Here is a 60,948-nt window from a genome sequence, read left to right on the forward strand (position 1 = left end):
AGAGAGAGAGATCTTTCTCTGGCATATATTGGTAGCATTGATAAGATGCCCTTTGTTCTCCTCAATTAGAAAGTCAGAGAGAGATCTTTCTCTGGCATATATCAGTAGCATTGATAAGATGCCCCTTGTTCTCCTCAATTAGAAAGTCACAGCTCTTTTGGCCACTTGATGATATATGTGCTTGTCACCTGACACTGTCTGGTGATCACGATATAACTAAGTCCAAAAGTGGGAATAGTTACCCCATGAGTAGAGGGAGGATTATTAGCACTAGTGAGCCGTCATTTTTATTTTATGTTTCCATGGAAATTATTTTTGTGCTGTACCAGCAGTATTATTCTAAAATCATGGTTCTTTTGGTTTTCCTATACTGTTCCTCTGTGTCAGCCTTCCTATGATCATTGGTCAGGATTATTGTTTTTTGACACTTTAGTTTATTGCTATCATTTAATATTCACATAAGCTAATCCAACTTAACAGATGGACTACATAAATACTTCGCACCCAAATTTTGTTGGTGGGAGCAAAGCTGTTGAGTTAGCAATGCAACAGATCAAGTCCTCAAGGGTTTCCTTACCTCTTTCCCGGCAGAAGGTAGTTCATTGATTCTGTTCTGAATTTTTGCAATGGCGTAACCTCCATGTTTCGGAACATCCTTACCCTTTTCTTCGTTGATAAGGATGGTGTAGAAAATGATAAGGCACCGACATCTGAGAGGAGTGTGAAATCTAGAGGCATCCTTGCCAGACAAGTCAATGGAATTATACCTGATCAGGTGTGTGAATTTGAGCGTGTAAATTTCTCTTAGTTAAACTAGGGGATGAGTAAACATCATCTCGTTTTTGTGCTTGTTATAGATGTACTGGTGAAGGATTTATATCTTACTTTTTTTTATGAAAGATCACTTTTCTTTTTGTTTAATTGAGGTACTTTCTTTTTGTCTGAATGAATAAATAGGGTGTCCGGCCTGGCGCAGATGCTGAGAAAGTGGCTCCTTCTGGTAAGTCACCCTCAAAGCTACGATGGATTTGTATGTTGAATATCTAAGCGATTGTGCTAGTTATGTCATATCTTGGATCTTTCTTTTATGTGTATATTCTTTTGTGGTTTTACATTTTGCTTTTGCTTTGCTGAGGTGGAAGAGGGCTGAGCTAGTCCTTTGGAGTGTTTATAGAGATGCTAAATTATGTAATCTTATAGTGTTTATATTTGTAAAATTTATTTATGATTATGATTGTTAGGAAACACAGGTGGTTCTAGTTGGGGTATTTCTTCAATATTTGGTGGCAGCGATAGCCGTACATCTGCTAAAGAGAGTTCAACAAGCAAAGGCATATAACGAGCCTGCACAAAACATGGAGTTGGCCATGTCTATGATTCATTTGAGAGAGGTACGCCATTGATGTTGTGGTCCACGTGCTTCATCCAAATCCTTCTGGTAGTATTCATTTGCTTAATACAGTGGTAAGATTTTTGAATAGTCATTCAATGCCTGCTTGTTTGATTCAGCCCCCAACTATTTTGAGGCCATCTGAAGGCCATTCAGAGCAGGAGGCTATTGAAATTGCAGTGACGAAACTGCTGCTTAGATCATACTATGACATTGTAAGGAAGAATATTGAGGACTCTATTCCAAAAGCAATTATGCATTTCCTGGTGAGTATGTGAGATATTCATGGTTATTCCACCTTTCTATGTCCTTCTCGTACCTAAGAATTTTACTATTTGGACAATTGGGTTTAGAATGACTTGAGAAATTTTCTGTGAAATTTTGTGTGAATGCTTGGACATTCAAAATAATAGGTGTAAACTTTGTATGATGTCCCTTGATTAAATGCAGTTTGCTTATTCTCTTACAAAATATAGATGAGTTCCAGTATTTAAAATTTCTTTCCTTTTTGTCATGTGCCTGTCCAGTTGGAAGCTTGAACTGGACGATCAAGTGAAAGTCAGTTTACCCAATTAAGTATTTGGACTGGAATTAGATAAAATGTTTAGCTTTGTTGTGAACGTGAACCACTTTTCTGAGAGGCATTTGTCTGTGCTGTGACTCTTGTATGCTGCCTGCTATTGTGCTTTTTGTAGCTCAAGGCAATCCATGTTTGTTGTCTATTATGCCATATTGCCTTGTCATTATTAGGGTGACTCATGACCAGTTTTAACTCTTTATTAATCTTTAATGTTGTCTCTGAACTGATACTTTCCAACACTGACTGTAATTCAAAACCATATAAAACAAGCTGATATGGACTCCACGTTTGTTTATTCTGTCTCTCTCTGACAGGTGAATCATACGAAACGAGAGCTGCACAATGTTTTTATCAAAAAGCTTTACAGGTAGGTCTATATTCACTCTCATTGTCAAATTTTTTGAGTTCAATTTCCACTGTTGCTAATTTTTTCTTGTTATCCAGTTAGTTCTCCTGTCTTTTGAGTACTAATTCTGCAAGTATTGATTGTGAACAGAGAAAACCTGTTTGAAGAGATGTTACAAGAACCTGATGAAATAGCGATGAAGAGAAAGCGCACTCGAGAAACCCTCCGAGTTCTTCAGCAAGCTTTTCGGGTGAGTTTTTCTGAACTTCTCGTCACTGAAGGCATAGAAAGAGAAGAACGAAAATAATAGAAGTGATGATTCTTGTTTAGAGACACCTTATATCATGCATGCTCAGTGGGAGAGAGAAAGGCTGTCTTGCATGACATATTTAAAATTTTAGCTCAATGACTAATTTTTGGCATCTTCTGTGGTAGACATTGGATGAATTGCCATTGGAAGCTGAAACGGTCGAGAAAGGTTACAGTTTGGGTGCTGATCGAACTGGGTTACCAAAGATTCATGGGTTACCAACTTCTTCGATGTACACGAGCAGTGGCAGTTTTGGTGATTCTTTTGGGGGGGCTTCCCCGAACAATCCAAAAAGTCGAAAGTCATCCCACTCTGGAGAGCTGCAGTCACCCTTTTATGCTAATGCAGATTCTAATGGGAGTGGACGCCCTCACATGCCCAGTCTTTATCCGACGCTTGACATGTGAAACATAGGGTTATTTCATCACTGTCCAGGGCTGCATGGTTTTCCTTTCTCTGTCATTGTCGCACAAGAGCTTTACAACTCTGGGGCTGTGGCTCAAATGGTAACCCATATATCCTCAGTGCACAGGCACAAGTCATGAATGGGGCGCATATCTTCTATTGATCTACAAAGTAGCATTATAGTTGCATTTTTTTTGGAAGCTCCTAAAATTACTAATAGGGAGCTAATGATTCTTTTCTTGTTTCGTTTTCTGGAAGGCAGCTTCTTTTGATATGTAATTTTGGTGGAGAAAATCTCTTTCTGAGATTGATGGAGGAATCCTTACTGAGATTCTCTTTGATAATCGGCAGGCAATGGAACCGGAAAAAGCACCAGCACTGTCTCATAATCGTTGAGAGATTCCCTCAAGTTTATGTTGTGTTCCTTAATATCTAGCTGAGAGTCCGATATGATCTATTAGGAATGACATGTGTGTCGTCTTTTCCATAGATTTGTTTGAGATTTTGTGGTTTGTTTATGCACAACTGTGATCTTGGTTGTGCAGAATTCAATGTACTGAATAAATAAGATGCTAAATGCCGATGTACAGCAGCTCATTTGATGCTCAAAAGTTATTGTGATCGGAAAATATGGCGTGGTTTGTTTCAATTTTTGACTTAGTTAATCATGTGGTGCCCTCTGAGGGGAGTTGCTTTCAAGATATTTCTTCTCTTCTTCAGGGCGGATCACTTAAAACGTTTTTGAGAAATCGTGGCGCATGAAATTCCAAGGGTTCTCTTGGTGGTTCTCTCTTATGAGCCAACTGGACCACATTCAAGGACCATTATAATTAGACCAAAAAATAAAAATAAAATAAGGACCATTATATGGGCACATGACCGACTTTCTTTCCGGTTTTCGAAGACCTGTCCATCTTATGCCCGCGGGGGTGGCATTTCGTCTTTCGTCATTTCATTGGCTAAATAGACCACGTTCAGGGGTTCTTGAGTGCGGGACACCTTGAAGTGCATAACTTTCAAGACGCCGACACTTAGTCTTGCCCATAACTTTAAAATGGTGCACACTTAAGTGCTGAATCGTCGGAGTAAAATGGGACACTTAAGTGCCACTCCGGCGAAAATCCGGCAAATGGGCGACGTGGCGACTTTCCATGAAGCTCGGCCCCAAACGGCGTCGTTTTGCGGCGCGTGGCGGAGAAATGCAAAACGACGCTTGTGGATTTCGGCGTGCCTACGTGTAAATAATAGTATATAAATTAATTAAATTAGATTTAAAATATTCAAAAATTTAAAAAAAATAAGAAAAATTTAAAAAATTAAGAAAAATTTTAAAAATTAAGAAAAAATTTAAAAATTAAGAAAAATTTTAAAAATGTTAAAATTTTTAAAATTTTAAAAAAAGAAAAATTTAAAAAATTAAAAAAATTTAAAAATTTTAAAAATTTAAAAAAAATTTAAAAATTTTAAAAATTTAAAAATTTTAAAAAATTTAAAAATTTTAAAAAATTAAGAAAATTTTAAAAAATTAAGAAAATTTTAAAAAATTTAAAAAATTAAGAAAATTTTAATTTTTTTAAATTAAGAAAATTTTAATTTTTTTTTTAATTTAAGAAAATTTTAAAATTTTTAAAAATTAAGAAAATTTTTAAAAAATTAAAATTAAAAAAATTATAAAAAAGTGGGGAGTGGGAGGCCGAATGGGGCGGCTCCTTGCCACCACCACCGGCTCCCTCCCCGCCGCCACCTCCGCCGCCGCCGCCTCCCCCCTCTTTTTTAATTTTTAAATTTTTTTAAATTTTCTTATTATTAATTTTTAAATTTTTTAAATTTTTAAAATTAAAATTTTTAAATTTTATTATTTTCTTAAAATTTTTAAATTTTAAAAAAAAAATTTTAAAATTTTTTTTAAATTTTTTAAATTTTTAAATTTTCTTTTTTTTTTTTTTAAATTTTTTTTAATTTTTTAATTTTTTAAAATTAAAATTTTTAAAATTTTCTTTTTTAAAAATTTTTAAAAATTTTCTTATTTTTTAAAATTTTTTAATTTTTTAAAATTAAAATTTTTAAAATTTTCTTTTTTTAAAAAATTTTTAAAATTTTTAAAATTAAAATTTTCAAATTTTCTTATTTTTAAATTTTTTTAATTTTTAAAATTTTTAAAATTAAAAATTTTAATTTTTTTTAATTTTTTTAATTTTTATCTTTGATTTGGAGCTGAGCCCACATAGGCAAAAAATAATAAGAAAAAATTCACACGTAGGATTTTAAGAAGGTCGCCGGAGGTGGATAAGTGTCCACTCGAAAAAAAAAAAGTGAGCGACTTAAGTGTACGGATTTTGAAGTTATGGCGCTTAAGTGTCGTGCCTTAGGTTATGGACTTTGTGGTGTCTTCTCTTAGGGGTTTTGTCTGGTATTTCTCCAATGCGTTCAACTCGGGAACGAAGCTGAGAAATTTATTCATGATGCTACGATGATATTCACATATTAAATTTAAATAAAATTTAATGATCATGTAAGCAAGGTTTTCGAATCATTAAATATATAGTAAGGTCAATGAAGGATAGCTAAATCACGATGAGAGGAGCCCCGGCTTCAACGCTAGAATTATTTTTATTGATGAACGAATTAATGTGATGTCGGACCATAGTGATTTCACTTGCGGAATCTGTAAATTGAGCAGCTAGTGCTAAATTTCCCGCAGCACCATCAACGGTGGTCGAAGGTAGATGCACATCGTACGATTGTTATTCTGTGCTTATTCCACGTCATCGATAACAAACATAAAGAAACGAACTCAAGAATCAAGGCGTAGAAACTGAACTTAACCAACTCCCTTTCCATTCAACTGTCAAAACAGATTATGCTCATCGTCCACTCCATATTTCAAGTCAAACTCCACAGCTTCGAATCATAAACCACACACTTCCCCGGGGAAATTATCGGCGGAGCTCAAAGCCGTGTATCGCACAGTACTTTCTTCGAGAGAGTGATGATGAGACCATCTGCAGCGACCCGGCCGCGGATCAGGCTTCCTGGTGGCGGCTGCTTCTTCAGTTCCATAGCGGTGCTTGGCCTCTTGGTCATGTACCAAAACATCCGGTTCCTCTCCGTCAGGCTCTCCTCATATCCTTCGGATACGGTAAGCTTTCGCTCTTCCTCTGTGCGCGCGCGCGCCCGCGTGTGTGAGTGTTCTCCTTGTTGTTGAATCCAGTTTGCTCCGATTAGGTGAAGGCCGCTGTGGGAGGAGAAGACGATATGGATCCGTCTTCTGGAGTTTACCATTCACGGAAGGTGTTCAAGATGAACTACGAAGAGATGGAGAGGAAGCTGAGGGTCTTTGTGTACCCAGGTGGGCACCGCACTCCGCAAAGGCTCACCGGCAAGTACGCAAGCGAAGGGTTCTTCTTCAAGAACATTCGTGAAAGCCAGTTTGTCACGCTCAATCCTGACAAGGCTCACCTCTTCTTTCTTCCCGTTTCTTGCCATAAGCTGCGAGGCCAGGTCTCCTTCCTTTCTGTTCTTTTTATTTCTTTCTTGCGTTCTAAGCAAACTGAATTTGCTCGCATCTCACCGAAAGCAAACTTCTCTCTCGGACTCTGATGTTCTGAGCTCTGCCTTGTGTGCAGGGAGTATCCTGGGAAGGCATAACCAATGGGATCCGAAATTATGTTCGGGCTCTGATGCTCAGATACCCTTACTGGAACAGAACACTTGGTGCGGATCACTTCTTTTGACTTGCCATGACATTGGCTTGAGAGCGACAGAAGGCGTTCCACTTCTTGTAAAGAACTCGATTCGTGTCGTGTGCTCTTCGAGTTATAACAATGGATTTATTCCACACAAAGATGTCGCCCTTCCTCAAGTGAGGCTGCCATTTTCTTATCCTGCTGGCGGAAATGATGTGAACACCAGGCATGTATCGAATAGCTTAGTTCATTTCATGTCCCTCCTGGAAGAAACTATATGATGAAATAGATGGATGGATGGTAGAACAGAGGCCATAGATCTCACGTGACATAATCTTCTTGATTTAGTGTAAATAAACCAAAGGAAATGCCATTTGCTCCTTTGGTTTGATGCGAATGTTGTGTATTTGGTGCCACTGCTTTCTAAAACAAAATGTATGAGGATCTGTCACTCACTGCCGATTTTGAAACCTCACTCATGCTTGATCAAGCTTTTGAAGCTGTGATCGTCTGAATTTCACGAGCCACTTAAATGCTTAATAGTATGGTATCGAGTCAGTTAATTCCTTTCTGTTTTTAGTGTGGGATCAAAACATCAGAAATGAGGAATACTCGAGTACCATTGTGGACTTGCGTTATGCTAGTGAGGATTATGGTCCTCAACTCACTTCTGTTATAACTAACTTGCTTGGATGCCAGAAAGACGCTTGGTTTCTGGGCTGGACGAACTGATTCCAACATAAGATCTGCGTTAACGACTGTATGGAAAGGTGATGCTGAACTTGATATCCAAAACAGCCGAAAGAATGGAACTTCGGTGAAACATAACAAGTTTTATGGGGCTAAATTCTGCATTTGCCCTGGAAAGTCAGAAGTCAATAGTCCATGGATAGCAGATTCAATCCGTTATGGATGTGTTCCAGGTAATACTACTCTGTCTATATTTTATGCTGTTTGTGGCAAGGACGCTATTAGTTCATATCCCCATTCTTAAGCTGTTATATGGGCCCTTGACGATGGCAGCCCCGACATCTGCTTTTCTAATTGGTAAATTTCTGTTGTTTGGCAGTGATTATGTCTGACTACTATGACTTGCCTTTCAATGATATCCTGGACTGGCGAAAATTCTCTGTCATACTTAAGGAGAGTGATGTCCATCGGCTGAAGCACATTCTTCAGAACATTTCAGATGCAGAATTCGTGGCATTGCATCAGAACTTAGTTAAGGTAAAAGCAGTCCCTCTAACACTTCATGCAGTGCCATGCTTGTCCTGACTTCAGCTTTCAACAATATTGATGAATCAAGTGGGGAAGCCAAATGTGAACCGTGGCTCTAGTTGATTAGCTGATGACTTTGCTTTAGTAAAATAAAGAAAAAGAACAAGAAACTAAAGTCTAATCCTGGAAGAAAATTAACCATTTTTATGTTCTCTGAGATCTTCTCAGTAACTTCCTTTTGCATGGGTTAGTTATCTCATTCCTTCTTTTATTTCACATGTTTGGTAAAGCAGGTCCAGAGACACTTCATGTGGAATACACCTCCGAAACGTTATGATGCATTTCATTTGGTCATGTATGAAGTATGGCTTCGCCATCACGTCATCAAGTATTGATTTGTCCTCATCCATTTCAACTTTACTTCTGTACATGATGACATTCTTCCACCACAGCCCTGCCTAGGATCCTTTTGGCACATTTTTTGAACCAAAGCGCGTGTATAGCATTGTAATTGATCTAATTGCTCCTTTGAAGCTCCTGATTAGAATATTTTGGAACGATGAGGATTATGTACAGTTGGCAATGCCATACTTTGCAGTCTACAATGCTTTATGACAGTAGCATTCGTGTACTCTCAGAGGACTCCTTGTTATGCATCCATTCTTTGTTTTGCATCTGTGAGCTCTTTGGTTCCATTTCACAGATACGTGTTTGAGAGGTAATGGATTGTGAACGTTAAGTTTCTCGGATGGACGGATAATACCTTTGTTTTCCTTATACATTTGGACATTCTGTGTGGACTTCTGGAACTGATACGTTTTTGAGAGGTAATGGGTTGTGAATGGTAAGTTTCTCGGATGGACGCATAGTACCTTCGTATTCCTTATACATTTGGACATTCTGTGTGGACTTCTGGCTACCAACCAAGTGTTACAAAACAACGGCATAGACAGACATAGATAAACAGCTAAATCGCTGATCACAGGCGCTTTCCTGCAATATTTTCAAATAATGGGATGAGCAATGGACCAACTTCTATATATAGCCTTCCTTAGGGAATAGAGAAACAAGGCAAGAGTGCAAGCTCATATTTTCCTTTGAAAAAATTACTCCTATCCAGCTTTTGCTTCCCCTGCTCTTGGCAGTTGCTCTTGAACCAGTTGGAGCAATCCGAGTTGCTCTTATTAGCTCCACTGCAAGAATCCAATATAAATTCACCTTTGGCAATCTCTCTTATGACGGTTATTGCCAGTTCAAGTTATATTGGCAATAATTATGCCTTGAGTGTTCTTTTGCTCACCTCTGAGTTCGTTTTGAAAACCTTCAATAAAAAATTAGGTGAGGGAAAAGGTTACATGGAAGTGATACTATTTTATGAAAGCTTTGCTGATGATGGAATTGGGAGCTATCCTCTTGCTGTTGCCAGCACGATAGGCAACAAGATCACTTAAACTCTGACTATCTACTATGGTACAAGGATGACATCCAAGCAGAGTTCACTGGAATTCTTTATCACAAGAGTACGCAAGTGTGGCAGTGGAATGGAAATGGTATGGCCCCAAGCGGCCTTATTACTGGCATTGCAGATTACATGAGGCGGAAGGCCGGCTGGCCATCCAAAAGCTGGCCTAAGAGAGGATTAGGCCTGTGATGGGATGAAGGCTATGCAATCACCGCGTACTTTCTCAAGCATTGTGATGGCGTTAGAGATGGATTTGTCACTGATCTGAATGCCATGATGAAATACACAGAGCGATGGTTTCTTTGTGCCGCTGCTTGGGAAGAGTGTGTATGAACTGTGGAATGACTCTAAGTTGGCATATGCGAGCTATGCCCCAGCAACAGCACCTGCCACAGCACAGGCATCATCACCTGCTGCTGCGCCTCCATATCCAGCATACTAATGGATTCAGAATCTATTGCATTTGAGAAGTCCATTTCTGATTTGTTTTATGTGTGATCACAAATTACAGGTTCTGTCATGTCAGAGTACTTGGTTATGTACTGTGTTGCAATTGTGAGAGAGAGATTTCCACTTCCAGATCCAGAATGAACTTTCATATTCAATGAAGAGTCATGTACCTTCACAAGCTGAAGTTGTGCTTCTCTTTTTTCTCCCTTCTAATTTGGCAATGCCACAAAAAGGTCTCTCTTAAAGTAAATAATGACATTCATCAACAAAAAAATCCATTTCAAAAGTTTACATATGTAAATCTTCAAACTTAAATGAGGTGCGTGGCCACTTCTACAGCATCCAATCTTGCCTTCTGCTTTCCTCATTCCTTGGACTTAAAAATAATTCGCAAGACAACTTCTCAGAGCACCTTAACCACACAAAACAAGAACTATCCTGTTCTCTTTAGCTTCAGAAACTAGACGGGTCAATCAATATGTGAAAAGCTACAGAATATAAGGTCACTTGGTTATTTTATAACGATGAAATCTAATGCCATCACAATAAAAAGAAAACAGTCCAAAATGTGACACTGATTTAAATTCCAAATGGAATTCCCAAAAACTTGGAATCTATCAAAAAAGATTTCTCATTGATTCGTGAGGGGATAAGTCACCCTCGCTGATCATGTTACAGTCTCCATTGAAACTGCTTGAAGTAAATTTTTCTAGAGCACGTGCAACCTTCACAAAATTTTTTATAAAAGAAGCTCCGTCTTTTACAGCTGGACAGATGTCTGAGTTAATCCACAGATTCGATATAAATCTTCGCTTGGATATGATTTCCATAGGTTGCAAACAATCACGAGAGGACAAACTCGGAGCAAGTGTGAAGGGTGGATTGGATCTGACAAAATTAATTTTGGAAAGTTCGTCTGTTTCATGGCCTGCAATTTATATCCGGTCCCTTCGTTCTGACATCAGAGCCTGAATTATTATATTGGTTGTATCATCTGAAACTAAAAGGAGGTTCATCACTTTCCAATTTTTTCTTTAAAAAATTTCTCTTCAGTTTTGGAGGATCCCTTTGAATTTTCTTCAGTCTACCCGGGTATTGACGTAGGTAGTTTTCTGCTGCTGCAATCCACATGGTGATTTCTCAGTGCCTTGTTTCTTTTCAAGAAATTGTTGCCAATACAACATCAAATAGTGTTTTTTTTTTTTTTTTTTTTGCTGCATTTATATGTTTATATCGAATGCCATAATAAGGCAAGAATAATTATATGCCCCTGAAAGTTACTGATGGAATTGATCTCAAAATAGACATCTAATAATTGACTGGTTTCTCTTTGTTACTAAGGTTGCGGCCTCTATCAACCAAACATGAAAAGGAAGATGACAATTTGTAAGACCATTCGGTTTAGCAAACTTTGCAGGCATCGTTGAGTTTTTCTGTGAACCCAATGATCTGCATTTGTGAATTCTACAACCAAATTTTTGTGCAGGGTCATCTATATAAGCAACCATGCAGAAAGATGTGTGAGATCAAGCCATACAAAGCCAGAATTTCAACTTTCTAGGCCAAAATGTTTTCGATACAACTCTTCCTTGTCCTCCTCTTGGTGGTTTCTCTTGAACCAATATAGTTGACCCGATATGATTCCTCCAAAAATAGAGACACTTCTCGCACCAGTGAGACTGGAGTTGAGGACTCTATAAGTCCTGGAGCACTGATTCCGGCATTGGGGTTTGAAGTCACTGACAAAAGCACTGGGAACAGCAGGTTCAAGATCGAAATCGGTTGGACTTATGCTCTCCAGGAGCTCGAGCTTGCCTCTGACTTCGTATTGAAATTTTTCAACTGAAAACCAGCCAAGGGAAGGGGCTACATGGGAGTAAGCTTAGTTATTGAGAGCTTTGCAACATATGGCATTCGGAGCTATCCTGATGCAGTAGCCAGCACCACCGGGGACAACATTTACATAAACTCAGACTACATTCAGAATTACGACGGTGCATTACGCCCTGAATTTACTGGGGTCCTCTACCACGATAGCACGCATGTTTGGCAATGGAATGTAAATGGCATGGCTTTAAGTAGCCTAATTAATGGTATCGCTGATTATGTGAGGCTGAAGGCCAGGTGGCCATCTAAGTACTGGCCGAAGAGGGTCTGGTACAAGATGGGATGAGGGATTTGCCGTCACTGCATATTTTCTCAAGTATTGCGATAGCATCAGAGCAGGGTTTGTTGCTGATCTTAATTCCCTGATGAAAGATCACTATACTGATGCCTTCTTTGTGCAGTTGCTAGGCAAGACTGTTGATGAACTGTGGGATGATTACAAGTCATCATACCTGACCCTTGCCAAGACAGTTCAGTACGAGCTCATTGACAATTCAACTAGTCCTGGTAACACTAAGCTTGAGACCAACATCAGCGTAGGTTATGCCATCATGATCCTGCAGCTTGCCTCTGAATACGTCATGAAAATCCTAGGTGAAGCGAAACCATATGAGAAAGTAATAATTGTCCAAAACTTTGTCAATACTGGCATTGGAAGTTATCCTTTTGCTGTGGCCAGCACTACGAACAACAACATTCGCTTGAGCTCCAACCACATTGAATACCACATTGGTGACGTGCGTGCTGAATTCAACGAGATCTTGTACCATGAAAGCATGCGGGTTTGGCAATGGAATGGCAATGGCATGGCCCTAATTGGACTCATCACTGGCATTGCAGATTACGTGAGGTTGAAGGCAGGGTGGCCATCCCCAAGCTGGCCTGAAAGAGGTTCCGGTTCAGGTTCGAGATGGGATGAAGGTTATGTGATCACGGCCTACTTCATAAAGTATTGTGACAACCTCAGAGAAGGATTTGTCAGTGATCTCATTGCGATGATGAAGGATTACTACAGTAACGATTTCTTTGTGCAATTGCTCTGGAAAATGTCTATGAACTGTGGTCTGAGTACAGGTCTGCCTACAAGGGCAATGCGCCAGCACCAGGACCAACTGCGTCACCGCCTACTCCATCACTCTAGCTACATAATCATTTCCGTACTTGACAGACATAGTTGCTTTTGAGAATAAACCCGGTTTGGTTACTCTCTGAATTAGTTGAACGATGATTAATGAACATTTTGTCATCACATGCGTTGAGCTATAGGTGATCTGCGTCCTCCTGATGTTCAGCCATGAATGCTTCTTCTTCCATGCTTCAACCAAATCCACTAGATGATTCGAGTGATACTGATGTTCCTTTTTACAGATTAACTCAATTATATAGACAGATCAATGAAAGCATCTGCATAATCTATGGCGTCAGAGTAGTGTGAAGAAACAATAAAAAAAACGTCATTCAAGATTAAAAGTGAAAGTGATTCAAGTCAGTGGGTTATTTGGATTTTTTTGATTCAGATTATGCTCAAGTTGCCCATAAAAAGAATTAAATAACTCGAGCAAATCTGAATAATACTCTATGTATGCTTATATATATATTCCTTAAGGAATTATTCGTTTCGTTTTATATCGTTCAAGTCTTAAAGTAGATCAGAATAGAGAGAAAATTAACGAAAACTTGATAACCAAAATAATTGTTTCAGGCAAATAAAATAGAAAGTCTTGGCGTCTCCCATTTTCGTTCACGTGCCTGCCTTTTGATATATCCCACTGGAGATTTTCTCTGCCTTTCATATATCTGCGGTGATGAAAAAGGTAACTCGGAAAATATCTGCATAAAGTGCAGTCACAAAGTACTATCTATATATAGTTTTCGAACAGCGAAAGACAACATCGGAAGGTTAAAAACAAGATACAGAAACCATGAACGTAGAAGAAGAGGTCGAGCGACTCAAAGAAGAAATCAAAAGACTGGGCAAGATCCAAGCTGATGGATCTTACAAGGTACATTCTTTCCTTTGACCTTTTATATAACTTGATCTCATTGCTCACCAACGTCAAATTCTCATTCTTTGCCACTGGAGCTGCCGACCCACCTCCTGTTTTCTTTTCCATTTCAAGAATTTAGATCTGCTGAAATCATTTGATATGTGATCAAATTCAGTTTTCCAATTATACGAATTATGTGCGTGGCTGGACATATGATCTGGAAAGAGGAATCAAGATAGATCTTCGATTCTTTGAGAATTCAAGCATATTATTTTTAGGGTGTGCCAAGATTCATCATGTACAGATAGAGATCTTGAAGATTCGTTTTGATGTAGTTGTGGAAACTCTCAGGTGCCAAAACCATATAGAAACATGCCCTTTTGTTCTGTTTGATTGAATTGATGGCATGTTGAAGCTTGTGTAAATATGGACTTAAGCCACATTACATATATTGCCTAGTATTGCTCGGCTTGCCGTTCTTCCTACATCAACATAATGGCTTTTTATGCGTTTACCATTGTAAAAGTTTGGGTTTTCAACCTGGATCTGCTGTTTCCTAACCGAAAAAAAACTTGATCTGCTGTATCTTTTTCCAATTGACTTGTACTCAGTAAGGATTCCAGCGACTCCTTCCAATTAACTTAGATCTATGATGGGCCGTTGGATGATGTTGAATGTTTCAGCACGTTGTTTGAACTTAGTTCCAGGTTGATATTCTCAAGCAGTAGCACGGACAACTAAAACAGTTTCTATCCAACACCGGTTACTTCTATAAGACAAGAGCTCCTTATGGAACAATTACCTATCCTATCTGATTCACTGCCAATACCCAGAAAATCTGGTATTTACCCTTTTGGCATCCATTCATTAATATTCCCTCCTGAAGAGGCACAGGAAGTTCAAACAACACTCTGTGTCCTTAATAAGAATATCAGGTCCATCTTGTATCCTTTAGTTAGTAATTGAAACAAGCTAAATTTGCCCACCTTGTGTTAGTTTCTTTACTCCTATCATATCCAACCAAATCCAAAAGCTGTAACTTCATTTTTTTTCTCTGAATATACTTTCTATGGAGAATCTTTAACTAAGGAAACTTGGAAATAAGCGGAGAAATGGAAATAGGTCTAACTGAGAAGAGAGCTCAAGCTCATAACAAGATGCAGTATGTCCTCCACTCAAGGGCGTACCAATGTCATGCAGAAACTGAAAAGCCCTTGATTGATCTTTTTATTCTTTTTAATTAAGCAGTTTATACCTTGTTTACCCAACTTTAGCAGCAAAGTCCCAGACCTTTTCCTTTCAGCATTTTGTCAATGACATGGAAATGGAAACCGAGCAGTCGTAAGAGATAAAAATGTTCTTAATGAGTTTCTGTAGTCCTGTTGGAATGAGCTACAGCTTGCACATGTACTCAAATATGCATATGAAGGTTGGTAAGAGACTTGAGGCGTGTCTTCGACCACTTTATGCTAGTAAAGATGTGCGAAAGTTGGGCCTATTGAGATCTCAGTTGATATGTTAAGCTAAGAATTGCCGACTTTTGTCCTGCTACTTTGCCATATCAAGACTGCTTTTACTTATGCAACTCTTCCGCACACCGCCAACCTCATATGAGATTCTAATAAAAAAGAATGTAGTCTCGAAATTGACATTGTTTGCCTGTCTCAAGGTAACATTCGGCGTGCTATTCCATGATGATAAGTGTGCAAACATATTTGAAGCACTCGTTGGGACGCTAAGAGCAGCAAAGAAGCGTAAGTTTCTTACTTATGATGGAGAGCTCCTGCTACAGGGGGTCCATGACAATGTTGAAATCACTCTTAAACCCCCGCCAGCAGCTGTGGCAGTGGCAACAAGCTGATGCTAATTGGTCCACCTGGCTCAGTCACGGAAATAATGACTACTGTATTCCTGTTATGTAATGTCTTGTATCTTATCTCGGATAGTTAACATGTTTGAAAATGTCAACATCGTGTCAGACAATTTCATCTGTGGTCGTTGCTCCATGAATTCGAGCTCAGTGAAAGCAAGTGCTATCTGAAGGGCATTTTGTCCTAATATATAAGGGACCTATGTTGAGTATTATTATTTGTCAGTGAAGTAGCAGTTGTTTTTTTTTTTTTTTTTGGGTGATTCCAAATTTGTTTCCTCTACACTGAGAAGTATGGAATGGCTTTAGCCACCGGGCGGCAGTTGAGTAGTTCCAACTGAAAAAATGAATTTAACCACGTATTTTAGTGGAATAAAATTATTGTTTCATGTCAGGATATTAGTACATCAAACACCATGTTAGACACTCTTCAGTGATTATAAAAACGTCCATGAAGAAAACGGTAGGTGATTTATTCCAACTACTTGGCTAGGAACAGGATTACAGCTTTCATGAAATATTCGATAATTTGTGGTACAGGTTATGACCATCGAGCCAATTTGCAGTTTCAACAATTCACTTTGATATCTGAAATAGTTGCAAGATACTGATGGGATGAATATAGGGCGAGGACTGTTGATGCCCAACATTTTTCCTGTCAGTAGCATAAAGGAGTTGAACCGAGCATAATCTTCAACTAGGAAGAACAAAGCATATATGCAAAAGAGGACAATGTGACGGGGTGAGATGCTCTCCTTCAGATGATTTTGTGGAAGCACGAATCTCGTCCCAAGAATATGCCAAGAACAGTAATATTTAAACGATCCACACGAAACCAGTTTTCATGAAAAAGATGATTAACAACGTCTTTGCATTAGCAGAGAAGATCCAAAAGGCTTCCAAACAATATGAAATAATGATGTTCCCATGGTTGGCATTTGGCCACATCCTTCCATATTTCGAATTGGCCAAAAGATTGGCTTCAAAGGGGATCCATATTTCCTTCATCTCTACTCCCAGAAATATACAGAGATTGCCTCCAGTTCCCGATAACTTAATTGAAAACATAAAGCTTGTCCAGATCCCACTGACGTCAGTCGATGGCCTGCCCGAGAATTCTGAGGCTACTATAGACTTGCCATTAGAGTGCACTGAGTATCTTAGGAAGGCCTGCGACGGGTTACGCGAGGCACTAGAGCAGCTCTTGTGCAAGATTTCACCCGACTTAATCCTATTTGATTTTGTTCAGTGCTGGATCCCACAAATAGCCGCCAAATTCAGCGTGCCTTCTGGATATTTTAGTGCGTATGCTGCTTGTACACTTGCATTTTTAGGGCCACCAGCAGAGCTCGAGTCATTTGGCCGGGGAAAGAAGCCAGAAGATTTTGCAGTAACTCCAGACTGGTTTCCTCTAACTTCACTAGTGTCTCAAGGTCCTCACCTGGCACAAAAGATGTTCAAGAATTTATACTTCCCTGATAAATCCAGCTTATCATGCAGCCAAAGGTGGGCAGCAACTCTACATGGTTGCGAATTTGTTGCTGTGAGAAGCTGCTCAGAATTTGAAGGTGAATATCTAAACCTTCTTAGAGGACTCTACCGGAAACCTGTACTGCCAGTAGGTTTATTGCCTCCATTGTCCAAGAACAAAGCATGTGATCAGGCTACCGGCTCAAATTGGTCACATATCTCCAAATGGTTGGACAAACAAGCTAGAAAGTCTGTACTGTTCGTCGGATTCGGAACAGAATACAAAATGCCTCTGGAGGAAATCCACGAGTTGGCATATGGGCTCGAGCTCTCTGAGATGCCTTTCTTCTGGATCCTCAGGAAGCCCGGAGGACTAGAATTTGATAGCTCTGAACTGCTTCCTGATGGGTTTCTGGAGAGAACCTCAGAACGGAGTATGGTTTCAATAGGGTGGGCTCCGCAATTGGCAATACTTGGTCATCCTGCTATCGGAGGGTGTCTGTACCATTCTGGGTGGAGTTCTATCATTGAGTCGCTTGGATTTGGCCATCCACAGATTACGATGCCCATGGTAGATGACCAGGGCCTTAACGCAAAGCTGTTAGTGGAAAAAGGTGTCGGGTTCGAGGTGCCCAGAAATGAAGATGGATCATTTCACAGAGACGCAGTTGCCAAGTCCATCAGACTTGTGATGCTGGAAGATCAGGGAGAAGGATTGAGAGTGAAGGCAGCCCATATACAGAAGATTTTCGCCGATCAGGATCTTCACGACAGTTACATCAACGACTTTGTAGAGTTCCTGTATAGCCGCAGAAAAGGATCATCAGATACCCACGATAGCTAAGAAGTTGTCGTATCTTGAGAGAGACGCATTAATATCTGCATTGTCGTCGAATAAAGATGAGTTCTAGTCTTAGTAGCATGGCAATATAATTTTTTTGGTGTATGTTGTATTCTTGTTCTAGTTACCCAAGAGAGGGTACCTATTTAAGGAATATGCAGCAATGACAGTTTGTTATCACACTTCAGTGACTTATTAGACAAAGCAAAATGCCAATCCTTGATCACATCTCATCTAATTGCTGATTTTACATATGATCCCAAATTAGTAAAGTACATTTTGAATGACTTGACATTTACCAAAACTGTAAAAGGGAGAGGACCCAGCAACAAAACTCATCAGACCAATACAGATTTCATTGCGACTGGGGACCTAAACTTCATATCCAGGATTTACTTTTTGCTGAACATTTTCATAGCTCTCCAATTCTTCAATGTCCTCTGGACTGCCCAAAAACAGTGGCAACCTTTGATGCAGCTTCACAGGTTGAATAGAAAGAATCCTACTTTTGCCATCAGAGCCCTTGCCACCCGCCTGCTCCACAAGAAAGCTTAAAGGATTTGCCTCATAAACTAGACGGAGATGATCTCTAGGATTCATTGCCACGCCACCATACAGCAGAGTGCGATGAAAATCGGCCACCAGAGAGCATATATAACGTGCTGAATATTTCTTGGGGTATCTTCCTTTCCCTTGCCGAACAGTGTCAATATACCGTCTTAAACCATCCGGCCAATCAAAATATCTTGCATCATTTACAGAATAAATTTGCCCTGAGCCCAGAAGGAAAAAAAAAATTAGAAAAGCTTTCATTCTGGCTCCATAAAATTTCCTGTTTTAAGAATGTCTCAACCATCAATGCAGCATGTTATTGGAAAAGGCTATGGTTGGAAAGAGGATCAAGTTCAGTCAGCATATTTCACCCTCACCTGAAAAATGCAAAATCGTGTAGAAATTTCCTAGGAAACATACATTTGGACTGCTGCTAATATGAATTACTCAACATTATTAACTTCAGCTCTAGTAGATTGATCATAAGATAAAATTACCTCTAGGAGGAATTTTGATGTTTGGATGAGTTAGAATGAAGTCTCCTGTAGATTGATCCAGAGTAAAAGCATGTGTTCCGGAACCAAAGGTAGCACAAAGAATTGTGGCTGAAGAATAGAGAACATAAGCAGAAGCTACAAGCCTGGTTCCACTCTGCAGTGAGTTCAGCTGAGCCTTCTCATCTTTAGGTAAATGATCAAGTTCCACAAGCCGATTATATATGCCGAAAATTGTTCCTGTGGGAATGGATGCATCGATGTTCCTAGAACCATCTAAGGGATCTGTTACCACAACAAATGGGCCACCATCAACTATCCAAACTGGAGCATCATCTTCTTCTGAAGCCATGACAGCAACTTTTCCAGAATTCCTTAGAGACGACAAGATAATTTCATTCTGTGCAATGAAGACACAGCCATCATCAGACATGTTCTGTTTCTCTTCTTAGCAACTATATAAACTTGAAATAACTGATGTTACAGTTAACAATACAACTATACTCAAACATCATCATCATCATCACCATGAAGATCAGCACTCTAGACCAGCTTCTTACAGATGCAAGCAGTAGGAGCTAAAAGGCTTAAGTCAGATCGCCTTTCAACCAGTGGAATCAAACATCTGTTCTATCCCAAGTTTAGCAAACTTTTAGGAATATTTGAGGGCTACCTCTTAACCACATGTCAATATGGGGAAGTTACCAAGCCAACCAGCCCTCAACTTCTAAATTATGGCAACTTTATTGTCCCCTAAAACATTGGCAATCAGTTCAGAACTTATTTTCTAGATGTCAATCACAATGAAATTAGATTGTGCCACGCATGCAGCGAACATTTATTTGCAGAGTGCCCATTTGCCAATGCAACCAAAAACCAATGGTGGAATTTGCCCCTGCTACAATATAATCAGTTCAGTTACAATCCAAATTCTGTGGCTTGAGTTCAACTTGGCCTCACCGAAAGTTGATGTGACTTCAAACTTTGACAAAGAAAATTATTGCCCTTCATCTAACACAGAAGTCATGAAAACATGCTTCGCAAAATTTTTATAATAACCTAACTTCCTCCACATAAATCTTCAAGCTTGTGAGAGAGCGACATGCTTAAGCAATGTGATCAAGTCCTATTCAGAAGTACCATCACATAGAAACCTCCTGAAATCTGCCAACTGAGCATTGGACATCAAAAAGTGACACTGACATATATCATGATAGCACACACAAGCTGTACCCAACGGAAAAAAAAATCCCAGATTGGACTGAACAACTTCACTCACAGAGACAATGTCCAGAGGCTTCGGGGCATCTCTGCCTGATTCACCACCCACCCCACCAACAAGACTTGCTTGCTTTCCTAAGCTGGAATTGAACGGAGAAGCCACAAGAGAAGCAATCCTCTTGCAAGCATACTGCAATGTGATCAAACAGCAGCACCAGATCATCTCCCACGCCAATCCCCTCCTTACCCAAGAACTCTACCAACGTGCGGTACTCACTCTGGCCCTCTGTTGCACCGCCGGTCGCGCAGCACCTCACCGAAAACCCAGGAAAAGAAGCCATTTTCGAGGTGCAAAACCTGTTTCTTGGAGGAAAATTCGGTAGTGTCCGAAAATTCTGGGCCTTGGGAATGAAAAGGAGGGACCTTGGAGACGTCGACGGAAGTGGGTATTCGAGCGTTGTGGGTAATTGCATAGTAAAAGTTTCGAGAACTGGGATCAGATGAAGGTCAACTCAAAATCCAGGATGTGGCAGGCTACATGGGAAGTAAAGGAACAACCTTTTTGCTAAGTTCTGATGGATGAGGTGAAGATTTTACTTGGCAGAATTTGAGATGGAGATGATTCTATCTGCAAATTTTGGATAAAAGGAGACTCTTTGGGAGTGGTAGCAGACCGTCAGTGGCGGCAAGAAAGTGGAGAGATTATGTTGGCCGCATTTGGGAGCAGGAGACCAAGGTAGGCTCCAAAATTTTCTTCTTTTTATTTTTGGGTTAATTTTTTCCCTTCTCTCTTTTTCAAATTTTATTAACGAAAAATTGGCAAGAAAAAAAATTTATTATTCATTATATTTTTTTAGATGAAAAGTATATAGATGATCAAATTTCGATTAACACTGGGTGTCTATTAAAAAATTCGTACCTAAAAGCTTTTTTTTATTTACTTAAGAGGAATTCAAGAACTTGGGGATGAAGCAGAGGATGATCAAACGCACAACCTCATGGATGGGAGCCATGCGCTTAACCATTTATGCCAGACCTCTTCCTCCTTTGAAATGGTCTTCATTATGTAGTCATCCGCAATACAATAAATAAAAAAAAGAGCAGTCATTCGTTATCCCTAATTATATAGGAATGACTTCTATCGAATAACTTTGTATTGGATCTTTTCTTAAAATTTCGAAACTTTATAACATCAATGGTATATTTATTTCGCGGATTATGAATAATTTAGAAAACCTTTTCCTAAAATAATCTCTTATATCGCTTAACAAAAATGGATGAATGATTTTTCTTATTATCCATGAAAATATCTATGCATTAATCAATTATTTCAATCGATATAAACAATAATATTTAGGAAATACTGAATCATTTATTTTTTACGAAAGAAATGGAGTCCAAATTCACCCCTCTATATTAATGTGGATTTTCTTGTAAAAGGGAGTTTTTCTTTTTTTCTAGCACAAATGGTACTCTCTATAATTCATCTTCAAGAAAGAAAATGGATTCAAGAGAGATAGATTCAAGAGCTGGGAGGATCCTTCTATGGTAACATTAAGAAAGATGGTGATACAAATGTGAGAGCAAAGATTGAAAATTGGGTGAAGCAATAGTAGCATCGTTCCAACTTGATCAAGCAGCCCCTGCCCCGATTTTCTTTCATTTCAAGGTCTCATTCAAAATTCACGCTTTGATTTAATCTGATGGTTAGAAGAAGATCACCGCACAGACAACGCGACAAAGTTAGGTGCGGGGGCCTCACGCTTTAATTTTTATCTGAGTTTATCTTATCCTAACGTACCACCTTTTTGACTTTGCGGCAAAAAGTTAAGAAGATTTGTCTCTTGTCTCGGCTTAGATCTTTCGTTCTTCACATGACCCTTCTCTGTGGCTCTTCCTATATTCCTTTCGGGTGAAAGAAGATCAAGAAAAGAGAACCATGGTGTCTCAGACGGTTGATCTGCTCAAGAGCGAGCTCCCGCTTGAGCAAACAAGCGTGGTCTTGGGTGAAGATGGAGCGACGGGGCTCGTTCTTGTGGACATCATCAATGGCTTTTGCACTGTTGGCGCCGGGAGTCTTGTGAGTGGAGCTTAAGCACTGCCTCTTGTTAATTCAGTTTTTATAATTTGACTACGCTTTGGATGCAACATATGAAGTTTGTGCCTAGATAGATATCTATGGTGGATCGATGGTTAATGTGCCAAGGGACGTATGGCAAGTGTTGATCAATGAGCGAGTCTCGTCAAGCCTTGTCCTTATATTTGTAGCTGGTTTGCCCTTGTTTAGTTAGTTAATGTACGAAGCGACGCATGGCAAGTGTTTGTCTTGATGTCTATGCTATATATACCGGCTGATTGCATGCTTTTTCTGGGTTTTTATGGTTATGGGTATGGGTTTTCCATAAGAAACTAGTTGAAGTCTGCCCAAATTTTTGGTCTTCAATGTGGTATTTGAAGATCTTGAGAGCTGATCATTAGGTGTTTGGTATTTGCTGTTTGTAATTCAGGCCCCCAGAGAGCCCGACGAGCAGATCTCGAGCATGGTAGAAGAGTCTTCGAGGCTGGCCAGGTCGTTCTGCGACAAGAAATGGCCTGTTCTCGCGTTTCTTGATTCTCACCAACCCGACAAGCCTGAGGACCCTTATCCTCCTCACTGTATCACTGGCACTGATGAATCGAATCTGGTCCCCGGTAAGCTCTCCAGCATCTTATGTAATAATCTGGAGTTAGCTAGTTCGATCCATGTGCATGTTTGATTGGTAGACATGAACACTTTGATAGTGCGCTGATCATCCAGCCCAGTGATCCTTGTTCTGAGAATGAATGAGGTAGTGGTAGTAATGACTAAACACTCGTATGCACGCAAGCAGATGTTGATCAGTTTTGTCAAATTGCAGCTCTGAGATGGATAGAGAAAGAACCAAACGTGACGATTAGGCGCAAAGATTGCTATGATGGGTACTTAGGCTCATTTGAGAGCGATGGCTCCAACGTGTTTGTGGACTGGGTAAAGAAGAATCAGATCAAAACCGTGAGTACTCCATGACCTATTTTTCCTTCTCTTCCCATTGCATCCAACTGAACTAGCCTCCCTTACCGAAGGAGGAGTTCACCATACCACAACTCTAAATTAACCATTTCTCTGGCGTGTGAAGATACTGGTGGTTGGGACATGCACGGACATATGTGTGCTGGACTTTGTTTGCTCGACCTTATCAGCTAGAAACCTCGGCTTCCTCAAACCGCTGAAGGACGTAATCGTGTATTCGCGGGGTTGTGCCACCTTCAACGTTCCTCTCCATGTTGCCCGAAACACCAAAGGAGCCATGGCTCATCCGCAGGTACCATCTCGCACTATGCCCCTACATGCCATCATCTTTACTTGCATGCGTACTTTCGACATACTTTCGAAACACAGCATCCGCTACAAGACGCGTCTTATGCTTGATTGAATCTGTCTTTGGCAGGAATTTATGCATCATGTTGGCCTGTACATGGCTAAGGAAAGGGGAGCCAAGATAGTTGATCAAGTGTCGCTGGGTGGAAAGGAGGAGCTATAAGCCTATCACAGCTTTGAAGAAATAAGAACATATTAATCCCATGTCCGATCGAGTTTCTCAGAGACATCCAATAAAATAGGAATGGCGGAGTAATTTAGTACAAACTCCACACATTTCATGTCCGATAGAAGAATGGAGGAATAAGTGGACACCTCAGTAAAACATGATGGAAGAACATGTCGTGCTTATGTTTTTAGTCTTGATAACATGCCATACTTAGTTCTTATCTAAGCGCTTTTGGCTCCCGTATGGAAATTATGGCACCCCCATCTTGTATTCAGCAGTAACTGGCTATAGCTAGCCATTTATAAACCAGCCATTTATAGTTTATGTTGTTTGTAGGCAATATATCAATATAAAAAGGAATGCATGAGTCGCAAGGTAATTTTTGCATTCACAAATATTTTGGACTCAATTACTACTCTAGAAGTTTTTTTACAAACACAAAATACAAATTATGTATCATTTTGTATTTATGATACTTTAAGATATGCTGCAACGATTAGATATACAATAATAACTAGAATTCCTGCACATGCAAGACCGTGCACATCCATAACTTAAATTATTGAACCTTTGAAGGTTCTATTAGATTCCTAAATTTGAATATGCTTAAACCATGTAAAATGAAAATGAAAAATATCAAGAAGAAACAAGAATGAGAAATTGAGTGAGGGAAGGAAATAATATAATTCAATGGTAGATGTGCAGATCCATTAAATGAGAATGAGAATGAGAAAGTGGAAAAAAGAGATTGAAGCAACAAAAACCCAATGATAGTCAACAATTTTGAAATTCACATTTTGGTCTACAAATAATACACATCTAAGTTAAGATATCAAAAATATATATATATATTTTTTTTCATGGGAAAATAAAGGGAATCGATGGTCTCCTATTAATTATAGATAATACAACTAGATTATGATATTGATCATAATGTAAAAATTAGCTTAATTTCCCGTTCTTTTTTTTATATATAATTTTCTTTTTTTCCCTCTATATTTTGTCGGGTGTGCTTTTACTTTTTTAGCCGGTGGCGGGTCCCCCTCCCAAGATGTAAAGACCGACTTAAAACCCTAGAGGGAGATCAAATCAACTTCCTCTTCTTCCTCCTTCTCCTTCCTTCTTCTTCTGCAACAATCCTCAATCCAAGCCCCACCTCCCTCTTGCTGCATCGCGCCGCCAAGCTCCAGAAAGGTCCGTCCTTTTCTTCCTCCATCTTCTTGGGACGTCTCCTTACATGTCTCCGTTCCTCGTTTCTTCATTCTTTGATCTCTTCCCGAACGGAATCCGCGTTCAATGCTTTTGCTCTTGTTGGGTCGGTCGCTGTCGAATTCAGCAACTTCATGCGTCGTTGTCTTCCGTTGCGTTTAGGAGCATCGAAGAGATTGTTTCCCATGTCCCCTGAATAGTTGAGGATTGTGGGAGAATGAATCTTGTTTATTTGTTGTGATTGGGAATCTAATGATCAATTGAATGAAAAAATTTATGAATTTTGGACTGCGGAGAACGGTTTTCGATCAATCCTGATTGAATTTTCACCAAGTTATTGGCGATAATTAGACCCAGAAGTGAAAACTTGATTCGGTTTCGGAAATCCGAGCTCGACGGTCTTGTTCTCATGGGAACAAGCAAAAGCACGGCTTTTGTTAGTTGTATGGAGCTGAAAGTTTTGATGAGTACATCGTATGGTTTTGTTTACTTTTCTTCCGGCCAGCTGGTATGCCTATGTATTGTCTTCCTTTGATTTCTTCTCCGGATTTTCTGGCGTTCTAATGTCTTTATCTGTGAACTTTCGGCGTATTGCAGATTTCAGCATGGCTGAAGAAGCAGGCATGTTTACGGTTCAGCAGACTGTGGGCAGCGTTTTGTGCTGCAAATGTGGGATTCCAATGGCACCTAATGCTGCCAATATGTGCGTCAAATGTTTGCGGTCTGAGGTTGACATCACAGAAGGTCTACAGAAGCATGTTATAATCATTCATTGTCCTGAATGTGATACCTACTTGCAGCCTCCAAGAACATGGATTAAAGCGCAGTTAGAGTCGAAGGAGCTTTTGACCTTTTGTGTCAAGAGGCTGAAGAATATGAATAGAGTCAGGTTAGTGCATGCTGAATTTGTCTGGACTGAACCTCACTCTAAGAGGATTAAGGTGAGGCTAAGAGTTCAGAAGGAGGTTCTAAATGGTGCGATACTTGAGCAAGCCTATGTCGTTGAGTATGTTCAGCAAGAGCAGATGTGCGAGCCCTGTTCCAGGGTTCAGGCCAACCCTGATCAGTGGGTTGCTGCTGTTCAACTAAGGCAGCATGTTCCTCACAGAAGGACATTCTTTTACCTCGAGCAACTTATACTGAAGCACGATGCTGCGGCTCATGCCATAAAAATCAAGCAGATGGATCAAGGAATTGACTTTTTCTTTGCCAATCGCAGCCATGGTGTGAAGTTTGTTGAATTTATTGGTAAAGTTGCTCCGGTGAAGAGTCGCAGCGACAAGCAACTTGTGTCTCAGGATACGAAGAGCAATAACTACAACTACAAGTACACTTTCTCTGTTGAGATAAGTCCGATCTGTCGTGAGGACCTTATCTGTCTGCCTCCTAAAGTTGCAGTTAGTTTGGGAAATTTTGGTCCTCTTGTTATATGCTCAAAAGTTACCAACAGCATTGCTTTACTTGATCCATTTACTCTGAGGCAGTGTTTCTTAGATGCTGACCAATATTGGAGGACATCATTTAAGTCCCTGCTTAGTAGTCGACAGCTTGTCGAGTATATTGTGTTAGATGTGGAGTTGGTTTCGTCTGAGGTTAATATCGGTGGCTCAAGGTACGGCTTAGCTGATGCGCAGGTGGCTCGTGTATCAGATTTTGGGAAGAATGACCTGATTTTCTCTATTAGGACACATCTGGGTCATCTTTTGAGCCCTGGTGACTATGCCCTCGGTTATCACCTTTATAGTGCAAATACAAATGACATGGAGCTGGACAAACACAAAGGCCTCGTTCTTCCTGAGGTAATTCTGATAAAGAAGAGCTATGAAGAGAAGCGCCAGAGGAAACGCAATAAGCCTCGTTCGTGGAAGCTTAAATCTCTCAATATGGAGGTTGATGAGACTAGAAACAGGGCTGATGATGAGGAGAAGGTGAACAATGAGTATGAAGAATTCTTGAGAGATCTCGAGGAAAATCCTGATATCAGGTTCAACATATCATTATACCGAAACAGAGATTACCAGCCATCCGAGGTGGCATCTGTGACGGATGGAGATGTTCCCTCTATTCCCCTAGAAGAGTTGTTGGCGGACCTTGATTTGAGCGACGAAGAAATGGTGGACACCGAGAGAGCCTAAATTCTGTATTAAGAAATTATAGTCCTTAATTGTCTTGATGTGTTTCTTTCTTTCCATTAAAAAAGTGAATGTTACAATTTGTATGTTTTGCCGAATCAAATATGAGAGCCGGCAGAGACATCTCTGTCATCATTTTTGGCCGATAACCTTCTGTCTTCTGGACTGAAGAGGTCCTGGATAGGGGTGTGCAAAATACCCGGGAACCGCCCGGACCGCCCGAAACCGGACCGAAACCGCCCGGAACCAGCGGTTCTTGAGGGAACCGGTCCGGTTCCCGGTTCCAATTTTTCGGAACCGGTGGGTACCGGTCCGGTTCTGGTTCCATGGGCGGATCCGCCCCTGGACCGGATCAGAAACGTTTTAATATAAAAAAAAAAAAAAAAAAAAAAATTACTAAAAGAAACTAGGTTAGATCTCATCTTCTCACTCCCTTCGTCTTCGCTTCTCTCTCTTTGTTTCTTCCTCAATTCCTCTTAATCCCATTGCCATTACGATTCCTCCCCAAGCGTCAACACCACCGCCGCTGTTATTCGCCCCCTCACGTCGGCCGCCACCCGCCACAACCGCGGAAAATTATTTCGCGACCATTCTATATTGAAAACCCGACCATAGACCTCTTTCCTTCCTTCCCAACTCATAGACCCGATCTAACTATGTTGAAAACCAAAATTATTTCGCGTTAAGATCGGTTCCATGGATCCACCCGAGAACTGGACCGGACCGACGGTCTGATTCCCGGGTGGATCCATGCAACAAACGGGTGGATCCCGGTTTCAATTTTTCGGAACCGGTCCTTAGCGGGCGGTTCCCGGTTCGCCCGGACCAAGCACACCCCTAGTCGTGGAAGATGAATTACATTTGTATTTGCAGAGGCAATGGTAAGGTTGGTTTTCAGACTAACCTGGGCTAATGACTGACTCATGACAAGGTGATTCTCTTGGCCCAACGTTTAAATATAATCTCTGGGATGACTTTGAATACGGGGCACTACTATTGTATTTAGCTTGGGGCTTTGGCAATGCGGATTGTGGATTAGTTTCTTCTCTTGCCCTGATTGACCCTCTTTTAGCACTACTCTTCTGCCGTACAACATTGCAACGGGACATCGTAATTAAGTATAACAACTTTGTAAATAGTCTTAGAATCATTTTAAGACATTATGAGGTATTGTCGTGTTAAGTGCTCGAGTGCTGTAAGAATTAAGAAGGCTGTTCTGTATCATTGTTGTACCTTAGAAATGTCCCTCTTTTATTTTTCCACGGTTATGGATCCAGATCCATTAGAATAGAAGATTTTCTTTTCCAGATGAAATCCCCCAGTGTATAAAAGGGTAAGAAGCGCTTTCATCGTTTAGGAATAAGAAACCTTCGTGCTTCAATTCATGGCCAATTTTTTGGAGCCCATCCTGGAGCAATATGTTTTTGTCTTGTCATCTTGACTCCTGAGTGATCATGTGCGAAGATGATTAAATCTACGTTGGGATAGAGCAATTCTCAAGTTTTATCTATACACTTCTGAGTCTTGCATAACAAATTATTCCTTCTTTGCCTATCTTTAGTTTTCTGAAATGTCTCTGCATGTTCACCTTAGATAATGTGAGCCTCCCACGCCATACGAATTTTTGAATAAGCACTAGCTGATACAACCGAATGCACCTTAGATGTGTGCATTGGAAGGATCTCCACTGATTTCTGTGCTTTTACTCAATGAGGGGTCACTACTTCAGGATCAAAGTGTCGTACATCGGCTAATGATGTTGCTATTTCTGAGTTGTTGTGTAGAAACATTGGAGTGAAATAACAATATGACATACACGTGCTTCTGAATATCAAGTTTTACTGAATTATAAGATGAACGGACAAGATAAACCAAAAAGGTTGCCTTATGCAGCAAAAATTCAGATCACCGTGCTGGGTAGCCATAGCAAAGGCAGCATTTCAAGAAGCTTGTTGCTCTGTGGCAGCACTCGCAGCATTCAGGTCAACGGAAAGATTGAGAACCTACAATGTCAAATCAGCAACGTTATCGAATTATAAGATGATTAATTCTCTCTTGACAGCAATTTTTTATTTTTTTGTCATTAATAACTTGTTAACTACATACACTTGCTAGGACATGTATAATAACCATGTCTGTGCAATTTTTTGCACCGTCTAGTTCTATCTGCCAAAAAGAGAGAAACCTCTGCTGCTTCCACATGCGTTTGTTTCCTCCCTAAGTAGGGACAATGTTGTACTACTCTCTATATTATCCTCACTCTTACAACTTTTTCCTAACAAGTGAGGAAAGTATTAAGTCGAGTTACCTTTCCAGTTATTTTACTGTACATCGCAAGCACATCCGTCACCGTGTTCTCAAAATGTGTAGATGCATCATAACTCTGCAAAATTTCGGCCAGTCAGTAATATATCTAGCAGCTGCATGATGCAAAGCCAGAGCAGGACATTCGAAGCAGTCAATATCAGTAAAAATTGACCTTCCAAGAGAGCTAATTCTACCCATTGAATTGTTAGCTATATGGAACATGCACCAAGTTTCAGTTCCAAGCTATTTTATACTCGGAATATGTACCAATTCTACACTAAAATGACCAGTTTGGAAAACAACGTCCCTGGCGAAAGGAGGCGACTTCTTGTTAGATCCATGGAAACTCAAAATACTATCACGAGCCTAGAAATCTTGATTTCTGAACCTGCGTCTGTTTAGAATAAATGAAGAACCTGGTATGGGTGGAGCTAAAATGTGTTTCGTTCTGAATTTAGATTTGCGCTTTCTTATGAAAGTAATTAATTGGCAGCAGAAATTTCACCCCAAAGTAAAATGCCTAGAGAAGGAGACAGGGACATCCACTCACAGTTGATATAAAGCAGTTGTCAACTTCAGGGTTGTTTGTGGGCACATATCGGTCGTATATATCAAAGAACATTTCATCCACAGGACCAAGTAACTCGATACCGGGTTTTAGTTCTTGTTGAGGGTTATCAGTTTCTGCTTCAGCAGCCACAAAAGCTATGTATTTCCCTTGTGGAGCTACATTGTGAGCATAGGAGCAGCAGAACAGGTACCTGAAAGAAAGTTAAAAGTTGAAACACACACCTTAAACTTCTATCTATGTATTTGGAAGTCGATTTTCATGTAATAAATATTTGATTGAATTAAACCTAGGAGCACATAAACAAGGTACTGGTTCTCTACACAAAAGCTTTTCCTGCCAAAAGTTTTACAGCCTCCCTGTGACAAAGGATACCATTGTTGTGGAGGCCATCTCAAACCAATCCAGTTATATCTTCAGATGGCGTATGCATTTTCATATTCCTAACACCATAGTTCTGTCAGACATGTATTTTATGCTTTTCTCTAGGCTAGAATTTGTCTGCTGTGAACATAAGGCTGCAGACAAACATGCAAAGCAAGACAGAGAGGTCTTATGTAAAGGTCTAATGTAACTCTAAGCAAGATAGGGAGGTCTTCTATAACTTTAATCCATATGCCAAGGGACCCAATGACAATCTTTTTTTTTTTTTAACTACATGTGAAGAAGACTTACATGTCTGATTTACGACCAAGCTGCTTCTGCGGCAAAATGACTTGAGCTGAGTGAGAATCATTGGTATCAGGGATTGGATGGCTCATTATGCATATAGCACGAGCGACTTTTCCAACCTTCTTGACCTATGAAGTCGAGCCAAAGGCAAAAGGTACATAATCAATATGATTGCAGAGCTGCAATGATGGCTTCTTACCAGGTGAACTTCTATGCCAAAATTCTGCCTCATTCTACTTTACATAATGTGAGAGCTTACCTTACCAGGCAAATATGATGGATCACAAACAACTTTCTTGCACTTAGCAGTTTCTCCTTCAGAACTGACACCGATGACTTTCCCACTTGCATCAAACTCTACCTGTCATTTGGATTGGCAGACTGTAGAGATTAATCCTTGCTCCAGCAACTGATTCTTTCATTAAACAAATCGGATCTTACTTTTACTCTGGCAATTCACATCACTCAGAAAAGTTCAAAATTTCTTCGTATAAACATATATCCACTTACTGACCTTACAATGTGGCTTGTTAAGCATGTAAGTCCCACCATAAACTGCACTAAGACGTGCGAATGCCTGGAAATAGAGCATTTATGTCACTGCAAAGCCCATTATACTTTGTTTTGCTGCATGAAAGAGTAATAAGGTTGAGGACAAACCTGAGGTAATTCTCCAAGTCCATACAAAGGATAGATATAAGGAGAGCCCCCTTGAAAACGTGCCAAAGACTCTGCATATAGCTTTAGATGACAAATAGCAAAGGGTGCTGATTACCATCATATGGCTATGGCCAAGAGTATTTGTTAATAAGCAGCATTTAAGAAGAATAGGAAGAATATCTACAAATGGCAAAGTGCATAATTTATTTTCTTTGTACAGATGAAGCTCTCAACTTCTGATGAAGTTTCCCAAAATCCTAGGCCATAATAGAATGTTCAGTCCCCCAATCCATCTGCTGTTTGTGATATTTGAAATTTTTCAAAGCATCACTCCTTACGTCATCAGTGAAACTGTACGTCAATATACCACATTTGCATCTATCGCCCTTTCAATATTAACTGAAAATGCCTAAGAGATATGCTTCATTTTGCAGGAGACAATCCAATTGTGATATGAAAAGGTAGCAATAATATCTACAAGTGGCAAAGTGCACTAATTATTTTCTTTGCACAGATGAAGCTCTTATCTTCTGATAAAGATTCCCAAAATCCACGGCCATAATACCATGTTTGTTCAGTCCCCCAATCATCTGGTGTTTCTCGCTGTATTTGGATAATGTCAATGCATCGCTCTCCATGTCATCAGTCAAACTACATGGCAATATACCAGATCTGTGTCTATTGCCCGATATTAACTGAAAATGCCTAAGAGATATGCTTCATTTTGCAGATGGCAGTCCCATTCGTAACTCAAGCAAGCATAGATAAAAATCAGAACAGTCCTTTATATAGGGAATCACTAGGAAGACAGTGAAAAGAAAGTTGAACCTTCATTCTCTTCACAAAATCCAGAGCAGGCTTATCCATGTAACTGTCATCAATATGAAGTGCCAAGGCATGACCAATAAAATCAATCGTGTCGTCTTCTAGCCCATACTTGCTGCCGAGAGAGAGAGAGAGAGAGAGAGATTATACAATTATACCTATGGATGTATAAAAATTATGCATCTCATGCAACAGAAAAGCACAAGGAACATACGAGATAACTTCCCTTGCTGTAACTTTGTTCAGGTCCAAACCTTCATGAGATTTCGGATCACTTTCTTCAAAGTCTTGGACATAAATGAAGAACTTTCGTGCTCGTCGCTTCTCAAAAAGCCCCATTAAAGGCGATTTCAGTGCTTCAACATCAGTGGCTGGAACTTTATAAATCTATAGGCAAGGCGGCCTTGTATTAATCTAACTTCAGACCATGACTTATGGCTTCCCAAATTTGAGCGATTCTTTACAAGAAAGAATGGAAATCGTAATATGAAGGCGTATTTCGTACCTTTCCTTTGTTATACACAAAGCTACCGTCTACAACCTTGAAGTTCAGATACTTTGTGACATCAGTGTGAATGAGAACACGTACCAGAGCACCATTAGCCATTGTGAACTGGAAAACGCATGTAAGACAATTTAAAAAAAAAAAATTATCATCATAACAATGCAGGTGCATTTAAGAAAACTTCAAACCGATGGATGAAATACATATTATGAAGTCACACAATAAGCGAAAAAGAGCATGCTTTCACGATGTAATTCCAACGTTTCTAACAAGGGACCACTTGCATTTGAGCAGAGATAACAAACAAGCTTAAAATCTTTGAATAATGCATAGTGTAGATACGAGATTGTGTGTTGTCACTACCTTAGGAATCATATCAACGTTGTACTCTTTGCTTGGTCCCAAACTTTCTGGAGGATTGTCATTTCCCCTGAAACGTTTCCAGAGCTATTTGCAGCAGACAAAGTCTGATCATCAATTTATGAAATTGATTCGACCAAAAAAAAAAAAAAAAAATTATAAAATTGCCAAACCAGTCTCCATTTTTGTTTTCCCACTGCGATAAAAGCTTCACCTGATTAAGATTGAGCGAGGTTGATTCGCCTCCATAGTAGTCGTTCTTGTCCACGTGTAGGACCTGTTTTGATCAACAAAACTCAGTGAACCACATATCAGGTACCATAAGATCGATACGAAACGTCCATAAAAAATCTAAGAGCAAATCAAATTTCTTCCAGATGAAAATCTAATAACAGATTCTGCTTAGTTTAATTGATCAGCAACCACAACAGATGAAGATCTCAGCTTGACATAACGTACCTTGAGACCATCCACAGAGAGGAGGCCGCTGAGAATGCATTCCTTGAGACCCGTCCCGAGAACGATCACATCGTACTCCTCATCCATGGTGGTCGGTCACGGCTTCGAGGTGATGGAGATTGCAAAATGCAAATGGGAAGTCACTATTGTTGGCCTTGACAGAGGAGAGATTGGTGATGGGGGTGATGGTTAATATGTGTCTTGCGACATAACAGACCTGGTCTTTAGCGGGAAAAGCTGCTATGTTTCCGCTTCATGAGGCAAGTGGAGAAGTACAGGACCGTTTGTGTGGTTTTAAATTTGACTCATGGAATGAACCCGAGGTTAGTAAGAACAAGGGCAAATCAATTGTCTTAAAGAGGATATAACTTTGCATAAACTACAACTTTCGTTTTCTCTTTTTGCATAAATAGGATGACTTGATCAAATCCAATGACGTTAATTGATTTTTCCAAGTCCATAGCACGAATAAAAGAGCATTGTACAAGCAAATCAATTACATTGTAAAGATACTAGAGGAATTCGTGTACTCATCGGTAGCTCCATTATTTAATTCAACAAGATTTGTGATAAGCGTTCGGCGAAAGAGAGATGCTAAAAACAACTATAATATTTCACGAGACCTTTGATTAACAAGTGATTTGGCTATGTCATATGACGTATTTAAATGAACCGACACTTCGTTCATGGGTTTCACTTGCTCAAACATCTAAAAATAAGATCTTGTCAAATCGCTTGGTAAATAAATTTTGGTGAAAATCATACTATTTCTGGCATTGTGGAGGTGCATGGACTCATGCCATATGTGACGCAAAAGAACCAATAACTCAATAGTACTTTCTCTCAAAATTACCTGTCCATTTATTTCTTCATTAGTGATTTTCATATCAACTGGACCGAAATTGCCGGTCAACGCAAGTAAGTCGAGTATACCCTTCGCATGTTGCTGCCTGCTGGTACATAATTACCACTGCAAACGCAATGCCAAAAGAGAATAGCATGGTCGCTTTGCGCAGTGCCTCCAAAATTGTGTAAATCGCACAAATTACAGATGCAGCTACCGTGACTAAAAGAATCAAACTGCGCAAGTCATTGTTTGCCCTTCCCTCGATAACATTGAAATACCTTGAAAAATTTCGACAATGTCGCATACACAGGGATGGTATTGATACACAACTCCCAGAGTCCAAATCACCATACAAATCCTCAGAGGAATTAAACGGGTAAAATGGAGCGAATAATTAGAAAAAGCTCCAGATGTATATAAAACACAAAGGTTAAATGACCAACCCGTGAAAAGGAAAAAGGTCAAACTCTTTCTGACGAGAGTTGTTTCAAAGCCTGACAATACAAGCCTCGAATAAATCATCTGCAATCCGCACCTACCACATCGAGTATAGACTTGAAACCATCCCTTTCCAAGCACTCCGACAGTTCAGCCTGAGAGAACATACAAGCATATCAAGGTGGACAGCAAAATTGATACAAATTAGAACTGAATAGATAAGATGTAAATGCTTAAGAACCTCGTGTAAAAGAAATAACCCAAAAACAGACCTTTATTTGTGGAATTAGGGCAGGACCACCATAAGCAAATGCTGTGTAAAGCTGAAGAAGAGAAGCACCAGCTCTAATTTTCTTGTATGCATCTTCACCACTGATTAGGGAAAACAATATTAGGAAAGAAACGAGAATGCCAGAATTAGTTCTCACAACGTGATGCCAAAAGGAAGAGCTTTTTACCTGCTTATACCCCCACAGCCTATCAGAGGTATTTTTCCCTGGAAAAATATAAATACCAGTTCAAGCAAATTTGCAAGAAATAAGACCACAGCAAGTTTTCCATGCACAATCCAATACATGCAAAGGGCTGTCGTATAGTACACCGGAAATCAGCATCCTCCTTGCCATATGCGAGTGTTTTTAAGGCACGTATCTTTTATCCACAGGTAATTAGATCACTTTTGCATTCTTAACAATACGCAGAGCCCAAAACCTACCAAAAAGTAATTTGTTACCCTTTATGACTACAATGGTGGGGCATCTGAATCCATTCCAACCATTCCAACCACTAAAAGGTCCATAGTCTTAAACAATCAAGCAGCATTAATGAAATAAGCCACACAAGAGATGAGAGCCCAACATACCCGTGTTAAAATGTACATTTCCCTCAAGATTCTGTTAGACAAGTTAAAGAGAGGTTTGCCACTCAAACCACCTGCCTCCTCAGACACTGGATTTTTGTCAACAGGATCTGGTCGAGAGATGGTTGTATTTGAGATGATCTAGAGAACAAAATAGAAGTGTATTTTAATCTCGATAAGTTACAAAAAGTCTTTGAAAACAGCATAGCAACAAGAAAAAATAACACTGTCTGACAGCAGTTCCTCAATGTATACTATGTTGATAAGACAGCACTATAAGAGAATATTTTGTAGACATGTATAATAATGTAGTTAAAATAGGGATTCCAAGAATAGCATGAACAAAAAATTTCAGGACGGTTTCTACTTTCAAAATGTGAAGACTAGTAGGGAAAAGCAATGGCTCGGGTTGATGAATAGTTGAGGACTGAAACTTGTTAGAAGGAGCTATAGTTGGAACAAAAATGTCCTCAACATATCTTTCCTGGCTAAGCACTGGAAGAATCTATCAGGCATCCATTATTGCCCTCCTCTGAAGTGCGACATATGTAAGAAGTCATGATAAAAAAAATAATTCCATTTGGTAGCTGGCAGTTTTATTGGTAAAGAGCATTGCTATTGGAAAGGAATTTTAACTACAACTCCTCAGTGTGTCATGCGGGAAGCACAAAAAAAAAAAAAAAAATTTTCACATTAGAAACTTCTAACTGTTCTGAGTCATAAGTGGCTGTCCTATCTAAATTTATGGTAGAGCAAAGCATATTTTTCCAATTTGATTCCATATTTCTGCTAACTTTCAGCAGTGCATGAAGCAATCGACAGTCAACAACTATAAAGAGACTTCCTAAGTTTATATTCGTGTGAGGTTAGTTTATTCAACCAACCTACATCTAACTGAAAAAAGACGATTGGAAAGCCCAGAAAGAAAATTTTACCAATCCATCCAGGCGGAGAGCAAGAGCTACCTGTAATGAAGAGCAAAAAGACATTAACAATGTTAAATGAAAGAAATTAAAAAAAAAAAAAAATATGTTAAACAGTAGGACAAAACTGCATACTGCTGCAATGTCTTCAAGATCTTCTCGAGACAAGTCAGGAGCAATTTTAACAAGTAAAGGAGGTGGTCCCTCCTCGCCCCATTGCATTTCATCACGAGCAGCTTGAACCTTAAGAAACATGATGTTAACAAGACCTGCATCTAATTATGCTACTTTAGAGTAAACTCAGACTACTTATACCTTCTTGACAAGGTCTTTTAACTGCTTTCTTCCTTGAAGCATACGCAACCCTGGAGTGTTTGGTGATGAAACATTAATGACCTGCAAACAAACAGCGTGTGAATGGTCAAAACAATGGTTCATAGAAGATCAAGATTGACTCAAATTCCAAAAACCCTCAAGTAACCAAGAATAGAGGTCACCATGATTCACAGATGCATTCCCAGAATACTTAAGAGTTTCCTATTAATCACCACATCAAGCAAGGCCAGCTAGTAGTATTGCAGGCCAGAACTAAAGCAACGTGCACAAATAAAAATTCTCAGGAGGCATGACAAATTATTTACCAAGTAATCAGCATACTGCGATAATGTATGGACCCCCTGTACATAATCTGCAGCAGCATCTTCACTTGTCTTATTTTTCCCAAGATTTACACCAAGAATGCCAGGACCAGCTTTTCCTCCATGTTTTGTTTCCTCACTGGATGAAGGGGATGTGCTTGAGGTCTCAGCCAACTTTCTTTTACCATGCTGGGCACCCAGTCGCTTAGCAACAGCAACTATGCCTTCACTGTTGAAGCCACAGCGGTTTATGATAGCTCTATTCATTAATAAAAAAAGGAAGGTGTGAATATCCTCCAAAAAGCCAAGGCAAGGCTGAAATGTCTACACAATCATATTAAGAACCTCCATGATACTGAAAAGGCATATACCCATTAATTCCATGGGAAAATCTGTAGAAGATGACTTAATAGCCTAAATTAGCAGAGCAACATCGTTATCAAATTGACAATGAGAAAATGAACTAATTCTCACCCTTCTTTACGCAATCTGAAGATGCGTGGCTTTGGATTACCCTCCTGTGGTACTGGCGTGACAGAGCCTACCTCGACAAATCCGAAGCCCATCCCTAGTAAACCCTCAACAGCCTCAGCATTTTTATCAAAACCAGCTGCAAGGCCTATGGGATTAGAGAACTTCCTTCCCCAAACTTCCAGCCCTAAATTTGCCGGATCAGGCCGCTTCTCCCTAGGAACCCAGCCTCGAGAAGCAGCTGTTACAGCTAGTTTATGTGCAAACTCAGCATCTAGAAGAGCAAAGAACGGATTCACTAGTTTGGTTGCTGAGAATAGCCATCCACTGGAAATTGAAATGATGTAAAGGTAAATCTCATTACCAAAAATGAAGAGATGTTCAAATTATATCAAAAGAACGACAAGTACCAGAAAGTTGCTTCATCTACAGTACTCACATAAGCTCCACCGGCTATAACCAGGCCTATAGTGGCTCCCGTCAGCAATCTCCCCTACAATTGTTTTGGACAATGCCAAACACAGAATTACTTTCCTTAGAGAAGAAATTTGAAATTAATTCTAAGAAATTGGAAATATGACAAAAGCTTAAACTATCCCTAGACTGGTAATAGAAGTCCAAGGCCCATTGACATCTGATATTCCTTAACGCATCAAGTACATATAGTAGCAGAACAACATTAAAAACCAGTGTTCGAAAAACCAAATGATGTCAAAAGTTCAGGTTGGTAAATCATGTCAATAACTTATGTTTAGCTTTAAGTCGTGCCAACAGAACTCAACTTGCACTTTGCATCGGAATCGCTGTATTCATGTTAGCACGACTTCCGTGTAATTCCTTCCAGATATCTATTGTCTCCAGTCCTAAATCCATCCATGTTCGGCCAAATTCTAACTTTCCAAGTAATAATCAGTTCTACCGATGCTAATAAAATCATAAACAGCCCTGACCCCAAGACCGGTGACCAAATTTTGGATTGCGAAACCAAGCTTCAGCAGCCAAGTTTCAACCTTTCTTGAAAAACACAACAAGCAACAAGCACTAAGTAAGTCGTAATCGCCATTTTTTGACCAGAAGGCCAACAAATTAAACACGAGATTCGTAGCACAAACTTAAAGTTCCTTTCTTTTTTGTCAAAAGTTGACCCCGGGAGAAAAAGAAAGGAACTTTAAGCTTACTTTCTTGGAGAAATGCGGGATTTTGGGAGAAGACTCGGCGGCGGAGGAGCAATGCGCGCAGCTCCCAACGGAACTCGAAATCGGGCGCTTGGCGATGTAATCAGAAATCAGCTTCCTGGAAGCCCTCGTGGCCATAGCTTTGAATCGTTCCGACTCGAAGCCGAACAACAAACCCACCGAGCGAGCTCAAAGATGCATGAAGAGAGAGAGAGGGGGGGAGAAGGGAAGCTGAGAAGCCACTGCAAGGAATCGAGAGAGGTGGGCGAGGAGAGGGTGGAGGGGTTTTAGCGTGTACGGGGAGAGAGATGCCGAGGTCGTTAGTAAAACCCTGATTCCTCGCGCCCCCTTTGGCCAGCGTTCGCGTTAAGCTTTTGAAACAACATCCGACCCGGTTCCTTCTCTTCTGTCGGGGCCGCTCCGGTAAGCTGCGTTGATCGGCGTGCATTGATCCCGGTCCAACCAGAAAACCCAGCGGATCAGCCTGTTCTTCCGGTTTCGGATTCCAAATTTTCGGAATTGGGAATGACCGGTCCAGGTCCATGGACCGGCTCATATTCCTCATTTCTTCTTTTTTTTTTTATTATGATGCTAATTATTATTATTTTCTTTAATGTTCGAAAACTTTTACTTATAGAAAACAAAAGAAATCCAAAAGAAAAAAGTTCACCTATTTCAAGATGGCGTGGGTCGATTCTCAATTTAATTAATATATCTTTTCTTTAATGTTCAAAAACTTTTACTTATAAATAACAGAAAAAAAATCCAAAAGAAAAAAGTTCACCGATTCCAAGACCGTGTGGATCGATTCTTGATTTAATTAATATATTTTTCCTTTAATGTTCAAAAACTTTTACTTATAAAAAAATCCAAAAAAAGAGTCTATCAATTCCAAGACCTCGACCCTCGATTCCATAAATCGAGAACCAACCTTGCCTGATCTAATTTCGGGTTAAATCAAAAAAAGAAAAAATACCAACTTTAGGTCAATGGATAAATATGGCCTAAACTTTTTTTTGTCACGTAAAAAAGCATCAACTTTAGGTCGAGTGACAAATTTGGCCCAAACTTTTTTTTGTCACGTAAAAAGGCATCAACTTTAGATTGAGTGACAAATCCGGCTCAAACTTTTTTTTGTCATGTAAAAAAACACAAATTTAGGTCGAGTGACAATTCTAGCCCAAATATTTTTTTGTTTCGAAAAAAAATTACCAACTTTCACTTAAATCCTATATTTGGCCCCTCTTAACTTAGATTCATTAATTGTCCTTACCAATAAATCCATGTGTACTTGCTGGCTAACAACATCCATTGTCTTCTTATTTGAGCCACGGATTGAAGAATAACGATGAAATTGTGTCATCTCCTATACTTCACTAGCAAGTAAAAAAATCTTCCGATTGAATTTCTCTGGCTAGATTTTATCAATATAAAAGCGTAGATCACCGCATGTCAAGAGAAACCATGGATGAAATCCATCAACCTCACGGCTAGATTCTTTTCTCCTGAAATAAGGTTAACTTAAAATAGAAATGGTAGGAATTAGATTTTGGATAGGAATGAAATTTTGTGATTTTTATGAGAGAAAACAAAATTGAGGTTAGAATTGTCATTTAACTTAAAGTTGGTGCTTTTTTTTACAAGACAAAAAAAGTTCAGGCTAAATTTGTCCCTCAACCTTAAGTTTGTGCATTTTCACTAGACAAAAAAAAAAAAATTGGCCAAATTTGTCAATCAACCTAAAGTTAATGCTTTTTTATTATGATTTCAGGTTTCTGGACCGAAAGCAATCACCCATATCGGCCGCGGATGGATGAGCGGTTCGGGTCGGGCCATTGCGATACTTGCTAGGCCCAAAGACCGGGTTGAGCCCAAAGGTCAAGCAGAAAAATTCATGTGTTCTCGCCTACCCGTTGGGAACGACAGAAAGGCACAAACCTGGTTTTCGCAGAGAATTAAACAGCAATGACGCCATTAGTAAAGTACAAAAGCCTAGGCATCGGCTGATCGTAAAAATCAGACACCCTACGGACAACCCGACCTTGGTTTCTCCGTCTTTCTTGGAGATGGGACATGTGTCCAACGAGGCCACCAACGTCTTAACCACTTTCTGCAACTTCTTTATTACAGCCCGTACAGATCTGGAGTCCCGCTAACCGTTGCCGATCACGCTATCTGCTTCCCCTGACCGCCCCTGCTCGAGATTTGCACGCCCCGTTTTCGTAGCTCGGCTCCGGAGAGGAAATGGCGAATCTTGCGCCGACCTTCGTCTCTCCCCCCTCTGGTTCTTGCGGCGGATCGCTGAGAACGTCCCGTGTAGGTTTCTATCTCTCTCTCAATCTTTGTCCAGCTCTGTGCTTGCTTGGCTTTTAAGCTCCTGTTTGTCGTTGTTGATGCAGATCTCTGCTATTAAGCTCCAAGGAAGGGAAACTGAGCAGACCCATTTAAATTTAGGATCTTCTTACAGGTGAAAAATTAGTGCTTTATTTGGTTTTTTCTGCTGAAAGCTTTTATTTGTGTGGTGAATTGGCTGCTGCTAGTGCTGCTATCTCCGTATGTATTGACAGTCTATACTAGTTGAAGCTCTCCCAGTTGTTAATTTGGTAACAATGTCGATTAAGGTGGTTGATCCTGTTGGATTAGTAGGTTGTAAAGGCTGTTGTGACATAGGCAAATGTCGTCTTGGAATGTCAGAAGCACTTAGGTGCAAACAACTCTGTAGAGTGAAAAATACTTGGTGTGGAATACGAACTTCCATGATTTGGGGTCTACTATATATCAGTTGTGGCACCTGGCTATGGACTTCCTCTCCTCTTGTTGATGCAACAACTGTTTGGCATCAGCAATTTGGTCAAGTGCCTTTTTTTCCTATAGAGACTTTAGATAGACCATGGGATGTTTACATAGCTCGTGGTAGAGCTCCGTCTTGTGGTTTCTCGCTCTCTCCCATGTCGACCCTCTCTTCATCTATGTAATAAGGCTCTCTGCTGTTTATTTCTGGATTCAATGGAAGGAGCAAGTATTGCATGGGTAACAACTCTTAAAACAGCAACATCTTGTTGCTTGCGTTTTTTCTCTCTCGACTGGCTACCCAACAAGAAAATGCTTCAGCCTCCTTTGTTGCAGATTGCCACATTCATATGACCTGCCTTTTGCCTGTTTCTGGAAATCTGAAGTTAATACAACACTCACATGCATATTGAAGCTTTAAACTTACTGATTTTTGTGATACCATTGATTTCTATCTATCTAAGAAGCTTACTTTCCTTAATTAGAAGTTCATTAATCTTCTGCCCCACTCCTAATTCATGTAATGTGACTGAAATTGTTGTCTTCTGCCCCACATGGTAGAAAGCTTGCTAATTTTTATTATTTGCTGGTTTATTTTTAGGAGATGTTGTACATTAATGATTACATACAACTACAATGCAACATTCAGGGTTGATCCTAAGAGATAAGAATGCTTCTTTTTTGTTGGTTCCCACGCCTGACCAAATCTTTGACTGCAATGTACTGATACATGTGTTTTTGCCTCTGCACATGTTTTGCTTGGTTGTTTGCAGGAAGAAGCAGGGTTTAAGAAGTAATGCATCAAAGGAGACTCCAGGACTGATGCAGGGAAATAGGACAGATGAATACAAGACTGCAGAACAAACAGGAGGATATGACTCGTTCAATGAGATGAAGCAACGGTTTCTGACTTTTAAAGAGAAGAAATACTTGTAAGAGCTTCTTGCTTAACTTCTTTCTGCTTCTATTGACAACTGAAATTTAATGCTTTATGATGAGCAGTTAGGCTTAGGCATATCTTATTTTCTGCAAGCAGGGAAAATTTAGAGCTCTATCGCCGTCTTGCCGAGAGCCAAGCACCTGAGGTATATTATAGTTATATTTCATTAAAATGTATATGTAGACATCTGCTTTTTGTGTGTTTTTCCCTTCCTCAACATTTTGATGTATTGTCTTCAGCTTTTCGCTTCAGATATCTTGCTTTAAGAATAAGAGGTACATATCTCTTGAACTAACTCTTTCAAACAACAGTTTATGGTGATTGCTTGTGCAGATTCCAGGGTTTGTCCCTCTGTCATCCTAGGATTGGAACCTGGGGAAGCCTTCACGGTTCGGAATGTGGCAAATCTTGTGCCGCCATATGAGGTGCTTGCTTTGTGTTTTGCACCGGTTTTTCTTTGTTTTGGGTTTTCTCCTCTCTCTTTTTAGCTTATTATACAGTTTGATGACTTGAAAATATAGATTTTGGTGTGTGGGAGGGATCAGGTCTGCTACTTAGTGGTGAAAATAGCATAATTTATGCTTCCTTCATCTTTTTCCATTATTTGTGCAGAGCGGACCATCAGAAACCAATGCTGCACTAGAATTTGCTGTAAATTCTCTTAAAGTAAGTAATTCAACCCAACGGGATGCTTGCCTTCATAATATGCTGGTGCATTTTGTGAAAGATCATAGTTAAAATTGTACCATTAAGTCGCTTTCCCTTGTTGTAGAGTTCAAAGGGAAATGTCACCTAAAATTTTGGTGCTGTTTATTTGTGAAGCTCTTGAAAGAACTTTGAGGACTTCAGGGAAGATGTATATGAGGAAAATTTTCCCATAGAAGAACTTTTGAGTATTATGAAACAGGGAAAAGAATTATTTGTGGTGGCAGTGATAATGATGATATTTTGTTTCTTTTTCTTTATGTAATGAAGATAGAGGCAAAATGTTGAAATTGCATGACTGTATCTTAGGCAAAAAGTATGATGAGATTGTGATCGAACTGCATATAGTTCAGGGATTATAAGGATAATACACTCAACTAGTGCATTTAGCTTTTATATAATTCCTGGTCTAATAATTTAGATTTGGCAAGTAACAGTTTCTTTGCACAGGTGAAAAATATACTAGTAATTGGCCACAGCTGTTGCGGGGGCATTCACGCACTGATGAGCATGGAGAATGCAGATGGAGATAATTCAAGGTCGGGGTGTTGAAGTATATTGTAAATCTCCTTCAGTTGCAGCTATTCAGCTTTAACTATTCATTCTCTTTTTTCTAATACGATATATCTCCTTCCAGTAGCTTCATCAGAAATTGGGTTATAGTTGGAAAAAATGCTAGACTAAGCACCAAGGAAGCTGCTTCTCACCTCAGTTTTGACCAGCAGTGCAGGCACTGTGAAAAGGTGGGAAACAACTCATAACATCTGGATTTGGTTTGTATAAGATCACCAACGGCATTGGCCTAATGCCTTTAAAATGCTTCTGAGTGCAGGAATCAGTGAATCGCTCGTTGGTAAATCTGCTCACCTATCCATGGATAGAAGAACAGGTGATGAGGGGAAACCTCTCTCTCCATGGCGGCTACTATGATTTCGTCGATTGCACATTCGAGAAATGGACACTGGATTACTATAAGACCATTTCGAGAGGAAATGAGGACGTGATTGCAGTCAAGGGTCGCTCATTTTGGAGCTGAATCTTTACTTTCATGTGCCTTTATCTGTATGATAAACTGGAATTCTAAGTTAATATGGTCCGTCAAGGAACTTTCATTTGTTAATAATGCCAGGCTCTGCTGCAGTGGCATTGGCAAATGCTCTTATGTATTGTCTGTAACTATGCAATTATGTACGAGGAATTGAAGTTTCAAATGAATCTGGAACTCGTGCCATAATGTAAAGGAAAAGCATGATATTCTCCAAATTTTGGTGCGTCTCCACTTTTCCTTGATTAATATCTGCTTAAACTTGGAAGGTTCTGCTGAGAGATGGAAAAAGTAAGCGGACGAAGGACGTGAATTTGGTGATTTTTGTAGACAAGTTACCATCAAAGAGCCAAAAGCTGTTAGCTTCCATCTTACTTCCAATTTGCTCTCGCAAAATTAGAAACCGAGGTTTTAAAAATGGCCCTCGTTCTATTTTCATTGGGGGAAGTTGAATTAGGGTAGTTAGGAAGATGGTGGCAAAATTTCCCAACGATCTTGAGTATGACAAGATTTAAGAAGTAAGAACTCGGCAAAGTTCTGTTGTTCGATCTTTAATGTATTAATGTTGTAGATATGAAGTCGCGCCTTCAGCTGCCAAAAGAACTATAGCTACACTTCACCAATAACTTGTGAAATGCTGCCAAAAGAACTATAGCTACACTTCATCAATAACTTGGGAAATCCGGCGATTTATCTTGTGAAATAAAATCAAGCAAGATGATCCTACAGCACTCTTGCTTATTAGGAAAAAGAAATGAAGGGCAAATGACGTCGAGTCGCCGGTTATAGCTCCTAAAAAGTATCTGCTTCCCTTTATATGCTAGTGTAGATTCGTAACAACAATTCCATTACATGCAATCTGGCTATATGGATCATCCTTAGATTCACTCGTCCATCCAAATGTTAATACTCCCAGCGATTGGTAAATTTAGATATCGGTGTATTGTTCCGGCGTAATCCTCATCAGTGAAAAGAAGTGACGAGCCCTGAAGTACTTGGGCAAGCTTCATTTCTGCAACACCTTCATTCACTTAGGGGCGTGGAAAAAAGAGTTGAGGAGAAGAAAGTACTGCGAATCGATACGTATCCGGCCAATGCAATTTCAGCGAGTAATGCGACGTTGCTTGCACTGATAGTGTCAGCTTTTACTGAAAGAAAGAGAGCCGTGTGATCCAAGAGGACGCGATTGCCCATCCAAGAAAAAGAAGAACGATCATGCATCGAACCTACTGGACGATATATTTAGTGATTTAACCCGTATTCGGCAGCAAGACTTGGAGATGTTTGATAGGATCTTTTGGACTTGTGTCAGCAAAAGGCAGATAGGAAGTTGAACAAACCGTCTCAGCTTTTCACATCGCCCCACGTCCTAAATCCTCTCCAATCTCCACGTCGCTCTCGCCTATAAAACAGTGCGCATTTTGCCCTACGAAGCCACACTCACACGCCCTCAAACAATCGTTCTCATATACCCTTCTCAGAGGATAGCAACTTGAACCGATGGCAAACCTAACATCCTTCATCAAATATGCCCTCCTGGTCATCGCGCTCTCTCTCCTAAGCGGTGGGGCCAACTCGGTCCAGGCCCGCCATCTCCTCGACACGTCACTGCCAGAGATTGCCGTGCCCCAAATACCCGATGGGATCATCCCGTCGCTGCCCCAGGTCGAACTCCCTCCTCTCCCTGAAATCCCAACCTTGCCTATGCCTGAGTTGCCAACCTTCCCAGTTCCTGAATTGCCAGAAGTGCCAGGCTTCCCTTCGATCCCTTCGATTCCGAAGGACTTACCAATGCCTTCTGTGACCACCTCCAACCCTTGAGATCATGATCATTACTACATGGCTTAATGGTGCCATTATAAGTTACTGCTGAAATCTATACTTCGCATATGAGGTCGAATACGATGTAATAGTGAAGATGGGTGTGGTTTGTATGATATCGTCATGTGCTACTTCTCCCAAGAGTGTGATGCTCCAGGAAGTATTAGATATCGGGTTTGGTCTGTTTGCTTTCTAGGAGGGCCTATTGATCCTCCATTAGGGTGTATAATTTCATGTAATTCTGTATGATACAAGAAGAATATGCCATATATATGTTCGTCTAAGTCGGTTGCCATTAATTCGTAAGTCTTGCAGCTCATTTTGATCTCTTCCCGACTCTAAACAAGCGTCGACGGTGCCTATGCAATAGAGTACGCAAGAACTATGCGAGGACTAATTAGCTTGGAGATATCGAAATCATACGTGATGCATCAATCTATGTCAAATTTCCACTCTACTTTATCACTAGCTTGCAGGCATGAATGTCTCACAAGGTTGTATAAAATCAAAACAACTAGATTTCACTCATACCACCGTTACCCATTATGAATTAGAGAAAAGAGGGAGAAGAACATAAGAAGTGCCAAAACTTTTGTACGACGTTCAGTTGAGTACCAAAACTTTGTTTTCGCTCACTTAAATGCCACAAAATTGAATAATCGCTCACTTGAGTGCCAATTCCGGTTTGCCTCATTGGAAAATCCAACGTGGCTTTGCTGGCATGACGTGAATAATTTCTTAATATTATTTTAATATTTTAAAAATATTTTTTTTTTGGCTTTTCTTCTTTAGGACTAGCTTAGGTCGGGGCCGAGTCACAACCCTCACCAACCACGAAACCCTCGACCTTGGCCATGAAGGCCCTAGGCAAGGCCGTCAAGGCCTCGCCAGCTCTAAGTGGCCACAGGCGACGTCGCTTCGCTCAAGGCCAGCGAGGTTGCAATGCCCTCGCCCATGGCCTTCACAACTAGATTTGGGCGAGGGCCACCCTCGGCCTTGCCATGAAGGCCCTAGGTGAGGGTGTCATGGCTTAGCCGGCCACGAGCGACATCGCCTGGAGCTGGCAAGGGCATCATGACCTTGCTAACTGTGGGTGAGGCCCCAACGGCCTCGCCCAATGCCTTCACGGCCAAGGGCAAGGGTTTTGCGGTTGACGAGGGTCACTGGTGACCCTCCCCAACCCTTAAATAAAAAGCAAAAGAAAAAGCAAAATAAAAACAAACAAGTCAAAAAGTTATAAAAAAATATCCATGTAGGATATTTGGTCGAAAGTAGCACTTAAGTAAGCAATTTTATTCTCTGATGCAGCACTCAAGTGAGCAAAAAAAAAAAATATTTTGGCACTCAAATGAGCACCGTATGAAAGTTTTGGCATTCCTAGTGTTCTTTTCCCAAAAAAAGAAAGTAGGTTTATCTCTACAAACGCTAACAGAAATTCTACTTTGGGAAAATTTTGAATAAGGGCTCGAAGCAAGACCAAATTATTAAAAAAGAGTTCAAAATATACCTTACTTCAAATAAGAGCTTAAAATAGAACTGTTTTCTCATAAGAGAATCCGAAATAAACCATATCTCTAATAAAGACTTGAAGCGGCCTACTTAGTAGAGGCCTAAAGTAGACTTTGTTCAATGTTGCTCGTTCTTAGATATATAACTAAGAGATAAGTGCAATATAAGTCCTACAACTTGTGTGAAATTGCAATTGAGTCCTAAAACTTGTAAAAAGTGCAATCAAGTCATAAAATTTGTCAAATTATTTCAATCGAGTCCTAAAGTTAACACCGTCAATCTTTTAACGGAAAATACTAACGTGGCATGGATGTGACATTTAAAATGAATTTTTATTTCCACGTGGCTTTTTTAAATTATTTTTATTTAAATTAAATTTTAAAACTAGAAAAGAAAAGTTAAAATTTATTTTAAAAAACAATTTAAATAAAAAATAAAAAAATGGCACATCGCCGCCCCTCCGGCGATGGGCGGCAGCCATTTTTTTTAAACTGTTTTGTTTTATAACTAAATTTTAGTTTTTTTGTTTTAAAATCTAATTTTTAAAAAATTGAATAAAAAATAATTAAAAAGGCATGTAGAAAATGAAAAACTATTTAAAATGCCACGTCCGCGCCACGTCAGCATTTTCTGTTAAAAAGGTTGATGGTGTTAATTTTAGGACTCGATTGAAACAATTTGACAAGTTTTAGAACTTGATTACACTTTTTGCAAGTTTTAGAACTCAATTGCATTTTCATGACAAGTTTTAGGACTTCTATTGCACTTATCCCTATAACTAAACATAAAAATTCCGGTGAATGGATGGAAGAGACTAGAGGGGAAAAGATTATGAAATAAAACATAGTTTTTTTTTTTCTAGAAATCGTTTATTCTGTCAAAAGTCTTCCAATCAAATGAAATCCTCTTAAGACCTGAATTTGATCGGTGATGTTGATACTACAAATTCCCCCGGCATGTGGTTATATCTAAATCCATTGAGTTTAATGATAGATGCACACACTTATCAAGTTTGAAAGGCTTCAATTCAGCTTGCACATTTTTCAGACAAAGTCTACCACTTCATATTCTTATTTGAGATTAGATTAGTCACTTTAAACTTTTATTTGATACAAGTCCACTTCCAGACCTCTTTTGCTAAAATTAGGCCTTTTTTTGGGAGATAAAGTTGGATATTTCATGTCCTTAGATGAGATTTTTGACAACACAGCACCACTTTAGGCTATCATTTAAAATTTTCTTTATACCTTTTTTTGGGGACTCAAATATAAATCGACGCATATATATAGTTCTAATTCTATCGATATAGAAGACTAACTACTCTGTATATGGCCAGAAAGATTAGATTATGTGTTTTATATGAGGTTAGTTTGTTTATTTGCCTAGATCTTCAAGATTTAAAGATAGATTGAACTAGAAAATATATATGATATTGCACTAATGAACAACCTATGGAAGTGTTGACGCTAAAAAATGACCAAATCTTGTTGATCGACATCAAGCCGATTTGAATGAATACATAATTGGGTGTCAAGTATGATTTGATTATCGACAACTTACCAATAACCGATAAGTAGAGACCCATGATGATGACTATAGTTGTCAATGACCATGAGATAGCTGTTGACACACGATGGCAATTGGTCGACAATTATTACTTAACGAATTTGAATAAGTGTTGAATACAAGGAAACTAAGGAAGACAAGAATATGCCAATGTGAAGATATCGATTGATAGTTAAGTCCAGTGGCAATTGAACAGTTGTAATTGCATGTAAGTAAGGTGGGCATGCAATTATGGAGTACAAAGTTATAAAGATGTGGTTATAACCAATAATTTGAATATTAACCCCTTAAAAGCGGTTATTTTAGTAATAGGCTATATAAAGTCGCGTTGAATTGTTGTAAGATGATCTACAATTATCGACACTAAACTTATGTATTTTCTAGTTTCAATTTATCGATTCATTAGTTCAATGTACTTATGTTTCTTTTTCCTTCAAATTTAGAGGGGGAAGACTAAAATTTATTTAAAAAAAAACGAATGTCGGATACCTGAAGTGCCAAAACTCGGCATAAAGGGACACTTAGGCAGTGCATAGTAACGTTTCTGTTTCTCCCAATTTCTGTTCTTTTGTTCCCTGGAACAAAAAAAAGAACAGAAACCTATTTGGTAAAACATTTGTTCCAGGAACAATTTCTCTAATTTTTGTTCAGGAACAGTTTTGAGAAAAAAAAAAAGTTGCTTCTTGTTCCTGGGAATAATTTCTAGAAATAAGATAATTTTCTTTTTTTAGTCTTTTGTTTCTCTCTCTTACCGCGGCCACCTCCAATCGCACGGAGCCCTTTGCCGATCGCCGCCGCCGCGCGGAGCCCATCGGCCGCCACCTCCCGCAGCCGGCCGTCCGCCATGGCGGGCGATCGTGCAGCAGCGGTGGCGGGCGGCGGGCGGCGTCGAGCAGCGGCGGCCGACGATTGGCAATCCGTGAGCAAGAATAAAAATGAATAAATACAAAAAAGAAATTGTTGTGTTACTAAACGCATTTCTATTCTTTTTCTATTCCAAAAATAGAAATTTTCGTAGTTACCAAACGGGTTCTTTTACTCGAAATTGTTCTCCGGAATAGAAATAGAAAAGAAATATTTCTTAAAAAAAAAAAAAACTCTTCCTCGGAACAGAAGTGTTGTCATACGCAGCCTTAAGTGTCAAAAGTTAGGAAAGTGACAATTAAATACCAAAATTAGAGTAAAATAGATCACTTAAATGCCAATGGCAGCCAAAATGCTAATATGTCGATTTTTGGCGAGGCAAGAGCAAAACAACGTCGTTTTGCACGTTGACATTGCTAGACAAGTGCAAAAATGATATCGTTTTGCTACTCATGTGGGTAAATAATTAATATAAAAATTAATTAAATTAAATTTAAAACTAATTTAAAAAACGACATCGTCGGCCCTTCCCGGCAACGGCGGGGAGATGGCAGCCAACGGGGTTAGCCCTCAACCACATGCTTCATTCCTCCTCTTTTAAAAAAAACATAATAATTTTTTAATAATTTAGTTTAATTAATTTTTATATTAAAATTCAAATCCGCGCCAAAACGACGTTATTTTTGCGTTTTTTTGCTAAGTCAGCTCTCCGGTGAGCCACGGGTAAGCAAAAATAATAAAAAATTACCACATAGGATTTCCGATAGGGTTTGCCGAAGATGGCACTTAAGTGTCACTTTTCTAACTTTGGCACTTAAGGGCGCGTTTGGTAACGATTATATTTCGATGAACCATTTTTTTATCTAAAATGGTTTTTTCTAATTCTGTTCTCCGGAATAATTTCTAAGCAAAAGAACGCGTTTAGTAACTTTCCAAAATTTCTATTCCCGGGATAAAAACACATTTGGTAGGATTCTTAGATTTTTTTTTATTTCTTTTAATTTTTTAATTCTTTTATTATATTTTCTTTTTTTTTTTTTCCTTATTTTTTTCCTCTTTGGCTGGTCACAGGCCACGACGATGGTCGGCAACCAACTGGGCAAGGTTCGACGAGCTCGCGAGCCTCGCCGAGGCTAAGGCAAGGCTCGACGAGCTTGCCAACCTAGCTACGGCGAGCCTTAGCCTCGCCCAAGCGGTGGGAGGTCAGCCTCGCCTTGGCCCGGCGAGGCCGAGCCTCCGTCACCCGGGAGGTTGAGCCTCGCCGTGGCCGCGTGAGGCTCGGCCTCACCTTGGTTAGGCGAGGTCGACCTGGCCCAACCACCAGTGAAGCTCAAGTCGACAAGCCTCGCCATGGCTCGACATCTCCCGGGGCCGGCAACGCTCTAGTGAGGTCGTCGACCCTCGTCTAGCCGATTGCCAACGCTAGCCATGGCCAAGGCCGCAAGTGGCCAAAAGGAAGAAGAAGAAGAAGAAAAGAAAGAGAAGAAGAGAGAAGAGAAAAAATATATATTCTAGAAATTGTTCTTGGGAATGAGAAACTATTTTTTTTTTTCTACGTCTTGTTTCTATTACAAATCTATTCCCGGGAACAAAAATTTTACCAAACAGGTTTCTATTCTTTTTTTATTATTTAGAACAAAAGAATATAAATGGTTGTTCCGGGGAATAGAAACAAAATTTAAAGTGTCCCCTCATACCAAGTTTTAACACTAGGGTTGTACATCTTAAAAAAAAAAAAAAAAAAACAAAGTTTTTTTGGTCAGTCTACTCATTCCTACTCTACACTCACTTTCAGACTTTTGTCCTGCCTCTTACAGGGTGTAGGAGTCGAAACCCACTCTTGAAACTTACGCGTCCCCCACCCCATCCCTCCCTGAGAAGGTGGGGATTTGAACCCCTCACCTCCCCCTTCCATGTTGGAAGGGTGGCCACTAGGGCGAATCCCAGTGGTTAAAAAAAAAAAACGATAGTTGAAAGTTCTAGAAATTTCTTATTGTGTCAAAATTCTTCAAATTAGATGAAATCCTCTTAAGACCTAAATTTGATAAGTGATATTAATACTACAAATCCCCCCATAAAGTGGTCATATCATGATAGATGCACACTTTCATCAAGTTTGAATGGCTTATATTTAGCTTACACATTTTTAGACAAAATCGGCCGCTTCATATCCTTATTTAAGACAAGTCCACTTTCGGGCCTCTATTATCAAAACAACCCCAATTTAGGCCCCTTTTTAGATTAAATTGGATATTTCGAGTCCTTATACGAGACAAGATCTACTTTGAGTCCATCTTTGATAATATGGCACCACATCAAGCCATCCTTTAAAATTTTCCTTTTACTTTTGCTGGGGCTCAAATATAAATCAACACACACATATCATACTTCTAATGGAATCAATATACAAGACTAATTACTCATTATATGGCCAGAAAGATTAGATTACCCCTTTTATGTTAGGTTTATTTTATTTTTTTTTACCTAGATCTTCCAAAACTAAAGATAGATTGAACTAGATAATATACATGATGTTGCACTAGTTAACAATTTATGAATTGTTGACAATAAAAAAATGACCAAATCTTTTAATCGACATGACACTGATTTGAATGAATATAGAACTCGACATTAAGTATGATTTGATTATCGTGAAGTAACTGATAAGCGGAGACAAATGACAATGACTATAATTGTTGACGACCATGAGACAGTTGTCGACATATGATGGCAATTGGTTGATGATTAATGTGTCGAATACAAAGAAACTAAAGAAGACAAAGAATATGCCAAGGTGAAGATACCGATTGACAATTAAGTCTAGTGGCATTTGAAGAGTTGTAACCGCTTCTAAATAAGGTGAACATGCGTTTATGGAGTATAAAGTTATAAAGATGTGGTTATGACCAATAATTTGAATATTAACCCCTTGTAAGTGGTTATATTTTATAATAGGCTATATAAAGTCACATTGAATTGTTGTAAAAGGATCCACAATTATCAACACTAAACTTATGTATTTTCTTAGTTTCAGTTTATTGATTCATCAATTTCATGTACTTACATTTCTTTTTCCTTTAAATTTAGTCGTCCTTGACTCCCGTTACGCAATTTACTTGTCCGGATCACCACTAAACCTAATTCAATAAATACCAAAAATCAACTTATGGGTTGAAAGCTAATTTGCTGATTGGGTCAATTCGCGGCGAAACGGGAAGATAAAAGAGAAAAAAAACCATAACACGTCAGATTGATCAAAGTGGGTCCCTAGACACCTAACTCCTCCAACCCCATCAGACACCAACTGTCAAAGTTCGTGTAGAAACGAAAGTACGAAGTGAACACCCGCACTCAATCTTAATCATTACCACTTAACCGCCAAATCAAAGCTGAAATAGCAAACCCTCAATAAACGGAGGATTACTCGGGACCAAAACGTGTGGAAACCGTAATAAAGTCATGACAAACTCCATTCAAGATTGGACTAGCAGTGCACGACTCTTCACCTCCTCCAAGACACGTCGATCACCAAGCTTGAATTCAAGGACAACGCCCCATCAAAATCTGACATTTCGTCTTTGATATTGCAAATCAAGATGAGGAGGTGAACTAACAAGAACGACAAACCAAGATTGCAACTTTTTCTTAACCATATGAATGGCCAGTCACCAACCTCAACCCAAAATCACACATTCTCTTCCTATATAATCCCAACCTCCATCCCTCCAATTCCTCACTCAGCAATCAGCAATCAGCAATCAGCAATCACATTGCTCGCAACACCCTTTCATCGCATCAACTTGATCCCGATCACCAATGGCTTTCTCCAAGAGCTTCGCTTTAGTGCTTTCCATCGCCGTCCTCTTTGCCAGCATCAACGTGAGCTGGGGAGCTCGTCATCTGCTCCAGGGCGGTCTCCCAACGATACCAACCTTTCCCAACATACCCACTTTGCCGAACCCGGCACCGCTGCCCCCGTTGCCGACGATCCCAACATTGCCAAAGGTAGCGGTGCCGCCCTTGCCTGCCATCCCAACTCTGCCTCAACCCACACTGCCGACTCAGCCTTCTCTTCCCAAGGTCACTCTGCCGCCGCTCCCGGCCGGCATCCCTAAGATTCCTACCCTTCCCTTCTTCTCCCCACCACCATCAAACTAGACGACTCGCCCTTGAGAGAGTCCGTGCTGCGATCGATGAGATTACATTAGTGTTCGTATCAACGTGCCTCCTGATGGTGGAACGTTGCTGGTTGTGATATACGGTCATTACTTTGTACGCATGATTGCGAGTTTCTCTTTCTTTGTGTACGATTGATATACGTTCAGAGTCAGTTATTTGTATTGAATAAAAGTTTTTCAGTGATGTTACGTGGTGTTGTACCTTGGATATACATACATATATATAAATTAGAGATTGTCGACTTCATCGCTCTTCATGCATTTCAAGTATGCATCCTGGTGGAAAATATAGCAGGAAAAGGACGCTATTGAGGGAAGCACAAGTTTGAGAGGATACAAGATGAAAAACAATTAACTTTAAAGTGACGCAATTTAATATATTTTCATTGCAAAGACATGACACAAATTCTGATAGAATGATATAATTATTATCTAAAACCTATATGTGATCGTATCCAGTCAAGTGCGCACAGACCACTTGTCACAATTAAGACTATCATGATCAAATGAAAGGTTTCGTAAAGAATGAGTAACAATGAGGATGTTTATATATAGAGAGAGAAATTAGAGATTGTCAACTTCATCGCTCTTCATGCAATTCAAGTATGCATCCTGGTGGAAAATATAGCAGGAAAAGGACGCTATTGAGGGAAGCACAAGTTTGAGAGGATATAAGATGACAAACAATTAACTTTAAAGTGACGCAATTTAACATATTTTCATCGCAAAGACATGACATGAATTCTGATAGGATGATGTAATTATTATCTAAAGCCTATATGTGATCATATCCAGTCAAGTGGGTATAGACCACTTGTCATAATTAAGGCTACCATGATAAGATGAAAGGTTTCATAAAGAATGAGCAACAACGGGATGTTTGAGTTTAAATTTTCTAATTTCTGCATTGCCTCCTGAGGAAATTAGAGAAATTGTGGAAAAGTCGCAACGTCTTCTTTTTGGTGCTTTTGGCAATTCATTAATTTTGCTCTCGAATTTTGGACCCGTGCACCGATCTTCATCCTTAATCTTAGTTACCTTACCGTCCACCACGAACAAAGTTAGCTCAATAATTATTGTGCTCCGTAAAACTTATGCTAGTCGTCGCGCCAAACTTAAAAGCATGGCATCGTCAATTAAATATTTCATTTTAGTTACGTGACATTGGAAAATTTTATTCTTCGAATTTTCACAAGTAGTTGATTATTAATTTGATTATGATCACATTCATCATTGTCGTCCGATCATATTGCAACTTTAGCAATCGTTACCAAGAGAAGTTTTATTAGACATTCGATAAATGCGCAATTTTGCTCGCCCTTGTTTGAAACCATTATTATATACAACTAGCTCCTTATTGTGAAGCCATAATAATAATCTATCTTCTAACTTTGCATCCGTCGAATGTACAATCCACTAGAGCTTCTTCAATCAGCTGTCTCTTACAAAGTTAATTGCACGGGCTACCCCTTAATGGGAGATTCAAGAATTTTCTCGTGACTTCCTAAACATAAGGCCAACACGAACAAAACCTTGAGGTTTCATTTATTTCGAAAAAATAATAATTTAGAAAGCATTTTTTAAAAATGATCATTTGTATCACTAAAAAAATAAATTAATAAGAAATATTTTTATTGTATGCAAAAATGTTTAATTGTTAATGATCAATTATTTCAAGCAATACAAGCAATTATTTTTTGGGAAAATAGTTTTCAAACCATTTATTTAGTCATAAAACAAATGAAGCCTAAAAGTTAACAAGTTGATATGACCCCAACATATAGAAACCAGCATGCTTAACTCAAAATTTATTTTCGAAATGCCAGCTGACTCTGAGGGTGGGACATAATCAATTATCATTTCAGGTTACTATTTATACGAATTGGGTGTGTTGATCTCAAGGACGTTCGTGCAAAAGAAATTTCATAGATGCATGGAATGAAAGTGAAAATAGAAGAATAGCATAATCTTTGAAATTACCAAATTAGATGGCAGTAGGCCACGTGGTCAAGCAACTCATGTCATGATGAAACTATCCAACCTCTTTTTTTGAAAAAAATAAAAGAAACTCGTTAGGAAACCGTCAACTGTTTTCTCAACTACACCAGGGGAAGGAGGGTGATGGTGAGCTAACAAAACTTGAAAATCTCAGAGAATGTCTTCGCACATTTTCTCATCAAACACATAGCCGATCATTCACCTACCATAGATCAAAAGCCAATCCCGAAGGACCCACCTTCGCTTATATAAACGCCTTTCTCATGAACCCTAGGCACCATCATCAAATCACACATTCGAGTTGCCAAAAGAAATCCTCCCACTGCTCGTTCTTCTCCAACCAAAGCCAAGCTTGATTCAATGGCAGCTCACGGCCCGGTCATCTTCACGATGCTGGTTGCGCTGGCGCTGTTCGACGGTGCATTAGCGGCACGCCATCTCCTCGACACGACTCCACCGCCGGCCGCGGCGGCCCTGCCCACCATCCCCACTTTGCCGTCTCTCCCAAAACCAACTGCGCTGCCGCCACTGCCCACCACCCTCCCAACTACTCTTCCGCAGCCGACACTGCCCACCACCCTGCCTTCCCTGCCGAACATGCCCACTTCGCTCCCTCCGCTGCCAGCCGGCTTGCCCACCATTCCACTCCCAAGCGGCTTTCCCTCCATCCCGACCACCATCCCCACCACTTTCCCATCCATCCCCTTCCTCTCTCCGCCGCCGTCAAACTAATCAAGCCGGGGTGCTTCGAGTTATCTTCTTCAGTTTATGAGGAGTATAACATCTCATATGTTCCAGACACTAGTTATACATAGGCCGTTAATTCTTGCTGTTGTGTTATTCATTTGAGCTACGTATGTAGGCCAGAGCTTTTGTCAGCTCTTAGCTTTTACTGTACTTCTCCGCTGCTTTTGTATGGTTGCGCGCTGTTTCATGCGCTTCTGTGGTGTGCTCTTTAGATCTCATCTGGAGATGGTCGTTGTTTCTCTTCATGATCTTTGTTGTTGCATATTATTCCCCCGTAATTCAGTACTCATTATTTCGATTTTACATGCAATTTTTTGTATATCTCCACGTGTAAAACAACGTTTATTCTAGTTCGAAATCGATCGCTATAAACGAGAACTGACGGTAAAATGAATACGTGCAAAGGGAAAACCTAAAGGATGAGACAAAGACATTTATGTATGGAATTCAAGAAATAAGAAATTGGGAGAATGAGGAATAAAAATAAAGTGCGCTATTTTACTCTTTTCAAAACTTTAAAATGTTAATTCGAGTATATATATCCAAACTTATATTGATTTGGGCCCTAGAACCTGTGTTGCACTTATAATCTTTACTTTTATATCCATTCGTAACGAGTAAATCAAATATGCAGCATACCCTACTTAAGGATGTCCTAAACGTGCTTAATGCAAAGTATCATATTGAAAAATATCTTAGGGTTGCGGTTAAAGAGACCAATCATTAATCAACTACGTGATTGCGCGATGATATAGATAAATTAATGCTCATTGATAGGATGATACGCACAATTTTTCACCAAACAACATCAATTATATCTGCTGAAGTTTAACCTATTGTCATGCCCAATTTATCTAGTTTATGACATCCGATTGAAGGTAGCACTACTACAACTAACTTAATTACCATTACCTCCGTTGAATTGCAGCTTGAATTTCTTGAGTTAACAAAATCCCGTTACGCAGTCAACTTGTTTTCGTGCTTTACAAGTATATTTGCATGCTTATGAACTCATCAAGCAGATAACCTAACATATACATGGAAACAACAAGGACTCAGTCCTTGATTGAGCAGAACTATTCATTATATAAAGAAACTATCGAAATTCCAGCTATGTGTTATTTTCTCAACTAAGTTAGGAGAGAAGGTGGTGAACTAACAAAATTAAAAGGAGAAAATTGTTCAAAAAATTCTAACCTATTACACTTTTGTCAATTCAATCCTAAACGTTTTAATTGTGCCAATTGAATCCTAAACTTTTTCATATTTTATCAATTGAGCCAATCCAGTCAATTTTAACCGAAAATCATTGACATTGACTATTTTAAATAATATGTTGATATTTTTTCTCTTCCTATAGTCAATCAAGCCTCAACAATGGTTAGAAGCAAGAGCTATTGAAGCCAACCTTGCCAGCCTCGGGCAAACCTTGCCTTCCCCTAGCGAGGCTCAACCTTGCCCAGCAATAATGAGGTCAAGCCTTGCCAAGGGTAGGTGAGGTTAACCTCGCTGACCCTCACCTTTGGATGGTTGTCCAGGCTCAATGATCGACTAGAGGAAGAAGGGAAGTCAAAAATAAAATAAAAAAGGAAGAAAAAAAAATTAAAATTTATTTCAAAATTGTTTACATCAATGTTGGTTATACCACATAGAATATTTGGCATCCGTGTCAACAATTTATGGCCAAAAGTGGTTAGATAAACTCAATTGGCAAAACATGAAAATATTTAGAACTCAATGGGTATAATCAAGAAGTTTAATACTGAATTGACAAAATATAATAGATTTATGATTTTTTGGACAATTTTCTCAAAATAAAAGCCATAAAATGTCTCCCATGTTTTCTCGTCGACACGGATGATGACACCCTCGCCTTTCTCTTTGTGACCCTACCTCTATCTAAGAGATTATTCACGATTTGTGATGGTAAAGTCACGCCAGCTCAACTTGAGCCCACTGAAAAGGCTAAATAGGTGCTTAAAAGAAATCTTAACAAATAATTGTGGAATAAAATAAATTGCTAGCAAAGTCTGAATACTTATTAGAATCTGTAATACAAGTCACTAGACTTCTACAATAACCTATAAGTGTGTAATAGATTTAATTAAGAATAGTTATGGGAAGAGAAGATTGCATACGAAATATATAATGGTACAACTTAAATTAAGCTTACGTCCACTCTCTCACGTTAAGAGCCTACTAGCTGCATTCCACTATAGGATTAATAATATTACAATTTTGAGTGTAAATACTTAGTGGTAGATTAAACTACTCATTAAGACACTCGTTTAATGTTTTCTCTCTTGGTCACAATTTGAAAAGCTCATAGACAAAGACAAGTAAATAAGAACAGCTTGAGACTTTGGAATTTCAAATTCACATCCCCATTCTTCTCAATCAAATGACCTCCTTAAAGACCCTTACATGATGCACTAGTAGTTAGTCAATCGCCGGAGGAATTTCCTCCAATCTACTCGTTAGACAAAATGTTTCAAAGAGATCTTGTGGCCATTGAAGACAAAGATGGAATTTCCACTTGATTCTAGTCGCCAATATAAATAGAATTTTGGTTTTCATAAGTGATGTTTCCTCGGTTGAAACTTATTTTCAGGATTAATTTTGTCAATTTGTAATTGACTCAATTAATAAATACACACACATATATAGAAAGTGAAATCCTTTGCTGAAAAACTAGTCGTTGATGATTAGATTCTAAATAGTCTCATTTTGGATTTATGTCGTAACTTAGATAAGTCTAATTCTTGACTTTTCCTCATTCTGGCCTCAACACATTCTAGACTCATTAGAGTGGGATATGTTTCTAAGATATAATAGACTTTGATAGAAGTCCTCAAAATCATTCTTAACCAAACCTGTTCAAACATAGGTATTAGAATTAGAAAATTTTGTTAATTTCAAAATCTAGTAGGAGTTTTCTCAACACCCATAACTCACAATCGCCATAGTCATGCGAGATTGGCCTAGAGTTTGGACAGCTTTGGCCAGTTGTGAGCGTTTGTGACAGGCTTGCGAGCCACGCAAGCTCAGCAAGCTTAGCCATGGCCACTCGTTAGCGACCTTTGCTAACTTAAAATATATGGTCGGCAACGACTTTCAATAGAGCAACGGTGAGCAAGCGAGTGCGAGAGAGAGAGAGAGAGAGAGACATAGCGATGGGTGTGTAAGACTACAAGTCCCTTCGATGGGGAAGAGAGCGTGGATGGGTGTGGGATTTTTTTAGAGATAAGAGGAGTTTGGGAAATGAAATGACAATTTGGCAAATTGTGTGCAGGAGAAAGATGTAACTCAAAATTTAAGGCAACTCTATTTCCACCCCCTAAATAATTATATCTACTCCCACCCATTTACACTAAAAAGACAAAATTACCATCAATCTTTAAATTGCAATTTAAAACGATGGCCCACTCCTTTTTTCTATTTTCCCTTTTTTTTCCGTTTATTAAAGAAAAATGCACTCTTAAATGTTCCTATGATATTTTATATTCTCCATGTAAAATTATCTTGCTAATAGTAAGAAAGAAAGGCATTTCTAATATACAGAAAAATCTCTTCTTCATCATTTATCTTATATCGTTCCTCTTATCTCAAAAGCACACTTTCTCGGTGAAACTTTTATCAATTTCATTAGTATAAAATATATGTCAAGTCTCCTCATTTACTATATCAAAGAATTTATCTTTTTTTCTTATTATATTGACGAGATACCTTTATACATATAAGGTATTAGAGGAATATCTAAGAATGTACTAAAACATTATGCACAATGTCATATCTTTATATTTTTTTTTTGTTGTAAATAGTTCATTGATAATATTAATTTTTGTCAATTCAAAGTAATGATATTTCACCTAAATTTTCAAAAAAAAAAATCTTTACTTTATGCAATGTTTACATTTAATTTAATTTCATCTACTTAACAATTTATCTATAAATTTGATCGACAATGTTAGAAAAACTAGATTTCCTTGAAATTTCTCTTT

The 60,948-nt window shown here is 39.3% G+C and overlaps 11 protein-coding genes across 13 annotated transcripts in view; 8 read left to right on the forward strand and 3 right to left on the reverse strand.

Annotated features, from left to right (window-relative positions):
* Positions 1 to 3,680, forward strand: part of LOC104419877 (dynamin-related protein 3A) — an 8,498-nt gene extending 4,818 nt beyond the window's left edge. The window contains 9 exon segments of the mRNA XM_010031694.3: positions 481 to 594; positions 680 to 775; positions 958 to 1,000; positions 1,242 to 1,327; positions 1,329 to 1,391; positions 1,510 to 1,656; positions 2,285 to 2,337; positions 2,467 to 2,566; positions 2,752 to 3,680. Coding sequence (XP_010029996.2) covers positions 481 to 594; positions 680 to 775; positions 958 to 1,000; positions 1,242 to 1,327; positions 1,329 to 1,391; positions 1,510 to 1,656; positions 2,285 to 2,337; positions 2,467 to 2,566; positions 2,752 to 3,033 — 984 coding nt within the window. The 3' untranslated portion in view covers positions 3,034 to 3,680.
* Positions 3,681 to 6,023: 2,343 nt separating this feature from the next.
* LOC104420838 (probable glycosyltransferase At5g03795) lies at positions 6,024 to 8,388 on the forward strand. Its single transcript, XM_039302634.1, is given in 7 exon segments — positions 6,024 to 6,170; positions 6,257 to 6,532; positions 6,658 to 6,760; positions 6,763 to 6,947; positions 7,421 to 7,640; positions 7,787 to 7,944; positions 8,229 to 8,388. Coding segments are annotated over 7 exon segments (1,191 nt in total). The 3' UTR covers positions 8,331 to 8,388.
* A 5,103-nt stretch (positions 8,389 to 13,491) lies between these two features.
* LOC104419878 (costars family protein) lies at positions 13,492 to 15,837 on the forward strand. The gene is made up of 2 exons (XM_010031698.3): positions 13,492 to 13,737; positions 15,392 to 15,837. Exons 1-2 carry the CDS (start codon positions 13,657 to 13,659, stop codon positions 15,581 to 15,583), a joined length of 273 nt encoding a protein of 90 aa, XP_010030000.2. The 5' UTR covers positions 13,492 to 13,656; the 3' UTR covers positions 15,584 to 15,837.
* A 608-nt stretch (positions 15,838 to 16,445) lies between these two features.
* Positions 16,446 to 17,906, forward strand: LOC104420839 (UDP-glycosyltransferase 91C1). The gene has a single exon (XM_010032617.3). It carries the CDS (start codon positions 16,446 to 16,448, stop codon positions 17,904 to 17,906), a length of 1,461 nt encoding a protein of 486 aa, XP_010030919.3.
* Positions 17,907 to 18,098: 192 nt separating this feature from the next.
* Positions 18,099 to 20,874, reverse strand: LOC104419879 (fructose-1,6-bisphosphatase, chloroplastic). Its single transcript, XM_010031699.3, is given in 4 exon segments — positions 18,099 to 18,676; positions 18,953 to 19,349; positions 20,229 to 20,366; positions 20,368 to 20,874. Coding segments are annotated over 4 exon segments (1,212 nt in total). The 5' UTR covers positions 20,644 to 20,874; the 3' UTR covers positions 18,099 to 18,275.
* A 1,142-nt stretch (positions 20,875 to 22,016) lies between these two features.
* LOC104419880 (nicotinamidase 1) lies at positions 22,017 to 24,115 on the forward strand. Its single transcript, XM_010031701.3, has 5 exons — positions 22,017 to 22,250; positions 22,678 to 22,861; positions 23,068 to 23,201; positions 23,326 to 23,511; positions 23,638 to 24,115. Exons 1-5 carry the CDS (start codon positions 22,110 to 22,112, stop codon positions 23,728 to 23,730), a joined length of 738 nt encoding a protein of 245 aa, XP_010030003.2. The 5' UTR covers positions 22,017 to 22,109; the 3' UTR covers positions 23,731 to 24,115.
* A 668-nt stretch (positions 24,116 to 24,783) lies between these two features.
* On the forward strand, positions 24,784 to 27,226 carry LOC104419881 (60S ribosomal export protein NMD3). The gene is made up of 2 exons (XM_010031702.3): positions 24,784 to 24,930; positions 25,543 to 27,226. Exon 2 carries the CDS (start codon positions 25,551 to 25,553, stop codon positions 27,078 to 27,080), a length of 1,530 nt encoding a protein of 509 aa, XP_010030004.1. The 5' UTR covers positions 24,784 to 24,930; positions 25,543 to 25,550; the 3' UTR covers positions 27,081 to 27,226.
* A 1,570-nt stretch (positions 27,227 to 28,796) lies between these two features.
* On the reverse strand, positions 28,797 to 33,569 carry LOC104419882 (guanosine nucleotide diphosphate dissociation inhibitor At5g09550). The gene is made up of 13 exons (XM_039302724.1): positions 33,434 to 33,569; positions 33,189 to 33,251; positions 32,978 to 33,061; positions 32,615 to 32,722; positions 32,324 to 32,496; positions 32,113 to 32,224; positions 31,285 to 31,365; positions 31,139 to 31,201; positions 30,884 to 30,985; positions 30,628 to 30,752; positions 29,935 to 30,145; positions 29,386 to 29,460; positions 28,797 to 29,080 (listed from the first exon to the last, which is right to left on the reverse strand). Exons 1-13 carry the CDS (start codon positions 33,518 to 33,520, stop codon positions 29,018 to 29,020), a joined length of 1,347 nt encoding a protein of 448 aa, XP_039158658.1. The 5' UTR covers positions 33,521 to 33,569; the 3' UTR covers positions 28,797 to 29,017.
* A 945-nt stretch (positions 33,570 to 34,514) lies between these two features.
* On the reverse strand, positions 34,515 to 39,153 carry LOC104419883 (dihydroorotate dehydrogenase (quinone), mitochondrial). The gene is made up of 11 exons (XM_010031705.3): positions 38,788 to 39,153; positions 38,020 to 38,102; positions 37,613 to 37,936; positions 37,142 to 37,397; positions 36,816 to 36,896; positions 36,636 to 36,743; positions 36,513 to 36,542; positions 35,581 to 35,718; positions 35,177 to 35,214; positions 34,991 to 35,090; positions 34,515 to 34,873 (listed from the first exon to the last, which is right to left on the reverse strand). The coding sequence occupies exons 1-11, from the start codon at positions 38,920 to 38,922 to the stop codon at positions 34,799 to 34,801; spliced, it is 1,368 nt and encodes a 455-aa protein (XP_010030007.2). The 5' UTR covers positions 38,923 to 39,153; the 3' UTR covers positions 34,515 to 34,798.
* Positions 39,154 to 40,724: 1,571 nt separating this feature from the next.
* On the forward strand, positions 40,725 to 44,482 carry LOC104419884 (beta carbonic anhydrase 5, chloroplastic). 3 transcript variants are annotated; one of them, XM_039302709.1, is made up of 9 exons: positions 40,725 to 41,100; positions 41,184 to 41,251; positions 42,348 to 42,506; positions 42,611 to 42,659; positions 42,826 to 42,939; positions 43,127 to 43,180; positions 43,670 to 43,758; positions 43,860 to 43,962; positions 44,052 to 44,482. In XM_039302709.1, exons 1-9 carry the CDS (start codon positions 41,029 to 41,031, stop codon positions 44,253 to 44,255), a joined length of 912 nt encoding a protein of 303 aa, XP_039158643.1. In that variant the 5' UTR covers positions 40,725 to 41,028; the 3' UTR covers positions 44,256 to 44,482. The 3 variants fall into 3 exon arrangements, with proteins under 3 accessions (XP_039158643.1, XP_010030009.2, XP_010030011.2); XM_010031707.3 differs by having other exon boundaries at positions 40,727 to 41,100; positions 43,857 to 43,962; XM_010031709.3 differs by lacking the exon at positions 40,725 to 41,100 and adding an exon at positions 42,176 to 42,238 and having other exon boundaries at positions 42,325 to 42,506; positions 43,857 to 43,962.
* Positions 44,483 to 53,840: 9,358 nt separating this feature from the next.
* Positions 53,841 to 54,182, forward strand: LOC104420841 (protein PELPK1). The gene has a single exon (XM_010032619.2). It carries the CDS (start codon positions 53,841 to 53,843, stop codon positions 54,180 to 54,182), a length of 342 nt encoding a protein of 113 aa, XP_010030921.1.
* Positions 54,183 to 60,948: the final 6,766 nt, after the last annotated feature.

This window comes from Eucalyptus grandis, chromosome 9, assembly GCF_016545825.1.
Source record: "Eucalyptus grandis isolate ANBG69807.140 chromosome 9, ASM1654582v1, whole genome shotgun sequence".
Lineage (NCBI taxonomy): Eukaryota > Viridiplantae > Streptophyta > Magnoliopsida > Myrtales > Myrtaceae > Eucalyptus > Eucalyptus grandis.

Excerpts from the sequence above, each read along its gene's own strand:
- LOC104419878 (XM_010031698.3), top strand. The coding sequence starts at position 13,657 with ATGAACGTAGAAGAAGAGGTCGAGCGACTCAAAGAAGAAATCAAAAGA. Across the intron at positions 13,738-15,391 it reads AAGCTGATGGATCTTACAAG|GTAACATTCGGCGTGCTATT; the intron begins GTACATTCTTTC and ends GCCTGTCTCAAG.
- LOC104420839 (XM_010032617.3), top strand. The coding sequence starts at position 16,446 with ATGATTAACAACGTCTTTGCATTAGCAGAGAAGATCCAAAAGGCTTCC.
- LOC104419880 (XM_010031701.3), top strand. The coding sequence starts at position 22,110 with ATGGTGTCTCAGACGGTTGATCTGCTCAAGAGCGAGCTCCCGCTTGAG. Across the intron at positions 22,862-23,067 it reads TGAATCGAATCTGGTCCCCG|CTCTGAGATGGATAGAGAAA; the intron begins GTAAGCTCTCCA and ends GTCAAATTGCAG. Across the intron at positions 23,202-23,325 it reads AGAAGAATCAGATCAAAACC|ATACTGGTGGTTGGGACATG; the intron begins GTGAGTACTCCA and ends TGGCGTGTGAAG.
- LOC104419881 (XM_010031702.3), top strand. The coding sequence starts at position 25,551 with ATGGCTGAAGAAGCAGGCATGTTTACGGTTCAGCAGACTGTGGGCAGC.
- LOC104419882 (XM_039302724.1), bottom strand. The coding sequence starts at position 33,520 with ATGGATGAGGAGTACGATGTGATCGTTCTCGGGACGGGTCTCAAGGAA. Across the intron at positions 30,986-31,138 it reads TTAACAAGCCACATTGTAAG|GTAGAGTTTGATGCAAGTGG; the intron begins GTCAGTAAGTGG and ends TCCAAATGACAG. Across the intron at positions 29,081-29,385 it reads ACAGTAAAATAACTGGAAAG|GTTCTCAATCTTTCCGTTGA; the intron begins GTAACTCGACTT and ends TTGACATTGTAG.
- LOC104419883 (XM_010031705.3), bottom strand. The coding sequence starts at position 38,922 with ATGGCCACGAGGGCTTCCAGGAAGCTGATTTCTGATTACATCGCCAAG. Across the intron at positions 38,103-38,787 it reads TCCCGCATTTCTCCAAGAAA|GGGAGATTGCTGACGGGAGC; the intron begins GTAAGCTTAAAG and ends AAACAATTGTAG. Across the intron at positions 36,744-36,815 it reads TAAAAGACCTTGTCAAGAAG|GTTCAAGCTGCTCGTGATGA; the intron begins GTATAAGTAGTC and ends ATGTTTCTTAAG.
- LOC104419884 (XM_010031707.3), top strand. The coding sequence starts at position 41,029 with ATGGCGAATCTTGCGCCGACCTTCGTCTCTCCCCCCTCTGGTTCTTGC. Across the intron at positions 42,660-42,825 it reads CCGAGAGCCAAGCACCTGAG|TTTATGGTGATTGCTTGTGC; the intron begins GTATATTATAGT and ends TTCAAACAACAG. Across the intron at positions 43,759-43,856 it reads GCAGATGGAGATAATTCAAG|TAGCTTCATCAGAAATTGGG; the intron begins GTCGGGGTGTTG and ends ATCTCCTTCCAG.
- LOC104420841 (XM_010032619.2), top strand. The coding sequence starts at position 53,841 with ATGGCTTTCTCCAAGAGCTTCGCTTTAGTGCTTTCCATCGCCGTCCTC.